Genomic DNA, 72,089 nt, shown 5'->3' with positions numbered 1-72,089 from the left:
ACGATTAACACACAAACACACCACGATTCACACACAAACACACCACGATTCACACACAAACACACCACGATTCATACACAAACACACCACGATTCACACACAAACACACCACGATTCACACACAAATACACCACGATTCACACACAAACACACCACGATTCACACACAAATACACAACGATTCATACAAAAACACACCACGATTCACACACAGATACACCACGATTCATACACAAATACACCACGATTCATACAAAAACACACCACGATTCACACACAGATACACCACGATTCACACACAAATACACCACGATTCACACACAAACACACCACGATTCATACACAAACACACCACGATTCACACACAAACACACCACGATTCACACACAAAGACACCACGATTCATACACAAACACACCACGATTCACACACAAACACACCACGATTCACACACAAACACACCACGATTCACACAAATACACCACGATTCACACAAAAACAAACCACAATTCATACAAAAACACACCACGATTCACACACAGACACATGATTCACACAAACACACACCGCGATTCATACACAAATACACCACGATTCACACACAAATACACCACGATTCACACACAAATACACCACGATTCACACGCAAATACACCATGATTCACACACAAACACACCACGATTCACATGCAAATACACCACGATTCACTCACAAACACAACATGATTCACACAAACACAGACCACGATTCATAAACAAACACACCACGATTCACATACAAATACACCATGATTCACACACAAACACACCACGATTCACACACAAATACACCACAATTCACACAAATACACCACGATTTTTACACAAATACACCACAATTAACACACAAATACACCACGATTCACACACAAATACACGACGATTCACACACAAATACACCACGATTTTTACACAAATACACCACAATTCACACACAAACACACCACGATTCACACACAAATACACCACGATTCACACACAAATACACCACGATTCACACACAAATACACCACGATTCATACAAAAACACACCACGATTCACACACAAACACAACATGATTCACACAAACACACACCACGATTCACACACAAACACACCACGATTCACACACAAATACACCACGATTCACACAGAAATACACCACGATTTTTACACAAATACACCACGATTCACACACAAATACACCACGATTCACACACAAATATGCCAAAATTCACACGCAAATACACCACGATTTTTACACAAATACACCACGATTCACACACAAATACACCACGATTCACACACAAATACACCACAATTCACACACAAACATGCCAAAATTCACACACAAATACACCACGATTTTTACACAAATACACCACGATTCACACACAAATACACCACGATTGATACACAAACACACCACGATTCACACACAAATACACCATGATTCACACACAAATACGCCACGATTCACACACAAACACACCACGGTTCATAGACAAACACACCACGATTTACACACAAATACACCACGATTAACACGCAAATACACCACGATTTTTTCACACACAAACATGCCAAAATGCACATACAAATACATCAGGATTCACACACAAATACACCACAATTCACACACAAATACACCACGATTCACACACAAACACACTACGATTCACACATAAACACACCACAATTCACACACAAATACACCACGATTTTGACACAAATACACCATGATTCACACACAAATACACCACGATTCACATGCAAATACACCATGATTCACACACAAATACACAACGATTCACATGCAAATACACCATGATTCACACACAAACACACCACGATTCACACACAAATACACCACGATTCACACACAAATACACCACGATTTTTACAAAAATACACCACAATTAACACACAAACACACCACGATTCACACACAAATACGCCACGATTCACACACAAATACACCACGATTCACACACAAACAAACCACGATTCACACACAGACACATGATTCACACAAAAACACACCACGATTCACACACAGACACATGATTCACACAAAAACACACCACGATTCACATACAAACATGCCAAAATTCACACATAAATACACGATTCACACGCAAACATGCCAAAGTTCACACACAAATACACCACAATTCACACACAAATACACCACAATTCATACAAAAACACACCACGATTCACACACAGACACATGATTCACACAAAAACACACCACGATTCATACACAAGCACACCACGATTCACACACAAATACACCACGATTCACACACAAATACACCATGGTTCACACACAAATACACCACGAGTCACATGCAAATACACCATGATTCACACACAAACACACCACGATTCACATGCAAATACACCACGATTCACTCACAAACACAACATGATTCACACAAACACAGACCACGATTCATAAACAAACACACCACGATTCACACACAAACACACCACAATTCATACACAAATACACCACGATTCACACACAAATACACCACGATTCACACACAAACACACCATGATTCATACACAAACACACCACGATTCACACAAACACACCACGATTCACACACAAATAAACCACGATTCACACACAAATACACCACGATTCACATACAAACACACCACGATTCACACACAAATACACTACGATTCACATACAAACACACCACGATTCACACACAAATACACCACGATTCACATACAAATACACCACAATTCACACACAAATACACCACGATTCACACACAAATGCACCACGATTCACACACAAACACACCACGATTCACATGCAAATACACCATGATTCACACACAAATACACCACGATTTTTACACAAATACACCACGATTCACACACAAATACACCACGATTCACATGCAAATACACCATGATTCACACACAAATACACCACGATTCACATGCAAATACACCATGATTCACACACAAACACACCACGATTCACACACAAATACACCACGATTCACACACAAATACACCACGGTTTTTACACAAATACACCACAATTAACACACAAATACACCACGATTCACACACAAATACACCACGATTCACACACAAATACACCATGATTCACACACAAATACACCACGATTCACATGCAAATACACCATGATTCACACACAAACACACCACGATTCACACACAAACACACCACGATTCACACACAAATACACCACGATTCACACACAAATACACCACGGTTTTTACACAAATACACCACAATTAACACACACATACACCACGATTCACACACAAATACACCACGATTTTTACACAAATACACCACGATTCACACACAAACACACCACGATTCACACACAAACACACCACGATTCACACACAAATCACACCACGATTCACACACAAATACACCACGATTCACACACAAATACACCACGATTCATACACAAAACACACCACGATTCACACACAAACACAACATGATTCACACAAACACACACCACGATTCACACACAAATACACCACGATTCACACACAAATATGCCAAAATTCACACGCAAATACACCACGATTCACACACAAATACACCACGATTCACACACAAACATGCCAAAATTCACACACAAATACCCCACGATTTTTACACAAATACACCACGATTCACACACAAACACACCATGATTCACACACAAATACACCATGATTCACACACAAATACACCACGATTCACACACAAACACACCACGATTCACACACAAATACACCATGATTCACACACAAATACGCCACGATTCACACACAAACACACCACGGTTCACACACAAATACACCACGATTCACACACAAATACACCAAGATTCACACACAAACACACCACGATTCACACACAAACACACCATGATTCACACACAAATACACCACGATTCATACACAAACACACCACGATTCACACACAAACACAACATGATTCACACAAACACACCACGATTCTTACACAAAAACACACCACGATTCACACACAAATACACCACGATTCACACACAAACACACCACGATTCACACACAGACACACCACGATTCTTACACAAAAACACACCACGATTCACACACAAATACACCACGATTCACACACAAATACACCACGATTTGCACACAAATACACCACACTTCATTCACAAACACACCACGATTCACACAGAAATACACCACGATTTTTACACAAATACACCACGATTCACACACAAATACACCACGATTCACACAAACACACCACGATTCACACACAAATACACCATGATTCACACACAAATACGCCATGATTCACACACAAATACACCACGATTCACACACAAATACACCACGATTCACACACAAATACACCACGATTCACACACAAACACACCACGATTCACACGCAAATACACCATGATTCACACACAAACACACCACGATTCACACACAAATACACCACGATTCACACACAAATACACCACGATTCACACACAAATACACCACGATTCACACACAAACATGCCAAAATTCACACACAAATACACCACGATTCACACACAAATACACCACGATTCACACACAAACACACCACGATTCACACACAAATACACCACGATTCACACACAAACACACCACGATTCACACACAAATACACCACAATTCACACACAAACACACCACGATTTTTACACAAATACAACACAATTCACATACAAACATGCCAAAATTCATACACAAATACACCACAATTCACACACAAATACACTACGATTCACACACAATTACACCATGATTCACACACAAACACACCACGATTTTTGCACAAATACACCACGATTCATACACAAATACACCACGATTCACATGCAAATACACCATGATTCACACACAAACACACCACGATTCACATGCAAATACACCATGATTTTCACACAAATACACCATGATTTTTACACAAATACACCACGATTCACACACAAATACACCACGATTCACACACAAATACACCATGATTCACACACAAACACACCACGATTCACACACAAACACACCACGATTCACACACAAACACACCACGATTCACACACAAATACACCACAATTTTTACACAAATACACCACAGTTCACACAAAAACATGCCAGAATTCACACACAAATATGCAAAAATCTATTCTCAATTTAAATATTTACACTGGCTCCCTGTACATTTCCAAATATAATCCTCCATGTGGAAGATTCTAGAAAAGAATCAATGGGGGAGAACATTCTCCAACAGACTGAATGGGAAGAACGTTCTAGAACAGACTGAATGGAGGCAGAACATTCTAGAACAGACCAAATGGAGGCAGAACATTCTAGAACAGACCAAATGGAGGCAGAACATTCTAGAACAGACCAAATGGAGCACGAAGATTCTATAACAAGCCAAAGAAGAAGCCAAATCTAGAACAGGCTGAATGGGAGAGAGCATGCTAGAACAGACTGAATGGAGGTAGAATGTTTTAGAACAAGCCAAATGGAGCAATAAGATTGTAGAACAGACTGAATGGGACAGACTATTCTAGAACAGACAAAATAAGGGATAAAATTCTCAAATAGATTGATTAGGAGAGAAAATTCTAGAATAGACAGAATGAGTGAGAAGATTCTAGAACAGACTGAATGAGAGAGAATATTCTCAGACAAGAACATTCTAGAAAAGACAAGAACATTCTTGAACAGACTGAATGGGGAGAGCATTCTAGAACAGGCTGAAGGGGGGGAGAACATTCTGGAACAGACTGAACGGGGGAGAACTTGCTATGTTGCACTGATTTGGTGTCTGAAATTAGCTAATGTTTAAGCTAGGCTAGGCTAAAGCAGCAAGCTAAGCTGAGTAGACTTCTCACTCAGACAGCAGCACCGTCAGATCGTCACTGTAGCGCCACTGTAGCGTCACTGAGCTCACGTTATTGAGTTACTGTTATTGAGATACAGATTTATGTATCTCATACCTATAAGAGGCTTTTTTGATAGCACCCACTTAGTGGAAAGGCATTTCCCACACCTGACACCAGCCCAGCGTTTTCGGTTCGTCCACGTTCGTTAGCGAGCGTCTGGTCAGTGTAGAGAGCGTTTTACAGGCAGCCGTTTGCATTTGCCGCTGGAGATGGTGGGGATTTACATAGTGAATCCAACAGCAGGTAAACAAACCAGATATACTGCAGAATCAGGAGGTGCTTCACACACACTGGAGCTTCAGTTTGGCCCAAAATCAAATTTACACAATATTCCCAGCCAACAGTGGACAAAAGTACAGCACATAGCTAAAAACAGCAGTAGCTATGATCTGCCTCCACGGTGTCCGTACGTCAGCCCATGTTTATAGATAACAGTGTGTTATACAGTGTAAGACACCACATAATGAAGACTATTGGAGATACTGAACACCTCCACACAGTCTGAGTGACGTAAGCAAGATGCTAATTGTTAGCCACGTTAGCCTTGTAGCTCCAGTGCTAAAACTAAAGAAGCAAATTTCAGACACTGAACACGTCTTAGCTGATCGACTGCGTTTGCGGTAAGGTGAGGAAAACTGGGGGAATTCGGTATTTTTAAGCTGAACTATCACTTTAAAGCAAGCAGGCTCAGAGGGTCAGTGTTGACATTACTTCAAAGGTCTCTAGGTGTGTCTGTGTCCTAAAGAATCATTAAAGAATATGCAATTGAATTTTGAAATATGTGGTTATACAGATCTTGTAAGTGAAAAAGTGGGAATTTATTATAGTAATACTAATAATATTCCTAATAATATTATTTACCTGGATGAATGTCAGCAGTAATATGGAACATGTCATACACTATCATTTGCATTTTTTCATGCACGTCTCTTGACCATCCAGATCTATTCATTAGCCTGGTGCTAAAAGAGTCAGTGAGTCAGTCAGTATGCAAACACCTGCTGTTAAATTAGCGCAGGAGTATTTCCATAGCTGTCCCTGATAAACAAACCCGGATCCTCTGCTTCCTTCCTCTGCGGCTCTTTATCTCACAGTATGTGGAAATGACCAGCGGTCAGCGCTTCAGAGAACAGCCCGAGGTCCAGAAAGGTCAGAGCGGAGCGGGAAGTGAAGGCTATCTACAGGAGGGGGCTTGAACATGCCATTCAGACAGACACAGCGAGAAAAAGAGAAGGAAGTCATTTGAATAAATATAACCACCAGTGGCGATCATCGGGGCCCAAGCACTGTGAGCAACTATGAGAAAGTGAACTATAAAGAGGACTCGGTTTTCTTTCTAGTCCTTTGAGATCTCAACTCCATTAGAACTCAGACCCCTTTCACACCACTCACGGTGTGCACAGTGCTCGCAAAGTGGACAGCGTTCTCTGACAAAACTGACCTTTCAGGTGTTGAGAGGAACCACCAGACACACCTGCTGCTCTCCTATTGGCTACGCTGAAACAGTTGGCTGAAGTGCATCGTGCAAAATTAGAAAGATGACCCTGCTGTCTGGTCGCGGATCACGGACAGGCTTTATCCTGAGTAGAACATCACAAATGATCCTTGGTCTGTTTTACCTGCTGAAGTGCTGGAAGTCTACGTGCGCAGTGATCCTCGAGGTCTTCACCACAAAGCGGACTGGGGCCAGACTCAGACCCGCACATCAGAGAGTTGAGACTTGATTCAGACTTGCACCTCAAAGACTCCAGACTCAACTCAGACTTGCACCTCACAGACTCACACTTGACTCGGACTTGCACCTCAGAGACTCCAGACTCGACTCAGATTTGCACCTCAAAGACTCAAGACTTGACTCGGGCTTGCACCTCAGAGACTCAAGACTTGACTCAGACTTGCACTTCAGAGACTTGATTCAGATTTGCCCCTCAGAGACTTGAGACTTGACTCAGACTTCCACCTCAGAGACTCGACTCAGACTCGCACCTTAGAGACTCGAGACGTGACAGAGACTTGCACCTCAGAGACTCAAAACTCGACTCAGACTTGCACCTGAGAGACTCAGACTTACCTCAGACTCGCACCTCAGATACTTGAGACTTGACTCAGACTCACACTTCAGAGACTCAAGACTAGACTCAGACTCACGCCTCAGAGACTCGAGACTCAAATTGGGTTTGTACTTCAGAGACTCAAGACTCGACTCGGTTTGTACCTCAGTGACTCAATACTCATCTTGGACTCACCCTTATACTGGCCTTACACCAAACGACTTTACAAGCGATTTCACTGTCGCAGACAAATATCCACGTGAAAATCATCAGAGTCTTGTTAGAGTCGCGTCGCGCTCGCGCCATCTCGATCGTTTGGTATAAGGTGGTCAAGATGGCGGTCTCAAGTCAGCCTTTTTCTCGTCTTGACGCTGCGACAAAATCAACCATGTTTAATATTATCGCAAGTTTTAAGCCTTGGCTCAGGCAAATAGTGAGGTGCCAGGGGCGTCAGTGAGTGCTTGCGGGCGAGCGCAGGCGCACGGCGCGATAGAAAGAGAGAGAAAGACAGAAAGAGAGAGAGAGAAAGCGAGAGAGAGAGAGAGAGAGCGAGAGAGAGAGAGAGAGAGAGAGAGCGAGAGAGAGAGAGAGAGAGAGAGAGAGAGAGCGAGAGAGAGAGAGAGAGAGAGAGAGAGCGAGAGAGAGAGAGAGAGAGAGAGAGAGAGAGAGCATGCGTGAGTGCCAGAAATCTCTGTAAAAACGGCAAATCTGCTCCACTTCAATACAATAATCATATTAACTTAAATGTAAACTGTTAATATTAATATTATTAATATTTCGGGTTCACTGAGCCCGTAACACGTAAGGAAATGTGCAGAGGACTTTAAGAATGCCAATGTTTTTTTTCTGTTTTTTTTCTGTTTTCTGTTACACTGGTTTCTTATTTTGTTTGTTTGTTTTTATGGTTTAGTTTATGACACCCAGTCGACAGTGCTGAATCGCTGCATGTAGTGTTGGTGTGTAAATCTTTATATCAAATTTAAAAAGTAGCTGCACATTTTACAGGTTAATTAAAAGATTCTGGGTGATGATCTGCCAGAGTGTACAGCTCTACAGTGAACTACTCTGAGCCCCAGAGCCCTTCAGGGGTCTCGGCTGTAGATTTATATGAGGTTCACTGTCACACTGTTGCACAGCTGTACTGAAATAAGAGCTTTAGAGCAGCAGAACCGTAAACGCTGCTGAGGTTTTACAGGTTCAGGAACTCTTTGAGAACGTTCTCCGGGTGAGCAGTCTGGCAGAGCTTCAAGGAGCCGAGAGGACAACAGAGAGAAAAACAGATTATATAACATCAGTGCACAGCTCGGCATTCGGCTAAGCAGGAAACAGCTGAGTGACGTACAGAGCGAGAGAGATACAGAGAAAAGCGGATACTGTGGGTGACAATGCAGATAGAGAGACAAAGACGAGAGAGAGAGAGAGAGATGAGAGAATGTAAGAGAGAGAAAGTTAAAAAGAAAACTATAAAAGTTCTAGAAAGAGAAAAAATAAGAAAGAGAGAAAACCTAAAGAAAGATAAAGAAGGTGAAAAGATGAGAAAATGAAAGAGAAGAGAAGAGAAATATGAAGTTAAAATGTTACAGAGAGAGAAAGAAGAGCACAAAAACAGAAAGAGAAAGAAGGTTAGAGAAAGAAAAAGAGTGTTAAAGGATAGAGAGAGGGTTACAGAGACAGGGAGAGAGAGAGTGGTGAGCTGGTGTTGCCAAGGCGACCATGTGGTATTTTGGAGGAAATTGTAGAGTGATGTCAGAGTAAAGCTCCTCCGATACCGACCTCACTCTCACTGTTCCACTATGATAGAGCTCAACCTCAGCACTAAAATAAACTAGAACACAGAACGCTCTAGATAAACCACAGAACACTCTAGATAAACCACAGAATACTCTAGATAAACCGCAGAACTACATCCAAAACAGACTGAATGACTATCATTGCACAGATTTCTACAGTAAAAAAGAACTAAAACTAAAACAAGAGAGCTCTAGATAAACCACAGAACGCTCTAGATTTACCACAGAACGCTCTAGATAAGCCTCAGAACTACATTCGAAACAGACTGAACGACTATCAGTGCACTGATTTCTACAGTAAAAAAGAAGTAAAGCTAGAACACAAAATGCTCCAGATAAACTACAGAACACTCTAGATAAACCACAAAGCTACATTTAAAACAGACTGAATGACTATCAGTGCACTGATTTGTACAGTTAAAATAAACGAAAGCTAGAACACAAAATGTTCTAGCTAAACCTCAGAACTACATTAAACCACTAATTCTGTGTACACTTTTAAAAAGACTGTGCCAGAAAGGCGCATGAGTAAGTCAATATTTTGAGAAAGTTATTATTGTAAATAAAACAAAAAAAAGTCATTGGGCCTTATTCACCAAACGTTCTTAAGTAGAAATTTCTTCTTAAACCCTGACGAAGACTCTGACTCACCAATGTTCTCTATGTGGGGTTTGTTCTTAGGTAAGAACAGAATCTACACACACTCAAGAGCACAAAGGTGAGAACAGTTCTGCGCTTTAAGAACAAGTAATGAATCTGACGAAGACTTTTTATTAGGACCTTTCAGAAGAACACACTTAAGAACAAACTCAGGACAATTTTAGAGATTGAGGACCAATGTCCGGGAGATGTTTAGTCAATGTTTTATGTGCTGCTGCATGTAACGAAGAAAAAGGAAAGCACAGTTGATTTTTCTACCTGGCGGGAAAGAGTTTCTAGAGAAGAGAGGGAACAGAAAGAGAAAGAGTTTGTTGCGGTGCTGGTGTTGGGTTCTGTGCTCTGTGTGAAGGTCAGATAAGGAAAGTGAAAGAATGTGTTGTGTTAAGGCTCAGACAGAAGTTTCTCCACCAAGGAAACAACCAAACGCCAGAATTTCTTCATTAACAGGCAGAGCAGTGTGGGAACCGTCTTCATTACAGCTGAGGTTTACTGTAGAAAAACATTTCACCACATTGACATAGTCAAGCAGACAATTACTGCACATTGTTTATTGCCACATCGACATTACAGCTCTTCTACTCATCAACCGACAAAATATCAGAATTCAGTCTCCAAACAGCTGAAAAACATTGACGCGCTAGTTTGTGTTTAAAGTGAGATCATATTTTGATGGTAAATTAACATTTGTTAAATGTATTATAGACCCAGTTAGGAAGGTCGAACCTTACGTGAGCTCAATGGAAGTCAGGAGAATGAGCACACAGAATCAGTGTACTCTCTTCAACTCCCTAGTTTATTAAAATTTAGACTGTGTCACTCAGATTTCAAATGTCAGATGGTTATGCACAATGATCGTAATGTTAGACATATAAATGTTAAACAGATTTGCATTTTTCCATCACATAAATATTCTCTACAGGGTTTAAATCTGGACTCTGACCAGCCAAAACCATCAGTAAACACCATTATACAGGTATTTTTGGGCTTTGGGCTCATTTTTTTGCCCAGGAAAGTAGTCTACATGTTTGATAAAGCTCTAGCTAACGGTCATGCTAATTAAAAAAAGATTGCTAATACGAAACGGTTTAAAATTTCAAACAAGTCGCTGGGACATTGGTACGGGTCGGGTTCAGGTTTCTTTATCATATCCATTAACACTCTAGTTCTCGTATATGATGTTGAATGATTTGAAAGACTAACACATAGGTCTTCTCCCTCCAGGTAAGGAGAGAGGACCTGCCCCAGGTGGAGGAGTTAAAGCAGGGGTGCCCATTCCTGGTCCTGGAGATCTACCACCCTGTACAGTTTAGCTCCTACCCTAATCTAGCACACCTGATCCAGGTAATGAAGGCCTTCAGAGGAACTGAATGTTAGAGCCAGGTGTGTTGGCTCTGAACTCTCCAGGGTGGTAGATCTCCAGGCCAAGAATCGAGCACCTCTGAGTTAAAGTATCTAAGGATCTTGTTTACGAGTAATGGAAAAGAGATGCTGAGGTCGGCCACAGGCTGGGACAGGCAGCAGCGGGAGAAGCTCAAAGTAGAGCCACTACTCCTACATACTGAGAGGAGCCAGTTGAGGTGGTTCGGGCATTGAGTAGGATGCCCCCCTGGCCACCTCTCGGTGGAGGTTTAACAGGCACAACCGACTGGGACGAAACCCCAAGGTTGTCCCAGGACCTGCTGGACAGATTATATCTCCAAGTTGGCCTGAGAGCACCTCAGCATACCCCAGAATGAGCTGGAGGAGGTTGCGGGGACAGGGTCTTCTGGGCCTCTCGGCTTTCCCTACTGCAACCGTAACCCTAGTTGGATCGTGTTAAGAAAATGAAGATCAAGATAAAACCACGGGTAGGTAGCTGTTAAGTTCACACTAAATTTGATTTTCCACTCACCTTTTCACTTTTTGGAGATCACCGTGAGAAGCCCCCACATCAGAGGCAAATCAGTGTTTGCCCAGGGCTTGCAAACCAGCTCTTGATTACTGTGTGAATTGTTTATTGACTCCATCTGAGAGACTCGCCGATGCCTTGCAGACAGCCATAAGAGATCAAGCAGGCGGAACATCTGGACCTGTCGGGGAAACCGAATCCTGCAATGTGAACAGGGATGTGATCGGGCAGATGCATGCTACAACAAGCTAGAACCAATGAGAGCGTAGTGCACAGGGTGAGGGGAACCCAGGGGAGGAACTATGCAAGATCAACCATTTTTTCTCCTGTATTTTTTTTTTTTGTCCTCCTTGGTTTTCCACTGCAAATCAGCACGCAAACTACTTGGATCATTTATTTCTTGTTGACATCCATTTTGGAAGAGAAAAATCTTTGTCTCACACAAGATACAGCATCATTCCCTGTGTCGCTTCTCGCGAGTGTCTTTGTGACAAGACATAGTTTGGAGAGCAGACAAACTTGTCAGAGGTTCCTCTTGATGAAAGGTCTTGTAATGTGTGACACCTGTCGCTGATCAGTCATGTAATGTGCAAACCAAAATGACCAAGATTTCAAGACAGCAAGTTGTGTAGCGTGAACAGTACAGCGATATTTTACAAGCTTTTCTTAAACTGGCCAGCAATGACGAAGCAAAACAATGTAGACTGGCATGAATTCCACCCAGGAGTCTGGAGCTGGTCTAAGCTGGTTTAAACTGGTCTGGAGCTGATAGCTGGTTTATGCTGGTCTGATGCAGGTCTATGCTGGTTTATACTGGTGTGGTGCTGGTCTCAGCTGGTCTGGAGCTGACAGCTGATAATACTGGTCTAATGCAGGTCTGTGCTGGTTTATACTGGTGTGGTGTGGGTCTAAGCTGGTTTATGCTAGTCCAAGCTGCTCTGGTGCTGGTCTATGCTAGTTTTTTGGGTCTGTTGCAAACCCAAGTGCTGGTTTATACTGGGCTGATACTGGTCTAACATGGTTTATGCTGGTCTGGTGCTGGTCTTTGCCAGTTTATGCTGGTCTGTGCTGGTGAAATGCAGACTGAAGACACGTCTCTGTAAACAGCCCTTAAGTGAGCGCTGAGTTAAGTCTTTATTGTAATGTATTGTACTGCACTTGTTGAAATGTATTGCACTGCGCTGTGTTTACCTCTGTATCAACATGGACTTTTGTTTCTAGCAGTATCTGAGCTCAGGACTGGCTTTCTCTCTGACCTATTGGTAACTAGCAAAGATACTTTCTCTAGATAGACAACAAAGCACTGTAAGTCACTCTGGATAAGAGCGTCTGCTAAATGCTGTAAATGTAAATGCAGGTTTATGCTGCTCTGGTGTTGTTCTAACCTGGTTTATGTTGGTCTGGTGCAGGTCTATGCGGTTTTATGCTGGTCTGATGCAGGTCTATCCTGGTTTATACTGGTCTGGCACTGGTTTATGTTGGTCTGGTGCAGGTCTATCCTGGTTTATACCAGCGCTGCACTGGTTTATGTTGGTCTGGTGCAGGACTATGCTGGTTTATACCAGTCTGGCACTGGTTTATGCCGGTCTGGTGCAGGTCTATGCTGTTTCACGCAGATACTGGCAGGAAAAGGTTAACAATCTCATTATATGTCACTCAATATGTACCTCATGTATCATCCTGAGTTTCCCACATGTAAATGTCAGTGATGAACTGTGACTATTAGAGCTAGGATTTCAGTTCAGGACATAAATACCAAAACTTGTAAATCAAGTAATCTGTAAAAGCCGACCGGTTGGCCCCTCTGTCACTTCCTCATTATGTTGGTAGGTAATCCAACTCCCAGGTCTGGCTCCTGAAGACATAACCAATGGCAGAGCTCATCCTGCTCTATCTACCTAGATACCACACAGAAAACAATCCTGATTGGATTATTTTCTGCTGGGTGTTTAATTCATTCATTTCCAACCAAAACATAACAACAGAATAAGAGTATCACTAAAATACATAGAGTTTAAATACAACAAGTATGATGACTATACTAAATAAAAGTTACAGACAAATATTAGTTCATTTCACAGAGATCATTAGACCTTCTCTGAAGATCTAAAAGACCTTCTAGACCTTCTATACGATTTTGTTGACTATTTGAGTGTAATCAGTCGGAAATTGGTATGTCCCACGTTCCACACTGCTGGAACCCAGTATAATGTGGTTTTGGTCCCAGTTAACCTGTGAATTATGTAAGCGTCTGTAACCAGTTCTCAGTTCTGCATCACTGTGGTTCTGTTGCTAAGCGATCACACTATTAGTAAATAACTCTAAGAAAGTATGATGTAAATTCTCCAGAAGTCACCGTACAGCACACGCAGCCACCGCCCCCCCGAGAAATGCATCAGTGCAGGCAGGATGTGATATTAATGTAGTTCAGTCACGCTGCAAGACACAGCAAGCTAGAGATCATGCACAATAGCAGAACCCTTTTTGGTGCTATATAAAACCAACACATTCTCCATCAATCTGAAGAACCATTTCATCTGCAAAGAACCCTTTTAGCATGCAAATGGTTCTTTGAATGTGCATGGTTCTGTACACTAAAAGAACCCTTTTTATCAATGTACAAGCTTGAGATTGTGTGCAATAGCAGAACCCTAGAGTGTTCTTGTGCTCATATGCGTGAGTTTAGATATTAGCTGTACGGTAACCGGCCCATCAGGAACTCTCCCGACTCTCCCGATCACCTACTCTGGCACCGGTGCTGTTTCCGTAGGGTCGGACTCGGTGTGAAAGAAAAAGGGTTGGAAAGACCACACAGCAGAAATTCCACTGCTGTCCAAATACATACTACACTTCCCCAAATCACACTTACGTTCCATTTATATTTAGCTCTGCTTCTCGTATGACGCAGTCACATCAGGCACCCTGACCACTGAAGTCATTCTGCTCTTAGCATCACGCCTGTATTAGTGAACTCAGCATTCTGGGAAAAATCACCACCACCTCACCCTGAACACAAACTTCCCTGAGCACATTTTCCAGTGAGTGTTTCGGAATACTCTGAATTATGAGGTCACTAAGCAACCGAAATATAAATAATGCTATATAACAAGCTAACACTTAACACTGCTCACTGAAATGACACAGGAATATGAGTCTCTCATTAAGCTTCAACACTGTGATGGGTCATTCTCTTAAAAAGACACTTCAAATATCAGTCACAGCTCCAAAAATATGTACATTTACACAGTTGATCTAAGATTAAATAACACTTTTCCCTTTTGATTCTCTGATTTTTCTTTTTTTATCCTGTTTCAAAGTCGCTCTGTATCTGTAAAACAGCTCAGCACAAAACCAGTTTTCAACCATTTTTAACATAAAATATTTTTAAGAGGTTTAACTGAGGAATTTATATAAAACAGATTCATATTTATATATCATTAACGTAATGCTACATTTACAAATATGTATTTTATTTAGAAAATTCATTTCACTCAGAGATTGTGGTCACTGGTGTTATCAGGACTCTTATTACATTTTAACACAGTTTTTTTAGCTCTATTAAACTGCCTCTTTGGGTCGAGGCTCACCAGAGAGGAAGCAGCTCAAGGCATGAGAAGGTGAGTCACACTCGCTCACTGTATTTCATTAATTTATTAATAATCAGGCAGCTCATAACTTTTATGCGTCACCGGTGTTATGTGCTTTAATGACTGGGTGATTAGAAGTTTGTCAAAATAATACCATGTATCATTTTATTACTGATTTTAAATAGCTGCACAAGGTCACCTGATCAGCCAATGAGTCAGCCAATTTACAAAATCCTTGGTTTTAACCAGAATGTCACTGAGTCACCGTCACTGGTGTTTCACCACATTCATATAACACCAGTGACTGTAAGATATGTCTGGAATTCAGCTCCTTTCTGCATATATGATAATAGGAAATGTTAATGAACATATTAAGATTGTCTCCAAATGGAGAACGACCCTTATACACCAACAACAGCTGCTGGGTATTCTGGTAAAATTCTGCCAGTTCAGTCACATTCCGGCACCATAGCCACCTCACAATTCACAGGATGCGGCGACGTTCCATGGAAAACTGTGCACAGAGCACAACATACTGCGTTTAGGACATTTTTGTTCACCACATATTTTGCATTCCCACTCAAAAATACAGCTTAGCTGGTCTAAACTGGTCTGGTGCTGGTTTGGCTGGTCACCCAGAACGGTCATGCTGGTTGACCAGCGTGCCAGCATCCAAAACACAACAGATGCTGGTCTAAGCTGGTTTTCTATCAGGGACAACGCAACTACACAATAACACGCCTATAAATAGACTCAGCTGGTTAAGCAGGTTACTCTGATGGGAGCGTTCTCATGCACCCTGGGTTCTATGTTCCCTAAGGCCTTTTTATGGTCCCTCAGAGCTCAGTGTGATGCGTCAGGAAACCACTGAGTTTCCCAGCTCATAGCTCAGAAAGTGGCAGCTAATATGTTTGTGAGCCTGTTTTAGAACTTTGTATACTTTGGTTCCTAAGGGTAGGAACCAAAATTAGTGACAGACTGTAATACACTACAGGAAGCAGTGAGGTAGTGCTAATTAGCAATAACGTTCTAAATGTTCTCAAAGTCAAATTAAAGTATGAGTAATAAGACAGGAACACAGGGAGGACTCCACCCTGAGAACCAAATTAACTCAGTATTTGAGTTAACCGGACTGTTCCTACTGTAACAAATAAAAATCTAAGGTAACAGTCAGTTTAGTCGTGTTTGGTGTCTGAACTTTGCTTCTTTAGTTCTGCATTGGAGCTACGAGGCTAACGTAGCTAGCAGGTACATTAGCATGATGCTAATGGCGTGCCTAAATCAAATCGTAGCATGTGAAGTTGTTCAGTAATAGACTTCAGTAGTACCTGAGACTGTAGGACCTACAAGTACAAACAAAATTCAGCTGCCAATACTCCTAAAAAGATTTCTTTAGTAAAGACAACGGTTCTATATAGATCCATGAACAGTCAGAACCATTTGCATGATTAAAGAGTTCTCTGCATGGTGAAATCGTTCTTCAGATTGATGGAGTTGTGTTATATATGGTTCTATATAGAGCATTTTCTTTATAGCACCAAAAAAGGTTCTTTCATTGGGTCAAGCTTGACTTCATAATAGAAAAACCCTGTTTGGTGCTATATAGAAACATTTACAATAGGATTCTATGTAGAACCATCTACAGCTCATTCTCCATTAATTCGAAGAAGCATTTCATCATCACCTTTAATCATGGCAATGGTTCTGAGTGTTCATGGTTCTATATAGAATCACTGTCTTCACTAAAGAACCCTTGAAGAACCATCTTTAAGGGTGTTTTAGCCAGCCTACATGTTTTTTTGTCAAGGTCATTACTTGTGAGCTACACAAGCCTTGTAGCTCCAGCGCTAAAACTAAAAGTCTTTCCCTGAAGTTGATGAAATCAATAAAAACGTACACAAACACAGACTCTGAGTCAAAGGAAACAGTTTAATTTCATCCCGCAGTGGCACAAGTACATTTCTTATAAAAATAAAATTTCAGACTGTACACACTGAGCTGGACCTGCTTCCTCTCTCAGCAGCACTGAGATCCAGTGCAGGACAGAAGCTCAAAATAACAGGTACTGAAACATTAAATTAAACATTAAACTCTGCTCAGCGTCATGAATATCATGAACCCAGTAGATAAACATTTCAATGAAATCTTCGTTGCCTCTCCAATGAAACGTGTTACAGGGCTAGCACAATCGCAGCACTCTGATTGGCCGGCCGGCTGATTGTGACTGGCTGGTTGTAGTCTCTCAGAGGGGCGTGGTCTCCATCGGACCCAACGAACATTCATGTTTGTAACTGCGCTTGGGGCCCCAACCCAATCAGCGCATCAGTAGTGCTAGCCCTGCCCCCAGACCGGCGAATCCTGCGAAGGCCATAAGAGCGTTCCGCACGCGCGACTCGGAGTCGTCCTCGCGGAAGAACTCCACAAAACCATCCTGAAACACAAAAAAACAAACAACGGGTCAATAAACAAGACATTCAGTGATAGGAGACACATTCTGTTCACCAGTAACATCACTGGTCATTTATCTGTGAATATTTATCACTTTTACACCATTTGTTTATGGATCAATGCTACAGAGAAATATAACACTGCTGTAATGTACAGTAAAATAAATAAACTGATACTTCAGTGCAGACAAACATTCTGCTCCTCTGATTCAGTGCAGCAGAGGGCCCAGTGAAGGACAGTATGGATGCTGTGCTACCTGAGTGCAGGTCATGAGGCGGTGGTCATTGAGAACTCGGCCTCAGATCACATGACCACGCTGCTCTCAGGTGTGAGACACCTGACTGCATAATTAAAGAGTGGAAAAACAGAGCTCATCTACACTCAGGCTGTCTACAGTTACTGACCACAGCGCTCAATGGAGTCTCATTCATACCGCACAGCACTGTGGGTAAAAACAGACTATGTCTCACAGTATTAGACTAAACTAAAGCCTTGGACTTCAACGCTTCAAATATGTTAATAATGGTTTATTTACAAAAACTGTTGAGCTGCATCCACGTGCTGCAGCATACTATCATACTATCACACTACACCATATTACACCAGCCTAACCAATATTTCACTGTTCTACCAAATATTTCACAATTCTACCCAACAATACACCACATTACACCATTCTACCTCACACTGCCCATTACTACACCATTCTACCCAACAATGCCCATTATTACACCATTCTACCCCACACTGCCCATTACTACACCATTCTACCTCACACTGCCCATTACTACACCATTCTACCCCACACTGCCCATTACTACACCATTCTACCCCACACTGCCCATTACTACACCATTCTACCCCACACTGCCCATTACTACACCATTCTACCCCACACTGCCCATTACTACACCATTCTACCTCACACTGCCCATTACTACACCATTCTACCCCACACTGCCCATTATTACACCATTCTACCCAACACTGCCCATTATTACACCATTCTACCCCACACTGCCCATTATTACACCATTCTACCCCACACTGCCTAACAAACTATACTATGCTATCTAATAGTACCCAATATTATATCATTCTACCCAATATTACCCATTATTAGACTATACTACCGATTACTACGCTATACTATCCTATACTACGCCATTATACTAATTTTACCCAATCCTACCCATTATAACACCATTCTACCCCGTAATACTCCATATTACACCATACTATCTAATAGTACACCATATTACACTGTCCTACCCAGTACCACCCCATTCTTTCCAGTACTACACCATATACCATACACATTACACTACTCTGCCCAATTCCACCCTTTATTACATAATTCTAGCCAGTACATCATACACCATTCTACCAAATACTACCCATTACCACACCATACTATCCAACACCACACCATTCTACCAAATACTACCCATTACTACACCATACTATCCAACACCACACCATTCTACCAAATACTACTCATTACTACACCATACTATCCAACACCACACCATTCTACCAAATACTGCCCATTACTACACCATACTATCCAACACCACACCATTCTACCAAATACTACCCATTACTACACCATACTATCCAACACCACACCATTCTACCAAATACTACCCATTACCACACCATACTATCCAACACCACACCATTCTACCAAATACTACCCATTACTACACCATACTATCCAACACCACACCATTCTACCAAATACTACCCATTACCACACCATACTATCCAACACCACACCATTCTACCAAATACTACCCATTACTACACCATACTATCCAACACCACACCATTCTACCAAATACTACCCATTACTACACCATACTATCCAACACCACACCATTCTACCAAATACTACCCATTACTACACCATACTATCCAACACCACACCATTCTACCAAATACTACCCATTACTACACCATACTATCCAACACCACACCATTCTACCAAATACTACCCCACACTGTCCAATATCACACCATATTACACCACTCTATTCAATCCTACCAATGACATCTCAAATACCACCTATTACTACACCATCCTATCCACTACTTCTCAATACTACCAGTTCCTACAACATATTACCCATTACTACACCACACAGCCCAATACTACACTACCTAACCTTATACTATCCATTACTGCCCTCTACTGCCCCCGCATTACTCATTAGGTGGGGTAGACGGGGTCTAAGCAGCCCCCTTATGGCAGAACGCCGTTATTCTGGTAAAGATATGAGTGAATATACTGCTTTGCTGGACTCACCCAGGCTTTGTTGTTGATGAGCCACTGTCGCTGGTCTGTGCTGAGGTACGTTGAAATGTGTTGTATGACGTTCTCCACACACTGTTCTCTGTCTGCTTCCTTCAGCTGTTCACAGACCACCGCACCGAACGCCACCAGACTGGCAATCCGCCCCCAGTTGGTGGTCCCATCACTGAACAGGGTCTTCGCCACGCTGCTAATAAGCTCCATGCTATCGTCCTGCTCTTTCAGATTGAGCCGCTGGACCATACCTGAGGAGAGAAACCACCACACATCAACCACTAGAGCTACAGCTAACGATGACTGACCTACCGCCTACTTCAGTTCCACAACGCCTGTGTGGATCATATTAACATTATAGAGCGCCCCCTACACTTCCTGTAGTGTATTACAGTCTGTCAGAGTGACTGTGTGGATCATATGAACATTATAGAGCTTTTTAAATGAAACAGTAGAAGCCATATCGCCCCCTACACTTCCTGTAGTGTATTACAGTCTGTCAGAGTGACTGTGTGGATCATATGAACATTACAGAGCTTTTTAAATGAAACAGTAGAAGCCATATCGCCCCCTACACTTCCTGTGGTGTATTACAGTCATTCTGTATTCAGAATGGATTACATGAACATTTTAGAGCTTTTTTATTTTAGAAATAAGAGACTCACTGTATGTATGTGCTTCAGTATTTGTTTTATTTTTTCATTTAAACCAAAAATAAACATTTTAATCTATAATCTAGTTTCACTTCCTTTGGTTTTTATGCTCTCTGCACACCTACAGAGCTGCACTTTTTGTGGCACAATGCAAATAAGGATAGCAAATATTTGCATCAAGATCCAATGCAAATATCATTTCCATTCCTCATTCCTGCAGCAAACACAGCACTGTCATTCATCCAAGCGACCACAGGATGGTTCTAATCATGTATAAACACCTCTGCAGCAGGAAATGTCTGGGACTTTTGTGGCCTGGCTGTGGCTCCACCACTCTAACACTACTTCACATCCCACAGCCTGTTTACTCTGAGTGCGCCGTCTTTAAGGTGTTGACCTATAGCAGGAAAATCCCCTGAACGGCACAAACACCCCAGAGACCTTTACCGCCTCCAGGACTGCCCCGCAGGTACGGTCCCTGCTGCAGTTGGAAGACTGTGGCTGGGTTTGGGTTTGTTTTGGTGTGTTTTTCCCCCAAGTGTGTGGGCAGGAGGCTGATAAACAGGTTAAACTCTCAGGCTAATCTGATCTGGAAACACCTCCAGGAATTCAACCACTATAACCTCAAACTAATCATCATCAATCATCAATACAGCGCAGCACAGAGCAATCCAGTCTAATCAGAAGACACTGAGCAGTAATGCAATGTGAAATCTAATCTAACAGAATATAATATGCTATAATGTGTAACATATAGTGCTACTTAATACAACAAAGCTAATGTAAAATAAATAATGTTTTACTATGTAATATAATATCCAATCTAATAAAGCACAATGTAAGTGTTTTAATGTTATTTAATGCAATTACATTAAACAATGTGAAATAAAATGTAATCTTATGCATTATAATGCACTGTACTACCTTGTAATGCAATGTGATGTAGTGAATTAACATAAAAGGTTTACATACAGTTATGTAATATGGTATAATGTGGTGTAATGTCATGTAATACTATAAAATATAATAATAATAATAATAGCAAAAGTAATGATTGAATATAATGATGTAATGTACAAGGCAAAATTTCCCCGACTTGGTTTCAGCCTAACCTGCCGCTTTCGTGGTGAACCACCACTGGAAACTCCCTTCTAGAATTAGGCTTAATCCAGTTCTGGGAAACTTGCGCTTAACTTCTGCTTTTGACAGACTGTCAAATATGCAGTACTATACGCTACACAGGAACCAGTAAACGAACTAACTCAGATTCTATTAAAGCTGCAGTCTGCGTTTTTGATTAAAGGTGCGGTATGGGCTATGACTCAACGTGTAAAACAGCGTCTGTATTTCTATCCTAAGTGGGGGTGAAGCGTATGAGCGTGTCTGTATCTCTAGTTTTGGACGGCGTTTTTCCAGCGAAGTGCATGCGCTGCTGATAAGCGCAGTTTCTCAGAGTGAAACTGGGCCTCAGTTCCAGGAACCCTCCACCACACGCACGCAGCACAGCCCAGCCGCGAACCGTGATAAAGACACACAGGCTGTAAGACTACAGCTTTACCCATAGATCTGTACATATACACACACCCACACGCCACTGACTGACTCATCTACAGACCTAGATGTGCCCACAGAAACCAGCGGAAAATAAACAAAAACAAGCAAACATGACTCATTAGCGGGCACTAATGCAACACAGTGAGGTGTGGTGCAACACACAGTAACGTACTGCACAGTGTTGTGTACAACAGCAACACAGAGTGACATGAAACAAGCCAAAAAACGATCGTAAACACTACAAATACAAACAAATTCAGACCAAAAACTCTCCTTTAAGGGGATAAAACCACGCACAGGCCTCTCCATTGTGCCCCTTAGCCGTTAGCTTAACTATTTACTCCCATTCGCTGTCCTTTATTTTGAACTCCCCGTTCCACCTTAAATGGCGCAGCAGTTGCATTATGACGCCAGCGGCGTCATAATGCAACTGCTGCGCCATTTAAGGTGGAACGGGAAGATTCGAAAACGAAGCCGTGTTTACTCACCGTTGTACGCGATACTGTGCTTGTGGATCACCCCCTCCACCACCCTGCTCATCGTGCCGTGGGAAGGGTGCTTGTTCCGGGTCTTCTGGCCGATATATCCGCGGTAAAAACCGCCGATGAGCCGGCGGGTGTCCTCCACCAGGGCGCTGCCGCCGAAGTCGGGCACGAAGTCGTCGGACTCCGGGGACTCGGGCAGCGATCCTCCGCCCATGGAGGCCTTACTAGCGGGTCCGGACGATGCCTGTAGTCCCTCCAGGCCGCGGTCGGGCCGGTCCGGGCGGTCCAGCGGGCTCTCTGAGCCCTTCTTAAAGAGCATCCTCCCCGCTCCGTCACACAGCAGAGTAATGGCGGTGCTCTCCATGCTAACGATGCTAACGCTGCGAATGCTAACGCACAGGAGTATCTGCACTGCGGAAGAAGCGCCGGCGCCCGGCGCTCTTATATCGACTACGTGCGTGCGTCAGCCGTGACGCAGTACGCCCGCATCTCCCTAGGTATTGGAGTTCCGGGTAGTTCCGTGGGCAGCGGAAACAAACACAGCAGAGAAGGTTGTGTTTGTGTTTATTATTAATTTGACCCTAATTTTCCCTTAATTTACATATTAATTAACCTGATTCAACTCCAGAACCTCCTGGTCCTGCACTCATACTGCTGAACTGATGTGCGCAGTGTTTATTTCACCTCTATCTAAGACATTGTTTTCATTTTTTATTTATCTTTTACTTTTTTATTAGTAATACAATTATAGATTATATAAGTGGGTTATTAATAAAATATTACTTTTGTTTTTATTGGTAGTAACAATGACAAATTATATAATACACTCTACTGTTCATGTTAGATGTGACATTAATATAAGAGTCCATCATGTTTTAACTGTGGGGATCAAACAGACAGACTATATTGTTTATCATTTATATTCTATATATATATATATATATATATATATATATATATATATATATATATATATATATAATTTCTATATATATTCTATATACACCGCTCAAAAAAATAAAGGGAACACTCAAATAACACATCCTAGATCTGAATGAATGAAATATTCTCATTGAATACTTTGTTCTGTACAAAGTTGAATGTGCTGACAACAAAATCACACAAAAATCATCAATGGAAATCAAATTTATTAACCAATGGAGGCCTGGATTTGGAGTCACACACAAAATTAAAGTGGAAAAACACACTACAGGCTGATCCAACTTTGATGTAATGTCCTTAAAACAAGTCAAAATGAGGCTCAGTATTGTGTGTGGCCTCCACGTGCCTGTATGACCTCCCTACAACGCCTGGGCATGCTCCTGATGAGGTGGCGGATGGTCTCCTGAGGGATCTCCTCCCAGACCTGGACTAAAGCATCCGCCAACTCCTGGACAGTCTGTGGTGCAACTTGACGTTGGTGGATGGAGCGAGACATGATGTCCCAGATGTGCTCAATCGATTTCAGGTCTGGGGAACGGGCGGGCCAGTCCATAGCTTCAGTGCCTTCATCTTGCAGGAACTGCTGACACACTCCAGCCACATGAGGTCTAGCATTGTCCTGCATTAGGAGGAACCCAGGGCCAACCGCACCAGCATATGGTCTCACAAGGGGTCTGAGGATCTCATCTCAGTACCTAATGGCAGTCAGGCTACCTCTGGCGAGCACATGGAGGGCTGTGTGGCCCTCCAAAGAAATGCCACCCCACACCATTACTGACCCACTGCCAAACCGGTCATGCTGAAGGATGTTGCAGGCAGCAGATCGCTCTCCACGGCGTCTCCAGACTCTGTCACGTCTGTCACATGTGCTCAGTGTGAACCTGCTTTCATCTGTGAAGAGCACAGGGCGCCAGTGGCGAATTTGCCAATCCTGGTGTTCTCAGGCAAATGCCAAGCGTCCTGCACGGTGTTGGGCTGTGAGCACAACCCCCATCTGTGGACGTCGGGCCCTCATAACATCCTCATGGAGTCAGTTTCTAACCGTTTGTGCAGACACATGCACATTTGTGGCCTGCTGGAGATCATTTTGCAGGGCTCTGGCAGTGCTCCTCCTGTTCCTCCTTGCACAAAGGCGGAGGTAGCGGTCCTGCTGCTGGGTTGTTGCCCTCCTACGGCCTCCTCCACGTCTCCTGGTGTACTGGCCTGTCTCCTGGTAGCGCCTCCAGGCTCTGGACACTACGCTGACAGACACAGCAAACCTTCTTGCCACAGCTCGCATTGATGTGCCATCCTGGATGAGCTGCACTACCTGAGCCACTTGTGTGGGTTGTAGAGTCCGTCTCATGCTACCACGAGTGTGAAAGCACCACCAACATTCAAAAGTGACCAAAACATCAGCCAGAAAGCACAGGTACTGAGAAGTGGTCTGTGGTCCCCACCTGCAGAACCACTCCTTTATTGAGTGTTTCTTGCTAATCGCCAATGATTTCCACCTGTTGTCTATTCCATTTGCACAACAGCATGTGAAATTGATTGTCAATCAGTGTTGCTTCCTAAGTGGACAGTTTGATTTCACAGAAGTTTGATTTACTTGGAGTTATATTGTGTTGTTTAAGTGTTCCCTTTATTTTTTTGAGCAGTGTATATGTATAATTCTTAATGTACTGGACAAAATAATTGAAAATAATAATAAAATTCTATATAAAATATAAAAAATAATATAAAATATAAAAATAATATAAAAAGTTTTGAACAGTATATATAAAGTTTGTACATATTTTATTCATATTACATTTGTGTTTCTCTCTCTCTCTCTCTCTCTATATATATATATATATATATATAAATTTTGGAAACAACGATGTTTTGAAAAGGAGAAAACAGCTGATGTAAAACGAAAGTCTCTAATAAAGGTGGTATTAATCATGATATGTCATTAATACTCCTAATATTTGTAAACCAAACGCGGAAGTTCCTGACAGTGGTCTGTACTGCGTTTCGGGACAAAAGCCTTCATGCTGTCAGAACAAAATCTCGTATCTGCACAATAGTAAGTCTACAGGAGTTAACAGGAAAAACATTCTTCGAAAATCACAAAATTAAAGTGCGAAAGTGCAAACTGGAGATTTGAAGTATAACTGGAGATCCACTGGTCCCTTCAATACAATGCCTCCTTAAATCCACTGCTACTTTAATTCCACTGCCTCCTTAAATTCATTGCCACCTTAAATCTATTATTTGGAAGAGGATTACAAAAACAGTATGTTAACCAAGCCAACTTAATTATTTACAAGGCCTAATATAAAATGATTTAGAATCAGGATGAGAATCACTTCATTTCACCAAACATGTTGCACATGCAAGGAATTTGTGAGTCACACATTTATTGCATGTACCAAAGTGAACAGACCAGACAAACACACAAGACTGTTAAGCAATATTTAACTAAGAGGCGAATAAAAGAACAACAGAATGAATAGAATAGAATATAGTTGAAAGCGTTGTTGCTGACTGTGTTCTAGATTGGTTACAGCTGTAAGACTCTCAGTGGAAAATAAGTGATGATATGTGGAATTTTTAAAACGCTGTGTTTAACCACCAGTGCGTCACCCAGGAAACACTGAGTAAAAGGCCAGTGGGCCGCCAGCTTTGCCGTCAGTGGGCCTCTTACTATCTCAGAATAAACAGTCAAAAAACTGGAATAAAGCTCTCTGTCTCTTTCGCTGGCACTGCGGTTACCATGTAACTTCATGCTTCATGCCGTCCGTACGGCGCGTACCACTGTTAGGTGCGCCGTGACGGTTTCTTCAACACACACATGTGAACGCAGCCTAAGAGTGATGATGCAGTTTCAGTCCTTCAGCCTTTATCTCGGACATTCCTCCGTATCTGCCCTCATGACGCTCCTGAGAAGCAGCTCAGGTATTTCATTCATCTCTCCGTCTCTCTCTGTTCACCTCATTCACTAATAAACGTGTTATTAACGTTCCTCTCGGTGCTGCTCAGACAGGATCATCAGATCACTTACAGCAGGTTGGGAGGCCTGGGTTTGGGGGTCAGAGGTCACGGAGAAATGGACTGTGTCCTGATAGCGTGCTAAGCTAACACCCTCTGTAAGAGTTCTCACAGTGAGAAGATGAACTGATCAGCCTGAAGGTTAAAGTTCACAGTGCATACGTGTGCAGTGACTCGCCGCCCCCTCTGAACCGGTATGAATTCTTCAGCCCATCTGACTCACACTGAGACTGTAGCTGAGTTCCAGAAGCTCCGTCCACACTGTGTTAAAGTTTCACAGTGATTTTCCATGGAACCGTCATTTCAGTAGGTCAGACAGACCGTGAGGGTCAATCAGAAACACTGACACATCAAAGACGGTGTGCAGAGAACAATCGCTCTCAGTCACACGGCTGAGTGACACACTGACGGTCACTGATTAATCCCCCCACCAACATTCCTCCCCCCACCTACTCACTACCCCCCCACCAACATTCCTCCCCCCACCTACTCACTACCCCCCCACCAACATTCTTCCCCCCACCTACTCATTACCCCCACAAGACACGTTTCTATCTATAAACACTGAGGCCTTAATCCTTATTTACATTACAGTACATTTACTTACAGCACGCTCTTCAAAATAAAGGTCCCTAAATGATTCTTAGCTTGGATTAACAGTCATGGGCAAAAGTTTGTGCACCCCTGTCCAACTCTGTGTGGTGTTGATTTTCTAAGTGAGAAAGTGAAAATAAGTTAACACCCCCTCCACAGCTGGGTTTCTCCTCCCTGGACCACAAGCAGGCTGTGAATCAACCTCTGGTGGTCCTCGGTTCTCTACTGAGGGGGGGTCAGTGGTCCTTAGAGAACTGTTGAAGACACTTTATGTCATAGAAGTCCTCAAGAAAAGAACTGACTTAATAATAAAAGAAATATTAATGCTTTCAAACATTTAGCAGCATTAAAACACAACCTGCAACAACAGCGCATTAAGCAGCTTCGTTGTTTTCTGTAGTGAGGCCTTAAAATCATCTGCAGAGATGTTACACCTAATTAGCCGCTGTCCTGCTCGATTTGTGCTGCATTCAAACTGAAAATACACAGAAAACCGTGTTACAGGGAAGATGAGATAACAGATCACAGGGATAAGCAGGTCAGCGCTGAGCTCCCCTCATTCATCCCGCAGGTAATGAACAGTGTTTTACACAGTCCGTCGTTGAGATCCATAAGATACAGAGAAATATCTTCACCTGGCCTCTGCTCCCAAAAACCAGAACAAGGACCTGAATTTAGATTGGTTGGCAGAGAAATGTTGATTTTATCATCAATATTTATTTAATTATTATTACAAGTATTATTGTGAAGTACTCAGTTTTTCCGTTTCATTATATTCTGAAAATATCTTAATCTGGTCTTGTCCTTGAGTGGGTCAGTGGTTCTAGACGGTCAGAACAGAGCTAATTTACATATATCAGTCTTAAAGGCACAGTAACAGAAACAGCCTGTTTAATTGTGATGGAAAATGAATATGTAAACATTAATTATGACTATGTTTGGTGTTAAATCTCCAAAACTTTATAAGTGGAGATAAAAGCAAGACTGGACTGGGAACTAAATTCAGCCCCAGAAATTTGTCCAGACCTCTCCCAACGACAATCCTGCTAGTTAGCTGGGTTAGTTAATTATTCAGTGTGTGATCGTACATTAACACTAAGTTAGCCATCTGCAGCCTTAGTGCCCACGCAGACTGAATGAACTAGCTAACTGACCTGTTCTGCACTTCATCACTCTGATATCCAAACAATCCAAACACTTTCATTTCTTCATTTCCGAGTCTTGATTCATTAACTTTCTGTTTTGTTCTTCATCACACGCCCTCTCTACTTTCCTCTCTACCCCACCTGCACAGTTTACCAATCTAGATCATTATCATCATGCTTTGTTTGTGTGACTGGTCGATGGACACACTCTGGGAATGCAGTGGACCACTAATGTGTCCAGATATGTGCTCTCCAGTATTCGCCCAGCACACTCTGTTGTCCAGGGTGCTCTCCAGTCCTTTAATATGGGACTACATTGGAAACGATTAGACCATACCTGTTTTAGAGGGAGAATAAATAAATATATAAAATATATAAATGAATAAGTATTGGGACACACCTCCTAGTTATTGAGTTCAGGTGTTTCAGCCACACTCATTACTAACAGGTGTATAAAATTAACACATAGCCTTACAGTCTCCACAGACACACACTGGCAGTAGGGGGTCGCACTGAAGAGCTCAGGGACTTTAAACATGCCTCTGTCATAGGATGAAACCTCTGTAGGTGTAGTTTTGTCCATTATATATATATATATATATATATATATATATATATATATATATATATATATATGTCACTACATGAGCCTAATTCTGCTCCTTTCTCTCTGCACTGTACAGTGAACACCTGTTTATGAATGGAATGTAAACCTATTGATGAAAAATACCAATTTAACTAAAATACTGTTTTTCTGCAACAGACTGTGGCAAGACATTTCACAGGAAAGAATTCAAATAAAAGCATAATTTTAGGATTCATATAACTAAATCTAGACTGATACTTCATTTCAAAGGAAAGAATTTAGCTATCGGAATATTTAGATATGCAAACGTTATGTTAGTATTTGCATGCTCAGCTGAAAATAGCACTGAAAATGTCAGGAATAGTTTTGAGTAAAAACTATCGACCAGCTCTGTAGATTAACAGACTAACAGTCTCTTCAAAGCTGTCAGAGTTAGGTTTTAATTACTCATGAGAGAATTCACTGAAACTGCAGCTTACAACATGTAGAACGTTACATGCAGATCCTGAATAGGAAATGTTAGCTGAGCATTACTGTAGTGGTGATAATTGGATAAATAAAGGCTTTTCAAAAGAAAAAAATGCACACAAATGACCACAAAAGCTTCCACGACCCACAAGAACATTTAACTAATCCAAACTCTTTGAGGATCACCACTTAGATGTGGTTTTGCAGCTACATTGCTACATCCGACTGGAAACTGCAGAGTTCTGGCTTTATTCTGTAGATTAGTTACACATTCAGTGCACGTCGTTTCCAAAAACATGCTGTAAATTATTTGGCTTCAAATCTTCATTTGTAAAGATCTGCAGTGTTCTCTTAATTTATGCTTGGCATTCATCTGTGATAGATGAGTTCCACACGATTAAAAAGCGAAAAATTTAACAGGCACTTGCACTGAAAAAGTAAACATAACTAGCTAGTGTGTTCCCAGAACAATCCATGAGCTGGAATAGATGTTTTATTTTTGAGTAGTTCACAACAATAACATGTATCATGTTCAAAATTATCTCAGAAACTTCACAGCCTACAATCCCTGAGAACCCTACGAACCCCTGTGGATCCTACTGAACCTAATCAAACCCCTGAGAACCCTACAAACCCCTGTGGATCCCACTGAACCTAATCAAACCCCTGAGAACCCTACAAACCCCTGTGGATCCCACTGAGCCTAATCAAACCCCTGAGAACCCTACAAACCCCTGTGGATCCTACTGAACCTAATCAAACCCCTGAGAACCCTACAAACCCCTGTGGATCCCACTGAACCTAATCAAACCCCTGAGAACCCTATGATCCCCTGTGGATCCCACTGAACCTAATCAAACCCCTGAGAACCCTACAAACCCATGTGGATCCTACTGAACCTAAACAAACCCCTGAGAACCCTACGAACCCCTGTGGATCCCAGTGAACCTATTCAAACCCCTGAGAACGCTACAAACCCCTGTGGATCCCTCTGAACCTAATCAAACCCCTGAGAACCCTACAAACCCCTGTGGATCCTACTGAACCTAAACAAACCCCTGAGAACCCTATGAACCCCTGTGGATCCCACTGAACCGAATCAAACCCCTGAGAACCCTACGAACCCTTGTGGATCCCACTGAACCCCTTGTGAACGCTCTGAAACCCCTGTGAACTGTATTGAACTCGAAGGATCCTCACTGAATCCCACTGAACCCCTGCAAACCCCAGCCAACCCAACCGAATCCCTGTGAACCCCATGGAACCCCACAGAGCCCGACTGATCCCCACTGATCCGCTAAGAACACCAGATGTGGAGCTGAGGTTCTATCTCAGCTCATACAGTACTGCACTGCGCAGTGTTCTGTAGATTTGAATGGTGACGTTGGTGGTGTACTAAACTAAAAGGTGCCTCAAAGGGTATTGTGAGCAGCGCCACAGAGGAACCATTTCAGTTCCCTAAAGAACCATGTTTGTGAATGAGGTGACATTTAAATGAACCTTTAAATGTATACATAAAGGTCATACACCAGTTTGTGTGTTCCTCCAAGGACATTTACGGCATGTTGATGTTCTTTAAATAGGTTTGAATTCTCTCACATCTCATTTGCAAAAATGGTTCTCTAAAGATTACGTCCATCAAAATGTTCCTTAAGGAACCCAGACATGGTTCCTCTATGACACCACACAAAGAACCAATTCTAGCACCTTTATTATTAGTACACTCTGCTGTTTGTTACGGTCAGATGGAGCGGAAACAGACTTTTGTTCTCGTTACATCATCACTTACTCAAAAATCTGTTTACATCAGTTTTTCACGTTTCTTCTTTATCAACAGACGAACTTTCCACCTCATTCCAGAGTAAAAGCTTCCTCTGGAATATTTTACTGAATGTTATTGAGTTTTTATAGTGTTTTAATGCCTGTTTTCTACACTGATATGACTGTTTTATTACTGAATCACCTGACTCAGGTACACGCCTGTCTGTGCGTTATCAGCCTCCTTTATCTCAGTCTCTCACTCACTATGTCCTCTATCTTGCACGCCCTCTGACTCACAGTTCACACGGTCAGGCTGGGTCCACTGTGTCACTCATAAGACCACATAATGCATCACTTCCTGTCGTGGTCAGTGACACAGCAGATAAAAATCCAGTTTAAACTGGGACCCAGTCGGCTTCACGTGATGAACACATTACATAACAGGGATCTATTAATGATCCGGTGGAGGGAAAGAATCATATAAGACTGGGATTGAATGCTATAAGAAGAGGAATAACGGATCTAGTGGTGGGAATAAATGGAACGACGGTGGGAACGAGTTACATACCAGCGAGGATAGATGGAAGGAGAATGGGAGTAGAAGATGCGGCAGTGGGAATGAATTAGAAAACTTTGGGATTCAATGCTAAAACAGGAGGAATAAATGATCCAATGATGGGAATAAATGAGTTAGTGGTGGGAATAAATAAATTAGCAGTGGGAATAAATGACATAATGGCAAGATAAATGGGAAAAACAGTGAGAATAAAATGAATAGCAGTGGGAATAAAGAACATAATGGTAGAGATAAACTGATTAACATATAATGATATAACAGTGCGATTATTTACTAAACACTGATATAATAAGCTTTATTCTGTGTTCTAATAGGCAAGTTTATTAATACAGCACCTTTCAAACACTGCAGTCTTTCAGACCTTCACACACGAGGCAGTTCAGAGTCAGAAACCACAGAGTCGTTTAAAAAACAATTAAAAGCAGCATTTAAAACAATTAAAACGTAACACAAATTTAAAAGAGCAAATCATTAAATTAAAAATCAAATTAGGATGTTAAATAATCATTAAAAATTCATAAAAATAATTTATCTATCCTAATATTAATAAAGTTTGGGAGGTTAGTATGTGAAATATGAACATCCTGGTCCATTACTTACAGAAAGTTATGTCGCTATGCCAACATGCACCCTATCAAGTCGTGGCCTAGTATGTTAATCTGGAGCTGCAGCTGAATTTAAACAAAAATACTTCGTCGTTGATTTATTTCTTCACAGCTGTGTTTAAAAACACTAAGTGTCCAATTTTTAAATCCCTAAATTTGGTGTAAAGGCTGTGATTCCTACACACTCCATTAGTGTGCAGTGCACTGCTGCCCTCTAGTGGCCAGACCAAAAACCTTACAGATTAGAGGAATGAATAATTAAGAGAAGAGAAACAGCAACAGGAAGACGTCCGTCTGAGGTGAGACGCACCTACAGAGGATCTCACGGTGTACAGGGTGGAGATGATCACGTCCAGTTAAAGGGCTTTATTTCTTCTTTAAATAGATACTGAATTTAGTTTAACATGCTGTAAGACCCCCACAGTGCATAGTCAGAACTACATTTAATATCCCCCCATATACATTTACTGTAAACGTTTATACACTCAGGCTCACAGAAAATGTTCTACAGCTGTAAATAAGTATAATTCACGTTTTGTGCTGATATTTACTGTGTATTAATGATTCACACTTTGTAGTGTAAAATAACTGTGTCAGTGTTTTTCACTGATCATATTTATTTGGATTAATAATGTTTTATGTGCTTAGGTTGAAAATCTTAACTGGTTCCAGCAACATAGATTTGTATTGAACTGACTGTGTTTTGAATTGTAGGTTCTAGATACGACGTTTCTGTTTTCACTGGTAGCAGAAATGCTTAGTTTGTTTTTATAAATATTCATTAAGAAATGTAATGGATGCATAAGCATTGAATTCATGGATTTAATTGTATTTAATAAATCAACACCTTTAAAATCATTAAGCATAAACCAAAAAGTGTTGGGTGGTGACTTCCTGTCTCTTTAAAGAACATCATCTGGTGAAGAAGAGATTAAAGGAAGAACGCTGAAGGTACTCTGCAGTAATTTTTAATGAACTCACCACCAAAAGTACATCATTTAAAACATACACACCCCTTTACATATACAGTATACACATATCTATATATTACAGGCACACATATATTTGCTGTAATACAGAGTTTTCTGGCACCACTCCAGAGTAATAAACTGCTAACAGTGCTAAAACAAAAGAAAACACAAACAATAAAATGATCACAACCACGTTAAACTGCTCAGACTAAATAAGCAGAACGTATCTAGAGCGTTCTGCTCTGCTCAGTGTTCAGAGTGACCTGCTGGTGCTCTTCTCTCACATTACTGACCAGTTTAAACTGAGGTGATACAAAAAGAATCACAGACTTCAGCTGGATCACCAAACGTCCTGATTACAGACGTGGACAGCAGTGAGATGATCTCAGACGCCTGGGTTCAGGACTCTGGTACTGGAGGCCGAGGTTCTGACCCAGTTCATCACTGAGACAGTAGAAAAACATCTGATAACATGTTTTTACAGTAACACGTCTATAAAAGCTCCAGTGATCTGATAATAAGGAACACTAAGTAAACATAAATCAATAATCAGATTTCCTCCTAAATACTCCGCGTACGAAACTCGACTAACGGCTCAGCAGTGACCTCGCTGAGGAGCAGCCATGTGAGAGGAAACTGTCAGACAGTCGCTCACTGGAAAACATTTATTGGGTAGTTTAATTAGAAACAAAACCTCAAAACCAGACAAACATAACGAACGCAGAGATCATATTTTATAGTATTTGATGGTCTTCGATCTTTCAGATTTGATGGTCTTTGATCTTTCTGATTTGATGGTCTTCGATCTTTCAGATTTGATGGTCTTTGATCTTTCAGATTTGATGGTCTTTGTTTTAAAGTCGGTTATTTTTATTTTACAATTCTCTGTGCTTCTCTTAGTTGATTATTTCATTTAGATTAATTTTTTATTCACTACTTTTAGCTGATCATTAGTTCTGAATAGTTTGACTTCTTTCAGGTGCTGAAACTTCATTTTGCTGAAATGTCTCACCTTTTACTTCCTTTCATTTCCTCCTCAGGCAGCTCTTCTCTGCACGGCTCTGACTGAGCACATCCGCAGATGCAGAAACACTAAATAAATCAGACTAAGGTAATAGAAGGGGTGAATATCCTCATTACTGAGCTAAACTCCAGGCCTCTATCTGCTAAAGTGACCCCTTAAATAATAGAGTACCTGCCGAAATCAGATAACGATCATATTATTATTGTTTGTGTAAAACAGAATCACTGGACTCTGTTCAATCTGAAGTTCTGGCTCTCCTGCTGATTCTGGATACAGCACTACTGATAATGTGTGTCTTATTTCAGGACATAATCAGAGAACCTTAATTCCAGAATGGTTCATATCCGTTTCTAACAGTTTTGAAAAGAAGAGTGAAAAGACATGTAAAGATGGCGTCAATCATAATATAACACTGATATGTATTGTTTGTTTAAAGCTCCCAGCAACGTGTATCATAAAAATGGGTTTTCAAATGAAACCGTTCAGTTAGAAGCACTTTTAGAAACACACAGTTTACAGAAATAAACAATTTGGAAAGAAAGAGTAAAAAAAAAAAATCAAACACTCTGTAAAAATAAATGAAATTAAAGTATATAATAATAATGTCATCCAATCAGCTGCAGGTTACTTCACACCGGTCATTGTTGTTTACAGGCCCACTGTAATTGGCCTAAATCTGTCTTTATTGTTGTCCATGCAGTTATTCAGTGTTCTAGAAGTGCTAATCATACTCATCATGTACACATCATACAGTATATATACATAAAATTACATTATATACACAGAGCATATATTACTTCAGCGACGTCTGTAAATGATGGAGATTATCAGACTCGCTCCAGGGTTTTTACTGAACTGGGAAAAACAGTCTTCAGTTTCAGAGCACCAGCAAACTGGACCCTCACTACAGGAACCACTACAGCTCAGCTCGCTGGGTCACTCAGTCATTTTACCAGATTTTTTTACCATTACGGTCATTATTTATTTATTATTTATTTTCCCAATTGTTTATTTGTTTATTATTATCCATATTCTTATTCTATTATTATTATTATTATTATTATTATTATTTCAGTCATTTGAATTAATTTTAGTTTCTTTTTTGATATTGACCTCCTTATGTGCTATTTATCTTCTTTTGATTTTAGTAACTTTTACTTTTTAGTTATGCTTTAATTATTGTTTTATATTTTCTACAGGTTCTTTAGGTATTTTATTATTAACTAAACCACAGCGGTGATGATTAACGTCCCTTTGTGCTGATATTATGTTTAATTTTTGAATTATCATCACATTCCTGATAGCATTTAACCTTAACAATGCCCTCATCTGGTGGACAAAGAGCTTTTATCATTAATTTAAATGATTTTTTTTTGTCTACAGATTTATTAGTTTAATGTATCATCACATTTTGAATGTTCGTATTGCTCTAATATGACTGTCAGATATTTTCAGACACAATCGTTAAACACAATATATTAATGCTTTTACCTGATATGGAGAAAAGGTTTAACTAAACCTCTCCATTGTAGTTGCCTAGTAGCACGTCGCCTTATTCAGTGCTACACCTATGAGTTAAGAGTACTGGCCTAGCTAACCAACGTTAATGCTAAAGATTCAGGCTAAACGTTTCACTCAGCCTAGCAGACATGGAGAAATTACAGTCTGACCAGGTTCTGCTGGTATGACCAGTAATATCAAAGGAGTTATCTAAGACTTTATCAGACCATGTGCTGAATGTAGTCATGCTAACTGCGTTTGACCACACCCCTTCAGCGCGTCAGTAGTGCTATCCCCACCCCCACCCCCCCAGCGATGACAAAGCTCTTCAAAGTGTTCCACACACGGCTCTCAGGGTCGTCCTCGCGGAAGAACTCCACAAAGCCACCCTGAAACACAACCACGATACATTCATCACTAATGGAGAGCTGAGAACACATGTTGCACAGTTACTTTATTTCTGAATAACTTAAAAGTTAGTAATTATAACATGTGCAAAGGTTTGGACACGCTCTGAAGTCAGTACTTAGTAACACAAATTTGGCAGGTATCGTAGTTTCCAAACATTTCTACAGCCAGCTAGGAGCCTTTCTGTTCCTATTTAATCTTCACAGTGGAAGATGGGTTTAACTGGGTTATGATCCAGGAGACTCCTCACCACAAAAGCACAGTTTGACTGGGCCGCAAGCCAGGAGATTCTTCACCGTGGTAGCAGAATTTGACTGGGCCATGAGCTGCAAAACTCTTCTCCATAGTAGTAGAGTTTTACTGTTATCCAAAAGACTTTTTATAACAGAGCCCCAAGACTGTTTATAGCAGAGGTGGAGTTTCACTGGGCCATGAGCCCCGAGACTCTTTATAACAGAGGTGGAGTTTTACTGGGCCATGAGCCCCGAGACTCTTTATAGCAGAGGTGGAGTTTTACTGGGCCATGAGCCCCGAGACTGTTTATAGCAGAGGTGGAGTTTTACTGGGCCATGAGCCCCGAGACTGTTTATAGCAGAGGTGGAGTTTCACTGGGCCATGAGCCCCAAGACTCTTTATAACAGAGGTGGAGTTTTACTGGGCCATGAGCCCCGAGACTCTTTATAGCAGAGGTGGAGTTTTACTGGACCATGAGCCCCGAGACTCTTTATAGCAGAGGTGGAGTTTTACTGGACTGAAAACAGCGAGACTCTTCCATATGATAATGAAACTCTTTTTTGTTTATACTATTCCTTGGTGGATTGAGACAAAGAAGTAGCAGGAAGGAAGAACTATTATTCTAAAACATGGAAAAATATGAGTAGGTGTGTCCAAACTTTTGACTGGTGCAGCATGTTTGGAAAAAATAATTTTCACAACCAACAGCCCCTAAACCTGCTGGACTCACCCAGGCTTTGTTGTTGATGAGCCACTGTCGCTGGTCTGTGCTGAGGTACGTTGAGGTGTGTTGTATGACGTTCTCCACACACTGTTCTCTGCCCACCTCCTTCAGCCGCTCACAGACCACCGCACCGAACGCCACCAGACTGGCAATCCGTGCCCAGTGGACGACACCATCATCGAACAAGGTTTCAGCCACACAGCGAACAAACTTCATGCTGTCATCTTGTTGCTCCAAACACAACTTCTGGACCATACCTGAGTGGGAAAACACATCAACACCCAGCAAGTAAGAGTTATCATCAATACCAATAACCAACCAGTTACCGTAAATAAACTTAACAAGCATCTAACCAAGAACATCCATACAGCTTTATTTTAAAAATAATTCCTTTATCTACACAAGTTTCAGTGTAACTTTAAACAACACTTTAACCTCTTTCTGCAGGCCCCCTAGTGGCTGAAATCGACTTGGATATTTTATATTAAATAAATCAAATGAAATATTAGTTTTCTGTAACTCTGATCACATTAACTTCTCTCCATATGTGAAATGTTGTTGAGCTGCTAGTGAGCAATGAGGGGTTAAAGGGGAGGGGTGAGAACCCCCTGCTGTGAAAAACTATTCACACCTCTCGACAAAGACACTTGTCTCAAAATAAAATTAATTTGCAGCTTTTTCCATATCAATCAAATCAAACAATAAACACAATAAAAACACTTTTATAAATGGCTTTGTTTTTTATGACACTGTTGACTCGAGGCTTTTTTTCCCCTCATAATGTTATTGGGTTGATGCCACTCCGAATCCACAGAATTAATATTATCTGGAAGACATAACATCTTGAGGCTGAGGAATTCAGTCATATGTTCTTAACATTGTTTGAGTGTGTGCATTGACCCTGACAGCCACAGAACCAGAAATACTGTAATGGGATGTAATGTGGAGTAATATACTCTGTTGGGGTCAACAGAGAAACCCATCCCTTTGACTTCTTCTATGGACACTAGTCCAGCTCTAACATAAATAAACTGACACAGACTGACTGCTGAAGGCAGCACTGTGTTTGTGGAGGATCCCATCCACCACCCTGCTCATCGTCTCCAAGGCTGGGTGTTGGTTTTGGCTCCTGTATCCCTGGTAAAAATCCCTGAAGATGCTGAGGGTCTCCTCCTCCAGCGTGACTCGGCCCTTTGGTTTCGGTTTGATCAGCACGGTCACCTCTCCGTCACACAGGCTGATGATGGTTTGCTCCTTGGTGCTGCTAATGCTAATGCTGTTGACCTGGACTGCAGAGGAAACAGCAGAGCAGTCTTTAGAAAGAGAAGCAGGCCAACTGCGTTATTAATATTGAACATAGACCTAAGCATCATGAATATTTCCACGCAGTGTGAGCTGGGAATGGGTGGCTTTTTGGAAGGGAAATTTTCTCCTGTACTTTTATTTAATCAAAGGTTTTTATTAAGAAACCCTCTTATAATAGTTAAGATTGTCTTTATTAGTTTAGTAGTGTTATTAGTGTTATTCTGCCATAAACAAACCATGCAGACCAAACAATAAGTTTTAAAGACATGAAGGTACACTGGGTTTTACTCTGTAGATACTCAGACATGCAAGTTTATCTTTATTGGATTTAAAGTGGTGACAAAGTGTAGAAGAGGTGCTGGTAGTCCACATCATTTTGGTGATCTGTCCTGTTTACAGAGTCTGGGGCAGCCACAGACTCTGAAATGTGTTCATTTTTTGTATATAATAATAATGAAACTAGTTCAGAATGCAGTGACACCACGTTTAATGCTAATTATTATCTAGAAACTTTAGTCGAAATGACAGATTCGAAGAACAATAATGTCAAGGAATAATGTGATCAAGGCTGATCAAAATATGTTGACGCGTTACTCAGCATCAAAACGCCTGGTAGAGTGTTGAGTCACCAAAGCGTGGTGCTGTATTTTAGATTTAAATTTAAAAATGTGTCTTTTAAACCGTTTACAAAACTTTAGAATGAGAACTACCAAATAATGTGAGGTCTAGTGATGATATTGCTGGTACAGCTATTACCATCAGTGAGTTCAGGAGCAGCAGGAGAACCAGTCTGAGGTGAGCTGGAACTGGAACTGGAACCTCCCTGACCTGGAGAGGAGACAATAACCTGAATAAACCAGAGTTTGTATGTGTTTACATGCCAAGCTACCATTCAAAGAAAGAGGAAGAAAGAACACAGACTTTGAGGACGAAAGGATAGAAAACTGTAATGTTAATGCTTTTCACATTGTGAGAAATAGAAAGCAATAATTCATTGGTTGTGCAAAAGTTTGGACACCTTACTAGGTCAGTACTTAGATACCACAGCTTGCAGGAGCTATTAGGAGTCTTTCTATTCTTCTTTTTTGCTTCTAGTTCTGCAGTACTCCTGCATGAACAGCATGTCTAAACTCTACCCACAGACTTCCAATTCTGATCAAGTCAGGTGACTTTGAGGACCATTCCAAAAGCTTCATCTTGCTTTTCTTTAAGTAGTTCATTGTGGATTTTGAGGGATGTTGTGAATCATTGTCCTGTTGTGAAGCCTTTTTCAGCTTAGGTTTCTTGACCGATTATCTCAGTTACACTTCCAGAATTTGGAAGTATTTAGTGGAATCTAATTTTTTATTTACTTGTGCAATGTTTGAGTGTTGCCAAAGGGGGCAGTAGCAAGAACAACTCCCTGAGTTGAAGAAGAAGAAACCTTGAGAGGAACCAAGAGCCAAAAGGGGAACCCATCCTCCTCTGGATCACACCAGATAGCAATCAACAGCACAACAAGAGCGAAATGAGTGAAAAATAAAGATGTGATGATGTTGCTGCTAAAGTCCTTCTGATGATTCTTCCCGCAGATCATGTTTGTGTCATCAGCGCTGCACAGTAGATTGATGCACCACCACTCCTGTGTCAGCTAAACCTCTCTGCAGGTCCTTTGCTGTCATTTGGGGGTTTTACTTTGCATTTCCATCCAGCATACGGGCAGTTCTATCTAAGATTCCTACGCCTTCCAGATCTTTCTTTGACCTCCACAGTTATTCTTAACTGCCATTTATCAGTGACATTCTGGACAGCGGGAAATTGTGAGCTGGAAGCGCTTTGATATCTTTTTATGGTCTTCGGCTTTGTAGGCATCAATTACCTTCATGTTCAGATCCTCAGGAAGCTGCTCAGAAGAGCTCATGGTTATTGAATGTGAGCACAAGGTTTGAAGAGTCAGAGAATTTATTAGACAACTAACAAGTCCTAAGTCCTATTATAATGTTTTATTTTTTAAATTTACTCAAATATAAAGTAACTGCACATTAACATTTTAAACATTTTAATTACAAATACAAAATAGTTTACTTCTATTTACTTGCCTGGGGTTCCCAAACTTTAGCATTGAGCTGTACCATCAAATAAATACATAAATAAATAAATTATAGCCACTCATGCAAAAAATATAACTAGTATATATAGAAGTTTAACAGTGCAACAGGTAAAAGTGTAGCTCCAGTCATTAAGTATGTGAAGAAAAATAATGCTGATGATGGCAATTCCACCCATAGCTAATCAGTACATGGTGAATATGAATTCAGGCGATGGCTCGGTCCCTCATACCCTCATATTCTAAGATATGTAACAGCATAGTATCTCCACCATTGACTGGACAGCTCGCCCTGACTGTGTCCTGCCGCTGTCTATAGGAAACAATACTGTATTTGGCCATATTGATGGATTCGTTTGCTTCCTTAAACCCAGTGTGAACATATTGAATTGATTGATTTTGGAATATTGAGTATCTGACTGATATTTCCTATAAACAGCTTCAGGTTTGAAAAGGGAATTGTGACACAATGATTTTTGGGTAGTTTACCTATTTTACTTCACTTGTTTATGTAACAGAGACAGAACACATCGATCATCATTATTACAAGATGTAAATGTGCCAGATTTCACTACATGGCTCATTTTCATCTGCAGTCCCTGGACAGGTTAAAGGTTAACAATGCTTCAGACACACACAAGATGCAAAAGAAGTAAACAACAGGTTTACAAATATACAAAACAAGTACTTATTTTATATTGGCTGATTTGATTTGAGCATCCAGTCACCAAAAATGTAAAATTCCAATCATGTCATGTGTGAAAGAAAACGTAGATTAACCTAAAACCCTTCCTTTAATGAAGTGAAGTGGTAGTGATGTTCTGGCTCTTGTTGACCTTTTTATGACTTCACATAAAAACTAACAGTGTATTTGAGAATTTAACCAGCTTTTTCCAGTTTTTAAAACACACATAACTGAAACATTACAATGACGACATCAGTTTGTCTTCTTATCAAAGACTTTCAAGGCTTGTTTACATGGTGTTGACTTAAGATGGCTCCTGGGATTCCCCTGAGGAGGAACAGCGAGGCCAGGGCGACGAGTCACTGCATGCAATGACTCTTTTACCCACTAACCTGGTCTCCCAGTGGCCTGTGGTAACATCATGTAATACCAGCCTGTAATGTAAATTTAGTTAGTGAGAGTAAAATATCAACTGCTGAACTGTTAAATGTTCAGCTGGACAAACAGAGTTATTACCTCATAACCTGCTTCTCACCAGAGGCCACTCACCTCCGTGTATGATGTAGATCAGTGTGACTGGACCTCCAATAGAACTTCCATTGAGAACCGGAGCACAGATACTCCCTCCGGTCTGAGCTGCCATGTTGATCTGAACTCCACCGTGAACCTCCATCTTCTACCTTTCCTTCATCAAGTAAACTCAGGCTGTTAAACCTTCAGCGGTTACTTCTGCTCTTCTTCAACAAACACTCTTTGTCTTTTGCTCTGTTTTTGTGGTGGTTGGCAGGCCAGCTTAGGAGGCAATACTGACACCTGCTGACTGCAGTGTGAAGGGAAGACTTCAGAATTCAGGAAACACAATAATAATAATAATAATAATAATAATAATAATATTAATAATAATGAAAAATGTACTCTGGAGGTGTGTAGAGTATCTTAAACCCACACTAGCCTAGCAGGCTAATAAAACTTTGTATACATGTTGAACATTTTACTTTAAAAATTAACATTTTAACATATTGGGGGAAAAAATGAAACATAAAATATAAAATGTGCCATAACTTTTTCACAGGCCACCGCTTATATTTTATTGTTAACTCTAATATTAAATTAAATCCAGTGAATAAACAGTAATTGTATATTGAAGTGTACAGTAGTGTGTCTCTGTAAAGGGTGTCTAACTTAATTACACTCAGAAAATCAACAACAACATGGAATTTGACCAGTGGTGCTCAGACTTTGGTGAGTTTGGATTATTATCTATAATAATCTGTGTACTTTAAAGCTCACGTTAAACATGGACCCATTGGAATGTTTCTGAGTGAAGATGCTGTAACTGTGCTGTCGAGGTGATCTCATAAGAGAAAATAGACAGTTTTTTATTAGCGTAGCATCGTTTTAATTGTGTTTAGAAAAAGACAGCGTAAGCAGGTGATTAGCCTGTTAGTTAGACTTTCATTATAATTAGTCTCTCATTGTGGTTTAGGAGGCGTATTGATGAAGGGGGTGTACACATGAAAGCAAGTAAACATTAAAGTAATGCTGAACAACTAGCTACATAGAGGTCCATTATCACGGTGAATCACTCACCTGCACACTTTTGAGGTGATGTACATCAGCTGTGCTCTCTTGGTCTCCCAGCCACCGACGGCATCACCAGGGATCAAGCTCACAGTCTCCTGATAATAGGGCCAACGCTTAGCTGGTTGTGCCACCCAGGAGCCCCAGTTATCAGTGTTTTTTACCCTGTATTGGTTAATTTGAGATTCCATGTTTTTCACTGCAATCTTATGAAAAAAAACATATGGACCAAATCAGAAATGCATGTACGCCTCGCTTCAGTGGGAACCTTACTTCCACTTTCATACACTGGGGTTTCAGAGTTCTGGCAGCAGACTGACCCGTAATTTTGGTAGAAGCTTGTTGTGTTTAGTCTAGGTCAGGGGTTCTTAAGCTACTGGAACTGGAAATGGGTTCTATGGTCAGATGAGTCAAAACCATGATGGAGGGTCTGTGTGTTTTAAAGGCCCTGAGGACCTGCATTGTGAAGCCCTTTAAAAGCCTGTGGGTCGCACTGAAGAGGAGAGTCTAACAGAGGAACAGCACCCTAGAAGATCTGGAGAGACAGTTTATTTAGGCAGGTTCTCATACTACATACTCTGTATTCTTCAGTCATAGCAGGCAATAATAAAGTGTGAGACTCATAGTTTCAGTGTGAGATGGAGGTAATTAACAACTAAGGTATTCTTTATGATTTTCTTACCTGTGTATATTTCAAAGTAGAAAAGTGACTAATAAACATAACAAACTGCTTCATGAACATAAAACATCTAAATAATAATATACTGTGTGAACTGAAGTGAAGAAGCTAATGCAGTTTATGAATGTCTGGAGATCATCATTTAACACATGGGATTATGGTTACATTCTCAAAGCAATTCTTTTTTTGTTTATTGATATTTAGATCCAGTAACAAATTAAGATACACACAAACATTACAATGATATTTGTACACAATGGTGAATTTGTTGTTGCATTTAATAGTTACAGATTTTATATGAACTTGCTTTTTTTCAATATGGGTTGTTAACAAGTTAACAAGTGTAAATAAACACATTTTTTTTCAACACACACATTTGCACTGTAGAACAATGTTCACTGGGAATACACAGAGCCAGATCAGACAAAATATGAGTAGTAAAATAAGTGAACAACTGCTCCAAAGCAAATGAATTGTGGGCTAATCTACCACTTCACATCTCAAGCAGTGACTGAGTTATTTACTCGACAATCTGTTGATCAGTTAACAGATTTTGCAATATGAAGATAACAATTCATCAACAAAAGATTCAGGGGACCTGAAACAGTTCTTAGGACTGTGTGCAGAGTCTGCAAAGTAATACCAAAAGCACTGTAGGAATATATGACAATAGTTGGATATAAACAAAAACACTTTAAACTAGGATATTAAGTATATATAACTACTATTATAAGGTATTTGTGAATAATTGCTGATATATTTTCATTTCTTGTGTAGCCATGTTCACATACACAACAGAATCACTCAGTAAAGTTTCACTTATTTATCGCTGTTGTCAGAAGAAAACCTTGTATCTCCATTTTTGTCGTTTTTTTAGTTTTTGACATAATTTGAAAATGTCTGTTGCGCTTTACATTGTTTTTATATTTCATGATGATTCGACCAAAAGACCAAAATGACTTAAAAGGTCTGGTTCCATTGACTTAAATTAAACGTAAAGTACGTTTTTTTTTCCTTCTCCTGTAAAGTTACCATTATGGAGATACGAGGTTTTCTTCTGACAACAGCATTATGCTCAGTCGTTATGAGGTTTGGCTCATTCTTCTTCTAGGTGTTGGCAGATGATCAGGGGTAGTGGTACAGATGCAGCTCTCTGGGATAGCAGGTTTTCCCAAACGGGTAGCTGAACCACTGTCCCACCTGGTACCAGGCTCTGGCATACCAGTGCATGCCCTCATCCTGCTGGTCTTGCTGTACTGGGAATACGTTTTCAAACAGGGGAATGTAAGAACGCAGAGTGTGCAGAAACCTGTAGGGGGCGAAAGGGAGATGGGCAAGGTATTGGCGGCATTGCAGGGCATAGCAGGACACCAGGTGACCATCTACAATCAGGTTCCCCTCCACAGTCAAGGGGGCATAGGCACCCAGGTCCTTGGACTCCTGGACATTGGTTACGCGCCGGGGCGCCAATGAACCAGTCGCTGGGTCATAGCGGTGGATCAGGTGACCTGGCTGCAGGTCTTTGGCAAACACTGGGATCATGGTAGAGAATGTGGCAGTGGTTCTGTTGGACGGGGCGATGAAGGTTACATGGTCAGCTGATAGTGAGAGCGGCTCTGAGTAGTCCTCTGTGGTAAGGAGGACATAGCGCTCCACTGCAGATGGCCGACGGTCCAGCCATAGGATTACCTCGCTGAATACAAGCTCTCCATGAGTGTCCAGTGCAAGGACCCTGTCCCCTACCCTCAGCTCTGACATGGACTTCCTGTTCCCTTCACTCGTGAACACTGTAGCCCGTCCAGGAAAACATTCATCATCCACTTGACAGTTAGGGTTATAAGTAAACTCACTGTTGATAGGAAGGGTCGACATAAACTCCCTCACCTCACCTACTGTCCATCTATCAAAGTCAGTCCAGAAATCTCGTCTTTTAGTTGGAGATAGATCAGCTTCAACATTGCAGCCCACCTCAGTCCATAGCTTGGTCAAGCAGCCGACTGAATGAGGTCCTCTTTCATAGTCGTAGCCACACTCCCCACTCTCTGTAAACAGAGTTAAAAAAGAAACATAAGTAATCTGTGAAAAAGATCTAAAAAAAAGTGCTACAGTATTAAAAATGTAAATAAAACCAGACAGCTGTGATCTGCAAATCCTTTTTGACCTGCATTCAATTCAAAAATAGTAGAAAGACATGTCCTGTTTCAACTAATTAACTTTAATGTTTTTGTATATTTACACTTATTCAAAATTTGATGCCTGCAACATGTTCCAAAAAAGGACAGGGGTGTGTTTACATCACCTTTCCTTTTAAGAACATTGAGTCATTGTTTGGGAAATGAGGACATTTATTGTTGTAGTTGTGAAAGTGGATTTGCTTAATTTAACACTTCAGCTGCTCAACAGTCTATTGTCATATATTGCACTTAATAATTCACCACACGTTTTCAGTGGGGGACAGGTCTGGACTGCAGGCTGTCAGTCAGTAGCGTTTCTGGATGTTGTTGATATTGGGCTTCCACTTGGCATAGTAGAGTCTTAATTTGCATTTGTGGATGCAGCAACAAACTAACTCACTAACAAAGCTTTTCCAAAGTATTCCTGAGCTCATGTGGTTATACTCCTCACAGAAACATGTCTGTTTTAATGCAGTGCCATCTGAAGAGTCTGAGGGCATTCAGTATTGGTTTTCAGCCTTGCCCTTTACACACGGAGATTTCTCCAGACTCTCAGAATCTTTAATAATGTTATGGGCTGTATATACTGAGATTTCTTTGCAGTTTTGCATTGAGAAATGTTGTTCTGAAACTGTTAGACTATTTGCTCACCCGTTTTCAGCAAAGTGGTGACTGAGCCTTTCGTGAATACGTCTTTTATACCTAATCATGATAGCATCACCTGTTACCTGTTCACCTGTTTCCCTGAGGGAAGTTACAAAATTGGGTGTTTTTGATCATTCCACAAACTTCCCAGTCTTACAACTTTTGGAATGTGCTGTAGGCATCACATTTGGAATTTGTGTATATTTACAAAAATTCTATAAGGTAAAATAATAATATCTCTTCCTTTTGCTGTTTTCAATGAAATACATGCAAAACATAAATAATTGCTTCCTGTTTTTATTTGTATTTTACATACTGTCCCAACTTTTCTGGGATTGGGTTTGTAGGTAAATTAAAATCCTGCAGTTAGAAGAGTATTTCAAAACCACACATGTTTTGTTTTAAGGCATCATTTTATTGTTTTCATTGTTAGTTCGCAAATCTCTTAGGCTTTGCCTCTTGCTCTATTGGACACTCACATACGATTCTCAATAGCTGAAGCTTTCAGCCAGGAATAACGTTTAACACAGTCTTAACAAGTCTTAACACTATTTACTGCACTTCACTGTCACTACACAGTGCTTAAACACTGCAGTAAGAACAATTTCAAATTTACTTTTCTTTTGAGTGCTATTCTGAATTTTATCCAGTATGAGACCGTTAATTTCTAAAGGTGATATTTTGTGACATTTTATTCATGTAAACTCTAAAAAAGTAAATAAAAGCATTTGAAATCCATTTTTAAATACATATTCAAATACATGTATACAAATACAGCAATAGAGGTTAGTGTTGGGCAGCATAATTGTGACAGTATTTGACTGAGGAGTTACACAGTGACACTGTATAGAACACACTAGATAAAGGTGTAGGAATGTGGATTAAACTGTGGAAGTGTTACCAATTAAACCTGTAGAAAATCACATAGAAGTTAGGAGATTAAGTTTCCTAACTGCAGCATTAAGAATGTGTGCCTACTCCTGAATGTCTTTAATGTGGACAAACAAGAGGAAGACACAAAAAGCAGGAGGAGCAACATGTGCAGGGGGAGGGCTGTGGGAGCTTGACTACCTGCCACTTTGTCCATTGATGCCTGTAGTGGCCTTTTTCTTTTTTTTTTGTGCAAATTTAACGCAAGAAATGTTCTTAATTGATGTCCATAAAAAGTCAACGAATTAATCATTAATGACTTCTGCATGTTCATCTGCACCCCTTTCTTTGACAAACCAATCTATCTATCAAAAGCCCTCCAATCACTGCTTAGCTATCTGCCATTACTTCAGTCAAGATTGCTTATCAGCAGGTCTGTTCCACATGGATATAATCTGAATTTAATACTGCAGAGGAGTTGTGGTTTTCAAAAGTTTAGTCTGTATTTGTACTCAGCTTCTGCTGACCTGAATGCTTTACGTAGATTCTGTTTAGCAATCCGATACTGCTCTCTATTCCCTCCTCTGTGAGCCTGCTCTTTGATCTTCCTTAACTGCTGAAGCTCTTTGGTAAATCAGGGCTTGCTGTTGTTAAAGTAAAATAATTCCATCAATTTTTCAAAAAATCTCCATAATTCCATCGTTGCAATGTAGACAAAGTCATCCCTCCACCATGAATGGAGTTTAAGTTCTCCAAACTATCATGAAACAGTGTCTCAGTCATCAGACAGTGAATTAGAGGTGGACGTCTGGTTCCTATCACCGCCACTGTGAACAGTTCTGACTCAGTAAGTTTATTTAGAACAGAGCGTTTCACACCAAACCACTCTGAACGACTCTGTTTAGATCTAAAACACTCATTTGCGGGTTCTCTCCTTCAGTCTGCACTGAAAGCTGAAAGGAGAGGTGTGTAGAACAAACCTGAGCAAGAAAAATGAGCATTAAGCACTAAATATTAATGCACAAATCTTTTGAACACTACCATTATCCACTGTGTGATAATATTCTATCATATAAGACATGTCTGTCTTTTATTTTATTCCCATTGAAACTTTAACACCTTGATAACTATCACTTTAAATATTATATATATTTTCCTTTATTATGTTATTTATGTAAATTTCTCCTGGAAAAGACTTAGTATATATCTGTAAGCATGTATTTATGCAGTCTGCAGTGAAAGCTGAAAGGAAAGAAATTTCAACATTGTGCCTTCTCAGTGACAACAAACTGTTTTATCTTTTACAACCCACAGCAATAAATGAACAAGGCGACAGTTCTGACTCCTGTGCAATTTTTCTAATGCACAACACAAGTGGTGTTAGCCAAGGCCAGTGGCTCGAGCAGTGTTAGCCAAGGCCAGTGGCTCGAGCAGTGTTAGCCAAGGCCAGTGGCTCGAGCAGTTTTAATAGGAAGGCAGATTTGTTCACAGAAGGAGACGTAAGAGCAGACAGTGTCAGCATATGAGTGTATAGAGTCACAGGACGCTTGTAAGGATTTTCAGTCAGTGGTGCTCATACAGTCCTGGAGCCTCTCCACTGCATCAGGGGTCCACCATCAGAGGCCCCTTTAAAGGTGGAATAATAATGATTTAAAATGTTCCCCTACCATGTTGGGCAGCTGACCATCTGTTTGTATTTGGGCATATCATGCTTGAGATGTGGAGGATGGAAATCTTCCATGATCAGAAGTGCAGAATTTGAGTTTTCGTTTTCAATGTCTGATACCTGTTCAGCCAGTAGCTGCTGCACATCATGTGTGTAAACACTGGGGTGAATGTAAACACCCACAATGCTTGTCTGCACTGTATAAAAAGTGCCTCCGATGTGTGAACTAACAGATGCGGCCCAGCTTTGGCCCAAACGCTGTAAAGCGAGTAGAACTAACAGATGCGGCCCAGCTCTGGCCCAAACGCTGTAAAGCGAGTAGAACTAACAGATGCGGCCCAGCTTTGGCCCAAACGCTGTAAAGCGAGTAGAACTAACAGATGCGGCCCAGCTCTGACCCAAACGCTGTAAAGCGAGTAGAACTAACAGATGCGGCCCAGCTCTGGCCCAAACGCTGTAAAGCGAGTAGAACTAACAGATGCGGCCCAGCTCTGGCCCAAACGCTGTAAAGCGAGTAGAACTAACAGATTTTTCATTTTTTTATCTTGTTTCATAGTCACCCTGCATCTGTAAAACAGCTCAGCACAAAAACAATTTCCAACATTTGAGAAACCATTTTCAGTATAAAACAACATTTTTAAGAGGTTTAATTTAGGAATGTGTATAAAACAGATTCATGTTTACTTTTTATACCATCAACATTATACTACATTTTAAAAATACATATTTTATTTTAAAACTTCATTCCTAACAGAGATTTTGGTCACTGGTGTTATCATATATTTTACATTTTATCACAGTATTTTCGGCTCTGTTAAACTGGCTCTTTGGGTCGAGGCTCATCAGAGAGGAAGTGTCTCAAGGCCTGAGAAGCTGAGTCACACTTACTCACTATATTTCATTAATTTATTAATAATTCTGTATCACCGGTGTTTTGTGCTTTAATGGCTGGGTAATTAAAATTTTCTAAATAATGCCAAAAATCATTTTTATTACTGATTTGCAAACATGCCAACTGTGAGCTAACACACTAGCTCCACACTAACCACAAGCTAATTATTTACAGTTTGAACCTTAATTTTCTGGAACCGTATGATTTTAAATTTACATTTTAAATAGAAACCTCCTCCTCCACCCCCATTAGATCTCACACACCTACAGCACACCAACTGAGGAATTCATTACCATTTCCTGTATGTAATATAATCAATACTCCATGTGGAATATTTTTTAAATATTTCTATAGTGTAAAGATTTTTTGCTCTTCTATTTATAATTGTTTATATTGTTACTCCTCACAATCCCATGGGTAATATAAATCAGTACCTCATTCAATACTCCATGTGAATTTCGGGTAAAATATCCTACAGTGTAAATATTTTAGCTTTTATTTATTTTTAATCCTTTACATTGTTAATTTTTGTGAAGGATAGAGTTTATATTGTATCCTATTTTTTACCTTTTTACCTTTAGTATTATATATATATATTGTCTATTTAGTAACAAGTAACAAATTGTAAACCCTGTTAAGGAATTATCAAGGTTAATTACTTGCTTGTTAATTCTCTTCTTGTTACTTCTTTTTTGGGTGCCTTGATCTCTCTTTGCTGCTGTAACACTAAGAATTTACCCATTGAAGGACTAATAAATCTTATCTCATCTTAGTCAATCTTATTGAGCTAAAATTACACATCACAAATAACATAAATATATAAATATGCTTTTTCAAGTATATTACTTACCTTATTAATGCTCTCTCCCATGTAACTTGTATTAAGCCTAGCTGCTGGTTAAAGTTGGGTGGGAAAATCTTTTAAGGCATAAATCAACTGAGCACAGATCTGCTGCAGCATAATTGAGGCATGGCCCTCTTCCTTCAATCACAATGTTGGGCCACAACATTCATGCCAGAACTGGCCCTTAAATGTAAATATGAGTCAAGACCATACACAGCAGTCTGGCATCTAGCCCAATTCTAGCCCACATGCCTAATATCTGCCCAGAACTCAACCAACACTGTGCTGTTGTGCAGACACAGCTGCAGCCGTACATTCTTATCTAGCCTCTCTAAGGAAATTTATTTTGTTGTTGTTGTTTATGCTGCTTTTTGTTTATTCTTGTTAATACATAGCATGACTGCCAAAACATGGTTAATTACCTAATAAATACACCAATGTTGAGAAGTAAAATCTTTTTGGTGAGTAAAGCTCTTTAAACTTTGGCACTGATGATGAGATGTCATAGGTGAAAGAACATGAGGTCATTGGTATGGCGAATGTAGTGTGTCCGAGGATGTGTGGATACTGCACACTTACATACTGAGAGTATGTACTTCTTTAAGAGTCGAGTATTACGCACTGGATCAAATTTAGTACGTTCTGCTTAATATGCCATTTCTAACACACTCGGTGACAATGGACGTCCAGCAAACATTTTTTTATCAATGTTTACCTTAAAATTTGTTTTGCAAACTACAGTTATAATAAATACACTATTGGGTGTTGAGATAATAATGATTACTTTATCAATATGTATCTTTTTTAAGTTTAGAAAATACAAACATTATGAACACAAAGTTGTGCAAGGCTCTCAGAACTGTATTATAGGTGTGATTCTTTCTGCACATCGCCAACTTCTCTGAATGTATCATGAGTGAGATGTTCAGTTTCATTTTGGATTAATATAGGTATAGATTTGGTCATGTTTGGACATTAGAGAGCAGAGACACTTTCCTGAAATGTGGGTAAGCAATAATGAAAAACTGTTAAAAATAGTTATATTGCTGTGAAAAATATAGAACTACATCTTACCTATACAGTAGGGCTCTTCTGACCAGCCATAACTCCTGCACTGTATCTTGGAAGATCCTTGGAGGTTGTATAGTCGATTACAGGACACTGAACACCACTGTCCTTCCAAAGAGAAGTCACATCTGCCCCCATTAGAAATCGGAAGGGGATCACACATCGCTCTGCACTGGATCTGTCTGTTGCAGGTCTGTGGTTTCATCTGCAATCTACAGCCATCATCACATTGGTAGGAGTGCACAGAATGAAACCAAGTGCTGTATGGCAGAGAAACAGTCCAGTCTATGGAAAAAAAAAACAGAATATGTGGGAATAGAACTGTCAGAAAGCCTTTGCCAAACATTAACTCATAGTAATGTGAAAATCATGATTTAGAAATGTTTCGCAGAAATTAATCACAGCAAACTTACTCACCCTGGCCTGGAAATAACATTCTACAGAAAGACTCTGCTGCAGAGATGTCTTTAATGCATATGTTCTCCCAGCCACTCCCTTGGTTTATTTCAGCTTTTCCCACATATTCTCTTCCAGAAGTATCCAGTTTTATCATAGAGCACTCCACCAGTATGTACCAATGAAATTGATATCTAATTCTCACGAACTGTAGCCCTCTATTTTCACAGCAAAACTTTGCAAGATTTTCAGCATGTGCTGAAGTGACCCGACTAGTCCACATGCCTGATTTCCATTGCTGGAGTTTTCCATAGAATTTAAAATTTTGGCTGTGGGTGTCGATGAGTCGGGCATTTGGTTCACAGGAAGAGTGTTCCCACTCACCATTGCTGCAAGTGATCCAGTGTTCAGCAGAGGGATGATAATCATCATCACATTCCAGCATCAACATATCCCCTTCTTTAAAATGATCTGACTGTCCTGACTGTGATGTGAATCTGCCATGGGGATCATGTGGGGGGGCAGGACAAGGGATTGGAGAACAGGATGGCAAGAGAGGCTGAGACCACTGTCCTGTTCTCAGGTCACAATTAAGCTGAGAGGGTCCTGATAACCAGAATCCTCGTGAACAGAAAACGGTTACAGCAATGCTGTAAACAGGATGATGTTCATATTCATATAATTCTATTATGTCATCATCACTGGGTTTTGGACAGCAAACTGGAATGGGAGGACTAAAGTGTCCAAACAGACACTCACTTTCTATTTCAAACGTTAAACATTCTCTTTCAACAAAGGAGCCATGAGAGATAATGCTACCCTCATGAGTACATGACTTAGGGACACATGGTGTGGAGTATGCTTCTTCTAAGCAGGGAATCTCAGGGCCAGAGGTCAGCTGGAAACCCTCTTCACATTCAATCACCACAACTGGACCATAGCTTGACATCTTCTCATCAATAACTCTCGTCCCCATAGGTGCAGTGAATGTGGGACACAAATTTGGGGTCTTCATCTCAATAGTTTCCTCCTGACTGTTCACTCCTTCTAAAGTTGATGACAGAGACACCCTGTATACTGTTCCAGGTTTCAGACCCGTTATCTCTGCACTGGTGAGATTAGCTGTAATCTGTGCTACAGTACCATCTCCTGAATCTTTCACTTCTACCACGTAAGTGTACTTGCTGCTGTTTGGGTCAGAGTCTGAAGATGGTGCAATCCAGTTAATAAATGCATTGCTATGGGAGATATGGACCACATGTACAGATGTTGGGGGGTTTGGTTTTGTTCTTTCCGTTGTTTCTGCTAGCACAATCAGAGGAAACTCACACAGGGTCACATACATCTCAAAGGTGTAAAGAACCCCTGAGAGAAGACCAGAATATCTGATAGAAGTCTGATTTTCCCAGTGGAGACTGTCACTAAAGAACAGCTCATCAGATACTTTTAAATGGTACTTGAGTCCGGTGTCTCCTCTGAATTTTGTCCCAGTCAATGTTTTAACCTCAATCTCTACTGCTGTTTCACTAGCTGCTCTTGCATAGAGGGCGGGGCTGGTAGAGTTTAATTCAGATAGAGTAGGGCCAATCTCTGCTGCTGAGCTGAAGAAGGAACCATCAACCAGGGTATCATTAGCAAAGACAAAGTCCACATGCTGATAGGAAGAGTCATTGTTTTTCCAGTTTTCCAGAATAACTGTGAGGTCATTTTGTTGGATAAGACTCAGAAGAGGATTTTGGTGAGAGAAGGAGATGACCAGGTTTCCCTCCAGCAAGAAGAAGCAGGCATCACTGTAGCTAAAGTCTCGAAGGAGAATATAGTCTTGAGCCTTGTCAGAAGCAAAGTTATTAATGTGCTTTACACCACTGCAGTCATCCAGGATGTACAGGTCATTCCCAAGTCCACCAGTCAGTTGATCCGAGCCATGTCCTGGTATGAGGGTGTCATTTCCAAACTTCCCATCTAGCTCATTGTCCTCATCATCTCCAATGATCAGATCATTAAAATTTGTTCCTCTCACTGCCTCCACACCCGTGTAGGTATCATTCTCAGCGTCTGCCCAATTGCCTCTACCAGAGTTCAGATCTACTCTGACCCCTGTGGATGTCCTCACATCTCCGCTGAAGAATACAGTGTCAAACCCTGGGCCCCCATCTACCTTGTCTGCTCCCCAACCACCATAAATCAAATCATTTCCTGCTCCCCCACTGATGTCATCATCCCCCTCTCCACCCAACAGGACATCATCCCCACTGTTCCCAGTTATGATGTCATCCCCTGCATCTCCTTCAATTCTCTCATTGCCTTCATTACCCTCAAGATGGTCATTCTTGTTGCCCCCTTTAATGACAGAGCTGCTCTTACTCCCAGTTATATAGTTGCTGAAGTGAGTGGCTCCATAGATATGAGAAACATTGAGGAACTCATCACCCTCAGCACAACTGATGTTACAGCTCTTAGTGGAAGTTGAAGTGTCAATGGAAAGGACTGACTTGTATGGGTAAGAGAGAGGGTTTACCTGGAAAGAGAATCCATCTAAGGATTTTATCACAAGATGTTGGTGTTCAGGGCCCTGCAGATACCTGAGTAATCGGACACGAACAGAATCATTTCTGGATGTGGAGGACAATGTAATGTGGGGTGGCTCCAAAAAGACTATGATATCTTTGTAGAGTACCTCAAAAAAGAGATGATCAGTTTTCATGTCTCTGGCTTCATTATCAATTTCATTCTCATAGCCATATCCGTGTCCCAAGACATACGTGTCTGACCCATTACCCCCCATCAAATACTGATAATTCATGCCATTGTCAATGCCTGGGTCAATGTAGTTATTCTGGGAGTTTCCAATCACATGGTATGAACAAATGCTGGATTTAGCTTTGAAGCGTTCCACTTTCCTAAAAGGATCTTTGCTCAAATCAAATGTTTCTGTACTGTTGATACAGTTTTCCTGACTAAGGTTTATCTCAAAAGGAGTAATTACCTCAGGCTCAGAAATACTTGATGGTAACATGGAAATGACACCATCAATGGTTTGCAGTAACAGGTGTTGGAACTCTTTACCGTTGAGCCAGTTCTGTAGGTGTACCTCAATATCCAAGTCCTCAACTTTTAAAATAAGGTGAGGCCACAGATACATTGCACTGAGTTTCAAAAATGGATGCTCAAAAAATAAGATGTCGCTGATTTGATCTTCGGCAAAGTTAATTATATATGCTCTTTTACATCCAGATTTAATTACGTACTTATCACTGCCACCTGCTCCCTGTAAGCGGTCCGTACCTCCGCTGCAGCTAAGAAAGTTTCCAAGAGCATTGCCAATTAAGACATCATCATAGGCAGAGTCAAAGACTGTCATGACATAAAACATGTGTTGATCAGGGTCTGATAGATTAATGGTGCTGCCGTGGGTTTCTTTGCTTAGATCAACCATAAGTGCTGTCATTGTGAGCTCACTTTCATTGCTGGAGATATGAAAGATCACATGATCAGAAGAGAGAAAGGTCACATGCTGAAAAAGTCTGCTTGTGGCCCAGTTTGTTAAAAGCATACATGTTGAACTGATGTCCTCCTTATCAACCACCAGGAGGTCTTCACCCTGCAGATCTGCCTGAATCCTACTGAAAGGCACCTGAAACACTATCATGTCCATTTTCTCATCTTTGGCATAGTTGTTGATTTTGTCACAACCTTGTCCCTGGAAGATTTCATATGTATCCGCTCCCTCTCCACCTTCAAGTGTGTCTGATCCATGACCCCCATTAAGAACATTGTCTTTCTCATTTCCCACAATGCTGTCAGAAAAATTACTTCCTATTACAGTGATCACACTTTTAAATTCACCCACTAAGCTAAGAGAGACTGGGCTGTTTGAGTTTGTTTTGTCTAGTATTTCTGGCACACACATAGCATGGAATTTGCCTTTTGCAAGGCCTCTGTCCATAACCTTAAACGTGACGCCATCTGCTGACTGAAAAGTCATGTGTTGGTAATGATCAGCATTGCTATGAACAAACCAGTTCTTGATGGTAATTGTGTGCCTCTCTCCATAAACAAGAATTAGGTCTGTGTGCCTCCGACAACAATCAATGTGACTGAAAGGGGCTTTTATCAATAGACGGTCCTCCAGCATGTCTTGTGAAAAATTATCAATCTCTGCATGGGTTCCACTTGTAGGAAAAACATAAAAGTCCCTTCCTTCTCCCCCAGAGAGTTCAGACATCTGTGGCCCAAGGAAGAAACTATCATCTCCTCCATGGCCATAAATGGTGTAGTGATAATTCTTAATCACAAACTCCATGTCAGGCTGTTTTGGAGGTTGCTGGATGGCAAAAAACTTATTGTCCTTGTCATTGCCGTAGTAGGTGCCAAACAAGGAAGAGTGGAGCTTGATTTCTCCACTGATTACTTTTGCATGTTTCACAGGGATGACCCACCACAGATGGGCTGCCTTTTGAGTGTAGAGGAATTTAGTTGATTCCCCAACTCCCAATACAATGTTCTGAATACTGGGGTTGTGGAATGTTTTCTCTATGGTTTTAAAGCCACCTTTCCCATCATCAACCCCCCCTATCTGAATTGCCACACTTCCGTTGTTTAGGAGCTGGACAGTCACAAATCCTCCATACTGGGAGAGAATGCCTTCCATTAGATCCAGAGTGCTTATGTTTCCATCATTAGCAGTTATTTTGTAATAAGATTCAGGTTTTGAAAGGTTGTGCAGTAGTTCTTGGTTTTGCTTTACTTCTTTATCAAGCTCATTACTTGCCCTCAGCAGCCCCCCTGTAACAAAGTCCACAGCACCTTCCTCTAGTCCAGTTATGACGGCGATCATCTTATCAAAATCACCGGCCCCCTGGGGCAGCTTGTCCAACTCGCTCACAACATCACAGTAGAAGTCACTGATGGACATTCTGACTATGGTCAGTCCAATGATTATGGGCTCCAGCACAAGTGCTGCTTCAGGGAAAGCAAGCTCTGCAATCGAGAGCACAGTTGTTGACACATCCAGAACTAGGTTTGTAACCTCTAGGCCAAAGTACTTATTCTGCTCTGGATCAGATCTGTTGTGTTTATGAATGGCTATGGAATCCTCTGCAATAAAATAGGCCTGAAAGGCCATGCCAGCGATGGGAATACCCTTCAGAAACTGTCCTGCAGAACTCTCACCGAACCTCTCCACTGAACTGCTGATCTTTGTGAGCGTCTCTTCCATACCCAGTTCACTCGCTGCTGCATGCAGGCTTTTCTGGAATACATCCCGGGAAATCCTAGAGAGTTGTTGATTCAGATTGGTCATCTCTCCAAGTCCATGCAGTGACTGGGTTAAAGTAATAGCCCCTCGAGCAGTGTCATTCTCTGCAAAAAACTTCCCTGCCCCAATAAATCCAGCCACAATGCCATATTTAACCATGGCATTATTTACATGTTCCAGGAATTGGAATCCACCTGTTTTCACTAATGACATGGTGTGCTTTGCTGTCTCTTTGACCTGTTTCATGTAAAATGAATCTTCAAGAGGATAAGACACTAAATGAGTGTCTTCTGGATTGTATCTGTTGACGAGTTGCACTTTAACATGACCGTCCTCGATGGTTAGAGTATCTTCTTTAATCACGTAGTCCTCTTCAATCTCATTCTCTCTCACACTGCATGCTGATGGGCTTCTTTTTTTTCTTTGTCTATTTATGTTAGTGATTATTTTATCATCACATATGTCAAGTATTGCGTCCAGCATGTCACTCCTGAAATTTTCCCAGTCACTGTCCATATTTATGGTTGCCTCCAACTGCTGCTGATTGCCTATTTTTACATAACGGTGACGTTGCACGTTTCCATTGTTGTCTGTGGTATACAACATCCTCACTTCATTTTTGCTTTTTATATCTGTTCGAAATGTTATTATTCCATGGTCCATAAAAAAATAAATCCAGTCTTCATCTACGGAAATTCCTTTCCGTTCTAAAGACCAAAGTAATTGTTCAAAGCCTTTTGACACAGTTGATTTAAGTGCTATCAGTGTTTTGTCTAGTGATAATGTAGTGCGGTATGCCACAACTTTATTGATATTGATTTTGTTGATTTCTCTCATGAAGTCAGTCATATAGTTGGCTGCAGCTTGTGATCCTGCATCACAAGCAAATAATCGCATCTGCTCATCAGGTATGAAACCCACTTGCTGAACAAAAGTTTTTATGAGACTAGCAAGCTCTTGTGGTGAATAGTAATAAATACTGAACTTCACACCAAACTGTTCTGAATTGTGTGGGAAAGGCTGAACGTCTCTGGCACCATGTGTGAAAACACTCAGCTTCACCTCCTTGTTCATCAGATCCCTATCAGGTGAGAAAGAGTCAATGCCGACTATATATGTAAAAACTTCTTTTTGATTGTTTTTATTCTTTTCATTCTTGTGATCACGATAGTCTTTATATGTCCAATAGGCTGGATCTTTAGGGCTTAAAATCACAAGGTGGACAGAAGGTTCATCAGATGATGTATGACGATAATTCTGATCAAAAGCAATGATATTTCCTGGGTTCCACTTCTTTGCAGAGTCAGGTGTCCAGAGGTCTGGAGGATCCGGAGAATCTGGAACTCCAAGTACGGAAGCTGGAAGGAGTATGAGAAAAATGGGAAGGAGGAATTTCAGTGTGGTTTCACAGGCTGCAAAGTCCCTAAAAACACAAAGAAAATAGAATTTCAAATAATGATTGTGTGTGTATCTGTGTGTCTGTTTGTGTGTGTGTGTAAAAGAAAACAAATATTTCCACAATATTTTATTTGTGAGAGAGACAGAGAGAGAGAGAGAGAGACAGAGAGACACTCACAGATATGCATTGTACATAATGCATTACTGTTTTATATTGAGACTGAAAAAATGCTGTATAAGAAAATGTCCTTTATTAACAACAATTCTCTTTATCCCCCCAGAAACAATCACGACAACGTAACAAACAGAAAGGACAGAAAAGACAGCTCTGTCAAAGTCTGGGTCTGTACATTGTGAATGGTAGGTTACGAGGGGACTCTTTGGGAAGATTTACCTTCTGTTCACCTCTTGGGAACAGCACAGTAGATTACATGATAACAGATTTAGACCCTTTCAATCTCAGTGCATTCACTGTTAAAGCTCTAACCCCTCTGTCTGACCACAGCCAAATCACTGTGTTCATTAAAAGGACAGAGACTAACAGCACTGCACACACTCAGCCCAGTGAGCTGTATAGCATCAGGAGGCCATACAGATGGGCCCAAAACAGCACAGAAGAGTTCCAGAAAGCAATCAGAGACCCCAAAATTCAGACACTTTTAGACAGCTTTCTGGACAAAATCAGGGTTGGGATAGCTACTGAAAAATTGGTAGTTAGCTACTCTGTGGCTACTTTTTAGCTAATTTTGAAAAGTAATTGCTACTTTATAGCTACTTTCAAAGCGTGACTGTCAGAATGTTTGTGAATCTCCACCTGACTCACCAAACAAGCCCAACTGACAGTGTGAACAAGACACTGCATTTAATCATGAGTCAGAAAGAAACTCACAATTGAAAAGCTGCAAATGTACAAAAAGATCTCCAAAAAGTGTAACCAACAATCAAACTTACACACCCAAAGGTGTGACATCCAACAAAAATTAAGACTAAGTAACGGCAGTCAATAATTTTCCAACAAAAAAATAAACAAAATAACCGAATTCAAACCAAACTTTTTTTTGCAAAGCGTTGTCGACTGTTGAAATAAAACTGCTCCAATTGAAACATTTCAGCAAGATACAAACACGACATTCAGAGTCCTTTAAACTTCAGCAACACTTTAGCCTCAAAGAACCTAAATACGATCTTTGAAAAAACAGCAAAGAAGTCAAAATTGGAAATTAGGAATATATCAAAACCTACTTTCAAAAAAGAAGACGACTGGTTTGATCAAGAGAGCCAAAATATGCGAAAAGAACTCAGGAAATTGTCAAATCAAAAGCATAGAGATCCAAACAACACTAACATTCGCCTTCTTTACTGTGAAACTTTAAAGCAATATAAACGTCCACTCAGAACCAAAAAGGCTCAGTTCACTCACAAACAACGGACACTAATCCAGGAGTCAGTCAGAACAAACCAGTTCTGGGAGAACTGGAACAAGCTTAAAACCAGAAACCATGAAGAACTGGCAATACAAAACAGTGATATTTGGACAGATCATTTCAAAACACTCTTCAGCAAAGTCGACTCAAATACGAATCCTTAGCAAAACCATATAAACTAAAAGCTTAAAGAACTAGAATTGGCTATAAAGGATAATCAAAACCCTTTAGACTCCTCAATTACTGAGCAGGAACTGAAGGAGAACATTAACAAACTAAGACCAAGGAAGCCTGTGGGCCTGATGGAACCGAACGACAAGATAAAAACTCAACTTCTACATTTCAGCTGGCTGTTCTAGAATGATTTAATCTGGTTCTGAGTTTAGGTTACTGCCCTGAAATCTGGAATCATGGACTAATAACCCCAGTCTTTAAAAGTGGAGATAAATTCAACCCTAATAATCACCGAGGCATCTGTGTGAACAGTAATCTGGGGAAGTTGCTGTGCAGCATTTTAAATTCCAGATTTCTAAACTTCCTTATGGAGCACAGTGTCTTGAGTAAAAGTCAAATTGGATTTTTACCAAATTACCGCACCACTGATCATATTTACACCCTACACACCCTAATTGATAAATACATCGTCCAAAATAAAACCAAAATATTTGCATGTTTTATTGATATCAAAAAGGCTTTTGATTCTATGTGGCACCAATGATCATTCTACAAACTTATTGAAAGCGGTGTAGGGGGTAAAACATATGATCTGTTGATTATAAAAATACAAAAAAGGCCAATCAAATTTTGAACACATTTAAAAGACTCATATCATTATAAAGTCCTGCAGTACCAAGAGTTGAGCAAAGACAACAGTCCCCTCACTCAGCTGGTCCTGAAGCACAGCTCAACACAAACACACACTAACACCTCACTAACACACACTAACACCCCACTAACACACACTAACGCCCCACTAACACTCACTAACACACACTAACACACACTAATACCCCACTAACACACACTAACACACACTAACACACACTAACACCTCACTAACACACACTAACGCCCCACTAACACACACTAACACCCACTAACACACACTAACACCTCACTAACACCACACTAACACACACTAACACCTCACTAACACACACAAACACCCCACTAACACACACTAACGCCCCACTAACACACACTAACACCCCACTAACACACACTAACACACACTAATACCCCACTAACACACACTAACACACACTAACACCTCACTAACACACACTAACACCCCACTAACACACACTAACGCCCCAGTAACACACACTAACACACACTAACACACACTAATACCCCACTAACACACACTAACACACACTAACACCTCACTAACACACACTAACACCCCACTAACACACACTAACGCCCCAGTAACACACACTAACACACACTAATACCCCACTAACACACACTAACACACACTAACACCCCACTAACACACACTAACACCTCGCTAACACCCCACTAACACACACTAACACCCACTAACGCCCCACTAACACACACTAACGCCCCACTAACACACACTAACACCCCACTAACACACACTAACACCCCACTAACACACACTAACACCTCACTAACACACACTAAAACCCCACTAACACACACTAACACCCCACTAACACACACTAACACCACACTAACACACACTAACACCCCACTAACACACACTAACACCCCAGTAACACACACTAACACCCTACTAACACACACTAACACCCCACTAACACACACTAACACACACTAACACCTAACTAACACACACTAACGCCCCACTAACGCCCCACTAACACACAATAACGCCCCACTAACACACACTAACACCCCACTAACACACACTAACACCTCACTAACACACACTAAAACCCCACTAACACACACTAACACCTCACTAACACACACTAACACCCCACTAACACACACTAACGCCCCACTAACACACACTACCACACACTAACGCCCCACTAACACACACTAACACCCCACTAACACCTCACTAACACACACTAACACCTCACTAACACACACTAACACCCCACTAACACACACTAACACCCCACTGACACACACTAACACACACTAACACCCCACTAACACACACTAACACCCCACTAACAAACACTAACACACACTAACGCCCCACTAACACACACTAACACCCCACTAACACACACTAACACACACTAACACCTCACTAACATACACTAACACCCCACTAACACACACTAACACCCACTAACACCCCATTAACACACACTAACACCTCACTAACACACACTAACACTCACTAAAACACACTAACACCCCATTAACACACACTAACACCCCACTAACACACACTAACACTCACTAACACACACTAACACCCCATTAACACATACTAACACCTCACTAACATACACTAACACTCACTAACACACACTAACACCCCAATAACACACACTAACACCTCATTAATACACACTAACACTCACTAACACACGCTAACACCCCATTAACACACACTAACACGTCACTAACACACACTAACACCTCACTAACACACACTAACACCCCACTAACACACACTAACACCTCACTAACACACACTAACACACACTAACACACGCTAACACCCCATTAACACACACTAACACCTCAATAACACACACTAACACTCACTAACACACACTAACACCCCATTAACACACACTAACACACGCTAACACCCCATTAACACACACTAACACCTCACTAACACACACTAACACTCACTAACACACACTAACACCCCATTAACACACACTAACACCCCACTAACACACACTAACACACACTAAAACCACAGTAACACACACTAACACCCCACTAACACACACTAACACCCCATTAACACACATTAACACCTCACGAACACACACTAACACACACTAACACACGCTAACACCTCAATAACACACACTAACACTCACTAACACACACTAACACTCACTAACACACACTAACACCCCATGAACACACACTAACACACGCTAACACCCCATTCACACACACTAACACCTCACTAACACACACTAACACTCACTAACACACACTAACACCCCATTAACACACACTAACACCCCACTAACACACACTAACACACACTAACACACACTAACACCCCATTAACACACACTAACACTCACTAACACACACTAAGACCACAGTAACACACACTAACACCCCACTAACACACACTAACACCCCATTAACACACACTAACACCTCACTAACACACACTAACACTCACTAACACACACTAACACCACACTAACACCCCACTAACACACCCTAACACACAATAACACCCCATTAACACACACTAACACTCACTAACACACACTAAGACCACACTAACACACACTAACACCCCACTAACACACACTAACACCCAATTAACACACACTAACACTCACTAACACACACTAACACTCACTAACACACACTAACACCACACTAACACCCCACTAACACACCCTAACACACACTAACACCTCACTAACATACACTAACACACCACTAACACACACTAACACCCCACTAACACACACTAACACCCCACTAACACACACTAACACACGCGAACACCCCACTAACACACACTAACACACACTAACACCCCACTAACACACAATAACACACACTAACACCCCATTAACACACACTAACACCTCAATAACACACACTAACACTCACTAACACACACTGACACCCCATTAACACACACTAACACTCACTAACACACACTAACACCCCACTAACACACACTAACACCCCATTAACACACACTAACACTCACTAACACACACTAACACCACACTAACACCCCACTAACACACACTAACACCTCACTAACATACACTAACACCCCACTAACATACACTAACACCCCACTGACACACACTAACACCCCACTAACACACACTAACACACGCGAACACCCAATTAACACCCCATTAACACACACTAACACACACTAAAACCCCACTAACACACACTAACACCCCATTAACACACACTAACACCTCACTAACACACACTAACACTCACTAACACACACTAACACCTCACTAACACACACTAACACCCAACTAACACACACTAACACACACTAACACCCACTAACACCCCATTAACACACACTGACACCTCACTAACACACACTAACACTCACTAAAACACGCTAACACCCCATTAACACACACTAACACCCCATTAACACACACTAACACTCACTAACACACGCTAACACCCCATTTACACACACTAAAACCACACTAACACCCCACTAACACACCCTAACACACACTAACACCTCACTAACACACACTAACACCCCACTAACACACACTAACACCCCACTAACACACACTAACACACGCGAACACCCCACTAACACACACTAACACACACTAACACCCCACTAACACACAATAACACACGCTAACACCCCATTAACACACACTAACACCTCAATAACACACACTAACACTCACTAACACCCCATTAACACACACTAACACTCACTAACACCATAACACCACACTAACACACACTAACACCCCACTAACACACACTAACACCCCATTAACACACACTAACACCTCACTAACACACACTAACACTCACTAACACACACTAACACCACACTAACACCCCACTAACACACACTAACACCTCACTAACATACACTAACACCCCACTAACATACACTAACACCCCACTGACACACACTAACACCCCACTAACACACACTAACACATGCTAACACCCCATTAACACCCCATTAACACACACTAACACACACTAACACCCCACTAACACACACTAACACACGCTAACACCCCATTAACACACACTAACACCTCACTAACACACACTAACACTCACTAACACACACTAACACCTCACTAACACACACTAACACCCAACTAACACACACTAACACACAGTAACACCTAACTAACACACACTAACACTCACTAACACACACTAACACCCCACTAACACACACTAACACCTCACTAACACACGCTAACACCCCACTAACACACACTAACACCCCATTAACACACACTAACACCTCACTAACACACACTAACACCCCACTAACACACGCTAACACCCCACTAACACACACTAACACCCCACTAACACACACTAACACTCACTAACACCCCACTAACACACGCTAACACACACTAACACACACTAACACATACTAACATACATTAAAACCCCATTAACACACACTAACACCTCACTAAAACACACTAACACCTCACTAACACACACTAACACCCCATTAACACACACTAACACACAATAACACCCCACTAACACACACTAACACCCCACTAAAACACACTAACACCCCACTAACACACGCTAACACACACTAACACCCCACTAACACACAGTAACGCCCCACTAACACACACTAACACACACTAACGCCCCACTAAGACACACTACCACCCCACTAACACACAATAACACCTCACTAACACACCACTAACACACACTAACACACACTAACACCTCACTAACACACACTAACACCCCACTAACACACACTAACGCCCCACTAACACACACTAACGCCCCACTAAAACACACTAACACCCCACTAACACACACTAACACAAACTAACACCTGAATAACATACACTAACACCCCACTAACACACACTAACACCCCACTAACACTTCACTAACACACACTAACACCCCACTAACACACACTAACACACACCAACACACGCTAACACCCCATTAACACACACTAACACCTCACTAACACACACTAACACTCACTAACACACACTAACACCTCACTAACACCCCACTAACACACACTAACACCCACTAACACCCCATTAACACACACTGACACCTCACTAACACACACTAACACTCACTAAAACACACTAACACCCCATTAACACACACTAACACCTCATTAACACACACTAACACTCACTAACACACGCTAACACCCCATTTACACACACTAACACCTCACTAACACACACTAACACCTAACTAACACACACTAACGCCCCACTAACACACACTAACACCCCACTAACACACACTAACACACACTAACACCCCACTAACACACACTAACACCTCACTAACACACACTAAAACCCCACTAACACACACTAACACCCCACTAACACACACTAACACACACTAACACCCCACTAACACACACTAACACACGCTAACACCCCATTAACACACACTAACACCTCACTAACACACACTAACACTCACTAACACACACTAACACCTCACTAACACACACTAACACCCAACTAACACACACTAACACCTAATTAACACACACTAACATTCACTAACACACACTAACACCCCACTAACACACACTAACACACACTAACACCTCACTAACATACATTAAAACCCCATTAACACACACTAACACCTCACTAAAACACACTAACACCTCACTAACACACACTAACACCCCATTAACACACACTAACACCTCACTAACACACACTAACACCCCACTAACACCTCACTAACACTCACTAACACCCCACTAACACACGCTAACACCCCACTAACACACACTAACACATACTAACATACATTAAAACCCCATTAACACACACTAACACCTCACTAAAACACACTAACACCTCACTAACACACACTAACACCCCATTAACACACACCAACACCTCACTAACACACACTAACACCCCACTAACACACACTAACACCCCACTAAAACACACTAACACACACTAACGCCCCACTAACACACACTAACGCCCCGCTAAAACACACTAACACCCCACTAACACACACTAACACCCCACAAACACACACTAACACACACTAACACCTCAATAACATACACTAACACCCCACTAACACACACTAACACCCCTCTAACACTTCATTAACACACACTAACACCCCACTAACACACACTTACACCCACTAACACCCCATTAACACACACTAACACCTCACTAACACACACTAACACTCACTAAAACACACTAACACCTCATGAACACACGCGAACACCCCACTAACACACACTAACATTCACTAACACACACTAACACCCCATTAACACACACTAACACCTCACTAACATACATTAACACTCAGTAACACACACTAACACCCCATTAACACACACTAACACCTCATTAACACACACTAACACTCACTAACACACGCTAACACCCCATTTACACACACTAACACCTCACTAACACACACTAACACCTCACTAACACACACTAACACCCCACTAACACACACTAACACCTCACTAACACACACTAACACACACTAACACACGCTAACACCCCACTAACACACACTAACATCTCACTAACACACACTAACACTCACTAACACACACTAATACCCCATTAACACACACTAACACACGCTAACCCCCAACTAACACACAATAACACCCCATTAACACACACTAACACCTCACTAACACACACTAACACTCACTAACACACACTAACACCACACTAACACCCCACTAACACACCCTAACACACACTAACACCTCACTAACATATACTAACACCCCACTAACACACACTAACACCCCACTAACACACACTAACACACGCGAACACCCCATTAACACACACTAACACACACTAACACCTCACTAACACACACTAACACACGCGAACACCCCACTAACACACACTAACACCTCACTAACACTAACTAACACACACTAACACCTCGCTAACACACACTAACACCCCACTAACACACACTAACACACACTAACCCCTAACTAAGACACACTGACACTCACTAACACACACTAACACCCCACTATCACACACTAACACCCCACTAACACACACTAACACTTCACTAACATACATTAAAACCCCATTAACACACACTAACACCTCACTAAAACACACTAACACCTCACTAACACACAATAACACCCCATTAACACACACTAACACCTCACTAACACACACTAACTGCCCACTAACACACGCTAACACCCCACTAACACACACTAACACACACTAACACCCCACCAACACACGCTAACACCCCACCAACACATACTAACACCCCACTGACACACGCTAACACCCCACTAACACACACAAACCCCCCCTAACACACACACTAACACAGACTAACACATACTAACATACATTAAAACCCCATTAACACACACTAACACCTCACTAAAACACACTACACCTCACTAACACACACTAACACCCCATTAACACACACTAACACCTCACTAACACACACTAACACCCCACTAACACACACTTACACCCCACTAACACACACTAACACCTCACTAACACATGCTAACACCCCACTAACACATGCTAACACTTCACTAACACACACTAACACCCCACTAACACACACTAACACCTCACTAACACACACTAACACTCACTAACACACACTAACACTCACTAACACCTCACTAACACACACTAACACCCCACTAACACACACTAACACCTCACTAACACATGCTAACACCCCACTAACACATGCTAACACTTCACTAACACACACTAACACCCCACTAACACACACTAACACCTCACTAACACATGCTAACACACCACTAACACATGCTAACACTTCACTAACACTCACTAACACCCCACTAACACACGCTAACACCCGATTAACACACACTAACACCTCACTAACACACACTAACACTCACTAACACCCCACTAACACATGTTAACACACACTAACACCTCACTAACACACACTAACACCCCACTAAAACGTGCTAACACCCCACTAACACATGCTAACACCCCTCTAACACACGCTAACACTTCACTAACACACACTAACACCCCACTAACACACACTAACACCCCACTAACACACGCCAACACTTCACTAACACACACTAACACTCACTAACACCCCACTAACACACGCTAACACACACTCACGCACACTAACACCCCACTAACACACGCTAACACTTCACTAACACACCAACACTCACTGACACCCCACTAACACACGCTAAAACACAGACTAACACTCACTAACACCGCAATAACACAGGCTAACACTTCACTAACACACACTAACACTCACTAACACACGCTAACACACACTAACACACGCTAACACTTCACTAACACACACTGACACTCACTAACACCCCACTAACACACGCTAACACCCCATCAACACACACTAATACCCCACTAACACACGCTAACACTTCACTAACACACACTGACACTCACTAACACCCCACTAACACACGCTAACACCCCACTAACACACACTAACACCCCACTAACGCACACTAACACACATTAACACACACTAACACCCCACTAACACTTCACTAACACACACTAACACCCCACTAACACACGCTAACACTTCACTAACACACACTAACACAAACTAACACCTCACTAACACCCCACTAACACAGACTAACACCCCACTAACACACACTAACACCCCTCTAATACCCACTAACACACGCTAACACTTCACTAACACACACTAACACAAACGAACACTTCACTAACACACACTAACACTTCACTAACACACACTAACATACACTAACACACTAACACACCACTAACACAAACAAACACTTCACTAACACACACTAACACTTCACTAACACACACTAACATACACTAACACACACTAACACACACTAACACCCCACTAACACATGCTAACACTTCACTAACTCACACTAACACTCACTAACACACACTAACACCCCACTAACACAAGCTAACACACGCTAACACTTCACTAACACTCACTTACACACACTAACACACACTAACACCCCACTAACACATGCTAACACTTCACTAACACACACTAACACTCACTAACACCTCACTAACACCCCATTAACACACGCTAACACTTCACTAACACACACTAACACCTCACTAACACACACTAACACTAACTAACACACGCTAACACTTCACTAACACACACTAACACCCCACTAACACACACTAACACCCCATTAACACACAGTAACACCTCACTAACACTCACTAACACACACTAACACCTCACTAACACCCCACTAACACACACTAACACCCACTAACACCCCATTAACACACACTAACACCTCACTAACACACACTAACACTCACTAAAACACACTAACACCCCAATAGCACACACTAACACCCCACTAACACACACTAACACTCACTAACACACACTAACACCCCATTAACACACACTAACACCTCACTAACATACAATAACACCTCACTAACACACACTAACACCCCATTAATACACACTAACACCTCATTAACACACACTAACACTCACTAACACAGGCTAACACCCCATTAACACACACTAACACCTCACTAACACACACTAACACCTCACTAACACACACTAACACCCCAGTAACACCCACTAACACCTCACTAACACACACTAACACACACTAACACTCACTAACACACACTAACACCCCATTAACACACACTAACACCTCATTAACACACAATAACACTCACTAATACACGCTAACACCCCATTTACACACACTAACACCTCACTAACACACACTAACACCTCACTAACACACACTAACCCCCCACTAACACACACTAACACACACTAACACACACTAACACACGCTAACACCCCATTAACACACACTAACACCCCACTAACACACACTAACACACACTAACACCCACTAACACCTCACTAACACCCCACTAACACCTCACTAACACCCCACTAACACACACTAACACCTCACTAACACACACTAACACCTCACTAACACCACACTAACACACACTAACACACACTAACACACACTAACACCTCACTAACACCCCACTAACACACACTAACACACTAACATTTCACTAACACACACTAACACTCACTAATACTGACTAACACAAACTTACACCCCACTAACACACACTAACACCTCACTAACACCCCACTAACACACACTAACACACTA

The 72,089-nt window shown here is 41.2% G+C and overlaps 3 protein-coding genes across 3 annotated transcripts; all 3 read right to left on the bottom strand.

The window, feature by feature from the left end:
* Positions 1-17,883: 17,883 nt before the first annotated feature.
* On the bottom strand, positions 17,884-23,829 carry LOC118812809 (induced myeloid leukemia cell differentiation protein Mcl-1 homolog). Its single transcript, XM_036577939.1, has 3 exons — positions 23,426-23,829; positions 20,731-20,981; positions 17,884-18,405 (listed from the first exon to the last, which is right to left on the bottom strand). Exons 1-3 carry the CDS (start codon positions 23,784-23,786, stop codon positions 18,289-18,291), a joined length of 729 nt encoding a protein of 242 aa, XP_036433832.1. The 5' UTR covers positions 23,787-23,829; the 3' UTR covers positions 17,884-18,288.
* Positions 23,830-34,737: 10,908 nt separating this feature from the next.
* LOC118812804 (induced myeloid leukemia cell differentiation protein Mcl-1 homolog) lies at positions 34,738-42,849 on the bottom strand. Its single transcript, XM_036577933.1, has 5 exons — positions 42,602-42,849; positions 40,038-40,109; positions 39,023-39,265; positions 37,983-38,233; positions 34,738-36,999 (listed from the first exon to the last, which is right to left on the bottom strand). Exons 1-5 carry the CDS (start codon positions 42,723-42,725, stop codon positions 36,883-36,885), a joined length of 807 nt encoding a protein of 268 aa, XP_036433826.1. The 5' UTR covers positions 42,726-42,849; the 3' UTR covers positions 34,738-36,882.
* A 2,523-nt stretch (positions 42,850-45,372) lies between these two features.
* LOC118812752 lies at positions 45,373-54,474 on the bottom strand. The gene is made up of 3 exons (XM_036577867.1): positions 52,889-54,474; positions 52,478-52,756; positions 45,373-46,354 (listed from the first exon to the last, which is right to left on the bottom strand). Exons 1-3 carry the CDS (start codon positions 54,210-54,212, stop codon positions 45,438-45,440), a joined length of 2,520 nt encoding a protein of 839 aa, XP_036433760.1. The 5' UTR covers positions 54,213-54,474; the 3' UTR covers positions 45,373-45,437.
* Positions 54,475-72,089: the final 17,615 nt, after the last annotated feature.

This window comes from Colossoma macropomum, unplaced genomic scaffold (genome assembly GCF_904425465.1).
Source record: "Colossoma macropomum unplaced genomic scaffold, Colossoma_macropomum, whole genome shotgun sequence".
NCBI lineage: Eukaryota > Metazoa > Chordata > Actinopteri > Characiformes > Serrasalmidae > Colossoma > Colossoma macropomum.
Note: the sequence above shows the minus strand (reverse complement) of the source record. Positions and strands in the feature narration are given on the sequence as shown.

Bases quoted from the DNA above. Each gene is read 5' to 3' on its own strand.
- LOC118812809 (XM_036577939.1), bottom strand. From the start codon at position 23,786: ATGGAGAGCACCGCCATTACTCTGCTGTGTGACGGAGCGGGGAGGATG. The intron at 20,982-23,425 runs GTGAGTAAACAC...TTCTCTCCTCAG, and splicing joins GCACAGTATCGCGTACAACG to GTATGGTCCAGCGGCTCAAT. The intron at 18,406-20,730 runs GTGAGTCCAGCA...TTTGTGTTTCAG, and splicing joins TCATCAACAACAAAGCCTGG to GATGGTTTTGTGGAGTTCTT.
- LOC118812804 (XM_036577933.1), bottom strand. From the start codon at position 42,725: ATGGAGGTTCACGGTGGAGTTCAGATCAACATGGCAGCTCAGACCGGA. The intron at 40,110-42,601 runs GTGAGTGGCCTC...TCTCCTCTCCAG, and splicing joins GATCTACATCATACACGGAG to GTCAGGGAGGTTCCAGTTCC. The intron at 38,234-39,022 runs GTCAGTCTGTGT...TTTCCCACTCAG, and splicing joins ACACAGTGCTGCCTTCAGCA to GTATGGTCCAGAAGTTGTGT.
- LOC118812752 (XM_036577867.1), bottom strand. From the start codon at position 54,212: ATGTATGTGACCCTGTGTGAGTTTCCTCTGATTGTGCTAGCAGAAACA. The intron at 52,757-52,888 runs GTGAGTAAGTTT...TTTTTTCCATAG, and splicing joins AATGTTATTTCCAGGCCAGG to ACTGGACTGTTTCTCTGCCA. The intron at 46,355-52,477 runs GTAAGATGTAGT...CTCTGTTTACAG, and splicing joins AGAAGAGCCCTACTGTATAG to AGAGTGGGGAGTGTGGCTAC.